This window comes from Convolutriloba macropyga, chromosome 9, assembly GCF_964194025.1.
Source record: "Convolutriloba macropyga chromosome 9, txConMacr16.3, whole genome shotgun sequence".
NCBI lineage: Eukaryota > Metazoa > Xenacoelomorpha > Acoela > Convolutidae > Convolutriloba > Convolutriloba macropyga.
Genome location: NC_134476.1, coordinates 16,137,842 through 16,200,236, shown reverse-complemented (window position 1 = coordinate 16,200,236; position 62,395 = coordinate 16,137,842). Strand labels below are relative to the sequence as shown.

At 35.8% G+C, this 62,395-nt stretch overlaps 1 protein-coding gene across 1 annotated transcript; it reads right to left on the bottom strand.

The window, feature by feature from the left end:
• Positions 1-1,997: 1,997 nt before the first annotated feature.
• Positions 1,998-37,555, bottom strand: LOC142345639 (C2 domain-containing protein 5-like). Its single transcript, XM_075397797.1, has 13 exons — positions 37,241-37,555; positions 36,311-36,421; positions 35,791-35,949; positions 35,425-35,625; positions 35,013-35,246; positions 32,591-32,827; positions 31,947-32,151; positions 25,700-25,901; positions 22,977-23,091; positions 22,370-22,598; positions 18,688-18,883; positions 4,526-4,984; positions 1,998-2,731 (listed from the first exon to the last, which is right to left on the bottom strand). Exons 2-13 carry the CDS (start codon positions 36,411-36,413, stop codon positions 2,204-2,206), a joined length of 2,868 nt encoding a protein of 955 aa, XP_075253912.1. The 5' UTR covers positions 36,414-36,421; positions 37,241-37,555; the 3' UTR covers positions 1,998-2,203.
• Between the last annotated feature and the right edge of the window lie 24,840 nt (positions 37,556-62,395).

Genomic DNA, 62,395 nt, shown 5'->3' with positions numbered 1-62,395 from the left:
TGTGGGGTAACCTTCAGAATTTTTTTCTTTCATACCCAATACCGTATGGATTTGGATTAAACTTTCCCTCGAGCTTTGAAAAAAGCAAAATTGGAAAGAATTTGCTTATAACACAGAATATGCTGCGTTCCACATCGTCTTACTGCACTCAAAATGTTTTCCGCGCCAGCAGAAAACGGCAAGCATAAACACTTTTAATCACTTTGTTGCTTTTTTCTCTCATGTAACTTGGAAACCTTGATACGAAACTTTCGAAACGCCAAAAAAACGTAGGTAAGTAAATAAAAATAAGGATGAACATCAATAGTACAGAACATAACTCACTAACGTCAGGCAAACCGCTCTCAAATGACCGGCGAGCGGTTGTAGCCAACTGGGGCTAAGAGAAGCTAGCATTAGGGTGGTGTGAGTGGAGTGGGGGGGGGGGGGGTTGGGGGGAGAACTGGACGAAAAAGGGGTCCAAATCCCAGATTGGAGGAGCGTGTATGGGGGAGTGTCGGACGGGGGGTGGTTGTTGGGGATTGACTGAGGGGTTCAAACAGTGACGGAGGGTTAAGATAAAGAAAAGCCCTTCACAATAAGAAATTAATTATCTCAAAACAGTTTTGGTAAATTGTACAATTAGAGACTAGTATGGCGTAAGGCTCTAAAAGAGCTACTCCGTCCTTTAATGCCCTCTGGGCGCTACCTGTTTATCCCGTTTTGAGGACGAAAACTCAAATGGTTTAGATAAAAAAATCGGTCAAGCGAAAAATCGCATAAGACGACAGATTGCTACCAACTTCGTTTGAGAGCAATTATAAAAATTAAGCCGAGAGGAATCATTTGTCAATATAATGCTAAAAGGAGCAGTTAATTACACAATTAAAAGCTGCATTCAAAGTTGTGATGTTCAAGATAAACACTTCAAACTACATCAATTTCCCCAAAATTAAACCTCGTAGATGTATCTAAAACAAGCGTGCTACAGTCAAGATGCCTATTTTGTGATTCATAATGGATTTAACTCTTTGAACCTTGATACGCATGCTCGCAGACAAAACAGCTGCAAACATCACAAATCAGGACAAATCAATCAAATCACATCATTTTGCACTCTGAATCAAATAACGAGCCCAGAAAGCTTCAATTACTCAGCGCTTTAATTAGCAACACCAAATTCAATAACCTTGCCCCGACGAATTACTGCCATTCAATTAATCTGCAACAATTCAAAGCAAAGCTAGAACGATTCACGTCTTCTAGACTTGCTATCGGAACAGAAAACGCCTTTATGCAAATAATATCTTTTTACAAATACGCAACTAACCAATCAATTTAATCTAGGTCATAATCAAACGAGTATACAAAGTTATATCTCTTTGCAATTGCACTGCGAAGAACTGTCCAAATTAAAAATTGCAAACTCAAAATTCAAAATAAATCAAAGTCTATCACGACGAACTGTTTCAAAGCCCTTTTCCTCACTACGCTAAGCTATCAATAATTGTTTATGCCCGATGGAACTAATTTGCAAAATTGAGTTCAGATGTTTAGCTCCCCCTCGTATGATATATCTCCGGTAATGGGGGCTGGGGCTGTACGAAAGCGAAAAACTTTGTAATTCTTAGATCAGCATGTACTTCCTTTTGAAGACTCGTCAAAGCAAATACAATCATTGGCAGAAATTTTTTCGAGCGAGAAAAAGGCGCAATTACCAGAAACTAAGATTGGAAAGCAAACGATAGTCAGTTTCGCTCTGATTATAACTAAATGATTACAAACCTTCATTAACGTCTCTTTCTAAAACAATAGCGCTCCTATAAGTAGAATATTGTTGCGTCTATCGATTTCTTTGGTCATCAAATGTTGAATCATTTGAAACAGAAAAATTTCGGATCTTTTCTGCCCCCCCCCCCAGCTTAGTGGGCTTATATTTTCTACCCCCCCCCCCCCAAGGCGAACATGCTATTTTTTACATAGTAACGAGCTATATTACATATAATTTGTAACTGGGGGCATAAAAAACACTTTGGGGCGAAACAGAATAGATCCAAAATTTCAAACGCGATAAGTAATTCCAATTAAAGCCCCTTCTTGTTCTCCAAAAGAACACCATCATTGTGTAAGGGTTGTCTTTTTGGGTATTTTTCCAATTGTCTTTACGTTTCAGCACCAAATGTGGTTATAATGGGAAAGAAGCCAAACTAAATTCATCAAAAAATTACTCAGATGGAATGTTGAAATTATGCAGAGTACCTCGGCTGCCAGAAGCACCCCCACCACTACCCGCAGCCCCGGGTAACAACTTGACAATATCACCTCTCACATTCAAAAGCGTTTGGGCTTGATTTTTATGCCAATTATCGTACACATCAAAATACAGAATTCTGAAACTTAGTAACGCATTTGCTCCCATATTCGATATTCTAGCTTTTAACACTGTCAAAATCTCGGCCAGGCAACATGAAACAAATCCGGCAGTTGAGCTGAACAACCTCAAATCTGTTGTTTCCCTTATGAAGAACGTGTTAATATAGCCCATGTATTTCTCCACACAAAAGTTGGGTAATTGGGGCAAGGATGAAATCTGGATTGGGGATCGGGATAAAATGACGGAATCCAAATCTTCCACAATTGGTTCACATATGTCGGCAGTACAGCAGAGAATAGCACTGTCGTCTACATTGTCAGACCCACTCAGCTGCATTCTTACATTCATTAACACACTGTCTAAATTGTTTCGTCTAGCCTAAAACACTTTCAGATCTGCTCGCTGGTTTACACAATTACTAGCACTTTATTGAATATGTGAAAGACAAAATTAAACTTTGAAGGGCGGTCAAAAACTTCATTCAAATAAATATAGCCAAATTGAATATTCAAATAAATGTGAAAAACGGCTTAAACTGAACTTTTGCATTATTCAGGTCAAAAACTCAAAGTCAGCTGAAATCAACAAATACTATCTCATGAATTGGTTACACAATAAGTCCGTTCAAGATAAAAAAATAAAACATAACCGACTAAACGTCCGAAGAATTGCTCTCGAACGACTAGTGGGAGCTCTAATCAATTGCAGCCTGCTTCAGTCGGGGGGGGGGGGGGAGCGAGTTTAAATGTTACTAAGAAGTTCAATAGTGGGCTTCAAATAACCACATTAGAGGTTAACATATACCACTAATAAGATTTTAAAAAATGGCACCAGTTCAGGCGCACTTTTCATTTGACTTTTTGTATTAAATTGCCGCCAATTGAGTTCAGCTGCTGGAAATTGTGATTGAGAGAGAATTTTAGATCACGCGAAACGCAAAAAGTCAAGGGCGTAAAAGTTAATCGAAAAGTCAAAGCGGTCAATAAATCGGGGTTAAATGATAGGGGTTAAATGAAAGACACACAGTTTACAATAATTGCTATGAACTTCGTTCAAGAAAAAATTAATAAATATACCCAGCAGATTGCCGGAAAATAGCCGCCGTTGATTCCCATAACTCTATTGGGATTGAAAGAAAAGAAAATATCAACAAAAATTGATTTTTGCATAAAAACATTTTTAAGGCGATTTATTTTGATGTCATTTTATAATTGAACATACTCATGTCTCTCAGTGAGAGGCTACAGGGTCCAGTATCAATACCAATAAGCATTATAGATACTAACTAAAACTTATGAAAACAAAGTTCAAGTACCGGGCATCTAAAAATGGGCTTTATGGGTTTACCCCTTTCTATTTCTGACTTCGATTTTTTTATAGTGACTCTCTTCATTTCGAATTGCTTTGCTGAGCAGCTGCTGTTTAAAAGGACTTTGAGCAGAATGACAGAAGAGTGAAACTAGCCTAGAAGTCAAAAAGATTTTACGACGAAAAAAAGTTCGACAAAGTAAAAAAAAATAGGAGCGCTATATTAGCCGGCTGAGAAGATGAGGTCGGCTATTAACAATAAGGCAGATTTTTCGAAGAAACACACTTAATGTGCTTTCGGAAACAATCAAACTTCAAGCACAATGTCTTTCATGTTATATAACTAAATAATTATCTAGTTCGGTTTACCTTCAGCCAATTTCAACTGTAGATAAATTTCTCAGTTAAGATAAACTCGAAGTAACTATAAAATTTATCGAAAAATTTTGTTCAAATACCTTTTTCTCACTACCTACAAATTAGAGAAAAATCCACGCTTTTTGGTACCGTCTTAGAGCTTCGCTGGATGCACAGCAATCAAAATTTCTAAGAGAGTCCAAATATATTCTGCGTTCTCAGCAATTGTAAATCTGAGACCGGTGAAGCGCTAAACCACTTTCAATACCCCCTTAATGCTCTCGGGCGTTACCATTTCATGCCATTTTTTAGCAAAAAGTCCAATGTTAAATGAAAAATCCGCTGTATGAAAAATAGCATAAAAAAAGGGAAGAATTTTTAAAAAAAGCCGCAAATAGCGAGCATTTTAAAATTTTGCTTAGATTTAACTTTTTGAGTACTTAGCCGCAGCACCAATTAAAGTAAAAAAATAATTAATTGCAAATAAATTACTGCACCTCTACATACCTTATAATTTAATTTAGACAGTGCAGAATCGAGAGTTTGTGAAAATGCCGTAGAATTCCAAGAAGTATTCCGATACGAGTCACAATGCGAGACCTGAATGGCCAAGTTGTTGAACACTCGATTCTGATTGGTCAACGACTGACTCGAGTCGTCTTTACCCGACCCAAGTACTCCGTGACAATTACTCAATGTACTGCTTTTGCTATTCAGAGCTTTGAGCGTTGATTTGTAAGAGCTATGCATAAGCGATTCTTCTAAAGGCTTTACAACATAAGCGTGGACTTGTTTACCGTCCACGGAAAGATCTAAATTTGGCAACGATTCCTGAAGTTGTTCAATTGCTTCTTTATTCGTTTCTGCCGAACTGCAGTCTGTTAAAGAATTGGAATGTTTGTCCGATAAGTCTTTTCTCGAGTTCAGAATGTCACTCCGCAAGGAACCGTCAATTCCAGCCTCATACTAAAACAGGTCAACTCATTTTTAAAACATATTAAACACCAACTCGGAAATCAAAAAATATAAACAAGAACACATCGACACACAAATAAGAGCATCAGTATGTTCATATAACAATCAGAAAATTATCGAATTAAAAATCCAGTAAAAACCCACCTTGCTACATTCAAGATGATCGATTTCTTCAGAAAACATTCCAGTTTGGATGACCTCATTAAAAAATTTATCAAACTTCAATTAGAAGTTAAACTCTCAAATTAGATTTAATATAACAGCCCCAAGTTATTTTATTGAGTGTGTGATATCCTTGACTGTGGAGATACGTATCTGAGCCACAAATCCGCTTAGAGTTTGTAGAGTGGGATTCGAGGTGCGAATCCAAGCTTTTACTAATTTGTGAGATTACCACTTTTAGTTTGTTTTAGCAATTGAGCTACAAATGCAACCGTGTTTTATTTGTCGTGGAAATCCTCCTCGAATCCAATAGGATTCTTCTTATTGGAAAACAGAGTAGAATAAAAGCAACTGAATTAAATGATGAAAGTTGAGGGAATGACAGGATGATGAAAGTGGGTTGTGTGAACTTGACTTATTAGTCGGAGGCAAACTTAAAATAGGTGAACACTGAATTTTGATTAGGCAAGGACAAACTTAAACAGATTTGGTAATTAAATGAAATAATTTGAACTTAATAAGGTACAACCCTACCACATATCCTCGGCTCCAAATAAATTTTAGACTGCAACAGTATAAAATTTAGAATATTAATAACATATGTACTGGTTACTATAAATAGCAGATAATGAGAGCAACAATAAACCAACAGATAATTGCAGTGGAATTGAGAGACATATGCTAATGAATTAAAATTAGTGTAATTCCTTCACACATACATTCACTTGGAAACATACAACATAAATTAAAGCCCAATTGAGGTGCGAATCCAATAAATTAAATATCTATGGTGAACGGCTACAGAACCAAAGTTTAATTGAACGGCTGTAAAGGAGAGACATTTACAAATAAATATTGAATGCCAACAGAAAATTTTCGCAATTGTAGCACGAATCTAGATCAGATTTAATAACTCACAATTTAATTTAAATGAATGCAACAATTCAAAGTTTTGGAACTGAGTTTAAATTTGATTTTCGGCGTCGAAGACGCTCATGTTAACCTCTCTAGCATAATCTTCATACTCGTAATTTTCAGGGGACCATGTCCCAACTGGAGGGGGTGCAGGCGGACTCACTATCGGTTGATCAAAGGATGTCTCCACTACTGGAGGTTGTGACGCCTCTTCTTGAATAATGGTCTCAATGACCGGGTTTGCTGTCTTTGATCGTTCAGGTGCAGGGGCGGCAGAGTCGTCGCTAACAGAGCACACGGAACTTTCAAAGCCAAAATAATCTAGGGCTCTGCGATTTCTCTTTGTCTTTGATGTAGTGGTCGAAGCAGTTGATGATGCGGCCGACGACGCAGCAACTGAAGAGGCATTTGACGTATTGAGTGCGGTAGAAGATTGTAGTGAACGTTTTCCTCCTGCTTGAGGCTTTTTGGGCTTTCGTGATAACATCGCCTTGGCAATGTTACTATTGGCCGATGAAACTCCTGAGACGGAATTAGATTGTGTCGGTCTGTGGCGAATCTTTATTTCCCCGCGGTACTTCTTTTTGCGGTCCTTCGTATGCTGAGAAATTTTTTCCTCTGTCGTTTTCTCATAAGGAAGGGGGCGTCGTTGGGCATATTGCCAGATATCCGTGTGCCGTTCAGCGCAAGTGCCAAACTTCGCTATGTCGCTATTGCGCACTCGTACTTCGGGGACTCCACGTTCTTTAATGAAGGTTGTGGTATCCGATGTTCGCTCTACTGTACTGCCCGGAGCCAATGTTTCCCACCAGCCACGGAGGTCCCTCTTCGATCTTTTCGTCACTTTTCGCGGTCAATTTCAGGTCTAACGATTTTTCGGACCGCGGTATCGGGTTAAGTTTTGGATGTATAATAGACCGAAAAACTGATTTATTATAATCCCCATTGTACCGGCGTCCCGCATCCACCTGCGCCTTTTTCATAGCCTCTTCTATGAGTATATCGCTACGGTCACCGCTCACCCATCCGTTGTCGTCAAGATAATCCTCCACAGGAACGCTATCGGCATCTAAATAGTGGTGAAGAATGCTTTCATATGATAAATTAGATGACTTTGGTATTGTACTAATATTGATTAATGGTGTGTTCGGCTCTCTTCCGAAGTGTGCTTGGAAAGGTGTTACATTTGTGGTCTTTGGTTTCCATATACGCAATTGATATACTATTGACTTTATTGCTTCTTTAATTGTGAATGTGTTATTTCTACTATCTAATTTCATGCAGCTTAAACGTCTTTTAATAGTTTCTATCAAACGCTCCACTAATCCAATAGCTCTATGGTCATTAGCAGGGGCAGTGATTATGTTAATATTGTGTTGTTTGCAGAAATTCTTTACTTTATAACCTATTAAACAACGTGCTTGGTCTAATCTAATATTTCGGGGAACACCGTGTATGTGAATGTATTCATCTAAAAATTAAATTACATTTGGTCCGTTTGCTTTTTCAAATACTTCTACGGTCGGATATTTTGAAAAACGGTCAATTCAAGCAAGAAAATGAATATCTTGATCTTTTTCATTCGTGATGGGCCCTCCGAAATCAATTTGTATTTCTTCATTAGGTTCTGAACAATTTAACAAAGGTTTCCATTTTGACGCCGGAACAACTGGTTTTACCAATATCAGTACAGGGCTTGCACTGAGCAGCCTTGTCCATGATTTCACGATACGTGTACGGCCAGAACGCGTACTGTCCGAGGGTTATCATACCCCAACTGCCGGGGTGCGTAAGGTGAAGGCTTTCCAGGACTGCATCTTGTATCGAGTGTGGGATGGCCACACGTTCATCAATGCAAACGCCACCCGATAGCACGTATAGATCTCTCCAGTATGAAAACATGTAGGGATTCACTTCTTTACATCATTGGGGGTCATTTTGCAGAATGCAATCGCGCACCTCTTTGAGAAACGCATCTTTGCTAGTCAGTACGGCCAAGAATCCTTTTGTGAATAACTGAGTTAAGTTATTCTCAAATACCTCCTCCTTTGATAAGTCTAAGTTGGGTGAGTTCTGGGCTTCATTTGATGATCGTGTTGAGTTTACCGCCGAATTTGGGGTTGATTGAAATGTGACCCTGCTGTGGGTAGGAGGGGTTTGTGGATTCGATTTTGGGCTGCTCATATTTTTAGAAGAAATTGAATGAATATGTGTAATATTTGAGTTAGGTTTTGAATTGAAATTGATTTGACTTGAAATTGCAGTAGAAATTGTATCAGGCTGGATTTGAGCTGCGTTTGCAGAACTTTCGAGAAGCAACTGAGTTGTGTTTCGATTAATGGCAGAAAGCAAATTGGAATGGTTTGTCGAGTGAGGATTTGAGTCACGCGTGGAATGTGTGTAATTGACGCTGCTAAAGTGCTGCGAGTGACAGTTTTGCTGTGTGGTATTCACATAAATTGCCGCAATGGCTTCACGAATGCGGGTAATTGTTGCTACCGCAAATTCCTCGTCGTATTTGTTTGTAACTTTTGCTTCTTGATTTGGTTGGCGGGAAATATAATCTACCAGTCCCATTTTTGCACCCGGTATATGTTCAATGTTAAAATCAAAAGGTAAAAGACGATCTACCCAGCGGGTTAAGCTACTATTATAAGATTTGTTGGACCGGTGTTCTTTCATAATTGAAAGTAGTGCTCGATGATCCGTGATGATAGTTCATTAACACTACAGCGTTCCTCGTTTAGGTTGGGGAAACGAGACGCGAATGCAACTGTATTCCAACCTATCGGCGAGCGTTGTTCTAATGCTGATCCTAATCCCGCTCTAGATGCGTCGCATTTCATCCGCGTTTCCAAGTTCGGATTATAATGTGTATTTTCTGTCGCATTTGCGACTTTATTTTTAATTGCATGGAAATGAGTTTAATGTTCGTCATTCCAGACAAATCTTTTATTCTTTTAAAGTAATGGCCGAAGTGGATGACATAATTGTGATAAATTAGGAATGAATTTTCCTAAAAAACGGACAGAGCGCCTAGGAATGATCGTAATTGTTTTAGATTATTAGGTGCTGATAGAGATAAGATTGCCGCTGTTTTTGATTCAAGTGGTGCATTTCCTGACTGAGTAAATTTGTGACCTAACCATTCAATTTCGTTTTTGCGAAATGAAATTTAGATAAATTTATTCTTAATATCCTCATCCATTTTTTTTAACGTTTGTAGACTAACTTTAAATGTTCTTTTACTTTTTGGAATGCCGCCCGCATATCAGTTAAACCGTAGAAACCGGTAATAAAACGATATGTACCAGTTCCCTCACCGCTAATAATATTGAAGTTGCAATGCCGGGCCGTTTCCCGGTCTAAATTAAGTTGACTGTATGAGTACTTCAAATCCAAGGTAGAGAAATATGCTGTCTTCTGTGATGCGTTTCTGTTTAAATTTTGTTGAATCGTGTCAATTAAATTATCTATATTCGGCATTTGATATTTATTTTCATGGATTTATTTAAAATTTTTGAGTCTAAAGCCAGTTTAACTGTTTTATCTCTTTTTACTGTGATAACTATAGGTGAAATGAAGTTTTTATCTGAGCAATTGTTTAATTTTATGATGTGTTTTTCGTCAAGTAATTTTTTAAGTTCTGCATTAACTAGTGGTTGTAAGTTAATTGGGACTCGACATTTTTGATGTGTAGGTGTAAATTGTTTGTGGAATGTGGATTTGACTGAGTGTTTTAAAGATTTACCAATTCTTGTGATGAGACCTGGAAAATCAAATGCAATCTGCTTCTTGATTAAACATTGGTTTTGATCAATATTTGCAACTTGTTTCAACTGTGTAAGAGAAAAGCCTAGCTTTGAGAAGAGATCTCGTCCAATGATGGGTCTATGACCATGTTCCACCACTGTTACATCAACACCCGTAGCTATCCAATCATTACATTGGATTGATGTATTAATCACCCCAACGATCTTGAATATATCATTAGAGAAAGTTTTTAGGTCATGCATCTCTGGTGACTGTACCCAATAGTTCCTTTGCACTCTGACACCACAGTTTTTGCGAGACTTTTATTGATAATCCTGCACGCGCTCCCCGAATCCATCAATGCTTTTGTCTCCGTGTTCCCGACACAAATGTCTAGGTTCACCGGTTCCGCTTCTCGAGTGTCGCTTTTAATTGAAATCGTCGCAACACAATTATCATCATAGTCGTCATAATCTGAGTCATAGTTTGCGTCGTAAATACCTTGCTTTTGGAGTAGTCTATCTATATTGTTGACTTGTTCGGCTGCTGTTGCTGAAGTACCCACTGTGGCCGCCTCAGAAACAGAATCATCTACATTATTCACTCGGGGTTTCGGTTTGTATGGGTGTTTAGGTTTTTGACAGACTTTGGCGAAGTGGTTAGCAATACCACAATTTTTACAATTCTTTCCAAGGGCAGGGCAATTTTGTCTATGTGAGGCTGACCATCCATAGCCACAGTGTGGACAAATTGTAGGCTTAACAAATTGGTTAATTGATGGACGCGATCTATTCCAAGATCCTTGTACATTGTTCACTGACGCATTTGTAATTTCTTTTGTGATAGTCGGAGCTGGAGTCCCAGATATTTTTAGCTGATTTTGTATTCCCATCTCAATGTTCATGGCAATTTAAAGCGCTTTTTTCGCTGTTCTTGTCTCCTTTAGCAATTCCCTTTGGATTTCGCCGTCTTGCATGTTTGTTATGAAGACGTCACGAATGATTGATTCCTCATGGCTTCCTAAATCGCAATTCACTGACAGTTCCCGAAGGTAACCGTAGAACTTTTCCACGGGTTCTCCCTTCAGTTGCTTCCGGGTGAGAAAAGTATACCGATCAAAGATGATGTTTCGTTGTTTCGTAAACACTCTATCGAGAGTTTCCCAAATATCCTTGGTTGTTACCCGATCAATCTGGATATTCGGTTCTTGGGAACCAAATATTCGTCTAACCTCCATCCCCAGGCTGAGATACGTCAGGGAGGCCGCTTTGTTATCACAATATTTCCAGGGTTTTTCACCACACAATATACCTACGAGTTCTATTTTCTGACAACAATTTAGCCACGAGTTTTTCAGTTGCTCGTTTCGGATTCTTCGATCTCTTTCGCTCTGGGATGTGCTGTTTTCAACATTATCCTCGTATATAGGTTCAGGAGGTAGGATGACCTTGTCTGGGGGATCTTCGAGTAAAATGTCGATCGAAATACCTTCTTTTGCCATGATAGCCAACTTCAACATAATCTGCCAGCGGTCCCATCGCAAAGGTGGCTCTAGTGTCGGTTTCTCCCAAAAGGGTTCGATTCCAAGGAGTGCACGTTCTTTGGATGCCGACTGCGCCATGTGATATCCTTGACTGTGGAGATACTTATCTGAGCCACAAATCCGCTTAGAGTTTGTAGAGTGGGATTCGAGGTGCGAATCCAAGCTTTTACTAATTTGTGGGATTACCACTTTTAGTTTGTTTTAGCAATTGAGCTACAAATGCAACCGTGTTTTATTTGTGGAAATCCTCCTTGAATCCAATAGGATTCTTCTTATTGGAAAACAGTAGAATAAAAGCAACTGAATTAAATGATAAAGTTAAGGGAATGACAGGATGACGAAAGTGGGTTGTGTGAACAACTGAAAACTTGACTTATTAGTCGGAGGCAAACTTAAATTAGGTGAACACTGACTTTTGATTAGGCAAGGACAAACTTAAACAGATTTGGTACTTAAATGAAATAATTTGAACTTAATAAGGAACAACCGTACCACAGAGTGAAATAAGTTATATCCGAACAAAAAATAAACACTCGATTGACCTGAAGACTCAAACCAAAAGAGTAACAAATGACGTCACGCACACAAATTCAGTTGCTGAGTGGTAAAAGCCACCCAATAAAGTCCAACTTTCACCTCTTGGCGCTTACAGGGTGTGAACAATCGGGCACACGACAAAAAAGGCATTGGGACAAGTTCTGAATTCCAATCCAAATAGTTAAATAAACTCAAGATCTGGCCATCAGCCTCATTAGAATAGCCGTAGGTAGTCAAAAGAGTATTCTTTGATGTTCAAGAGTATCGCATTCTCAGACCAGGTTCAGATAAACAAAAATAAAACGACCAACTTCGAACAAACTGTTCTCGAACGACAGGCAGGACAATTTAATGCACAGGGGGCTGAAATCGAGATGATTTTTTATGGGTTCAAAGATTTTGTTGAGGGATCTCCAACAACTGACCTCCGGAGTAATAGACTGAAGCATTTGCCACTCGGTTATCATGCCCGTTTGATATCTTATCTTACATTCGCATTTGTTTTGTCAACCTTTAATTTCTGAAAAAAAGAGCAAGTTAGGCCACGCAAAAATCAAGAAGTCAAGCGGGAAAAGTCACTCGAAAAGTGAAAATATAGCATGTTCAAGGAACAAAACTGTCAAAACTTGCATAAAAAAGACACACGTATTCAATATTTATTTCAAGTTTCATTCGAGGGCAATTAAACACATGAAAACAACATTACAAATTCACTTTCCCCATAATTTGACCTTAAAAAGTAAGCACAATCTTTGTGGAAAATAAATGAGCGAAAGTCAAAAAAAAAAGAAATTTGGCGGAATTCGTAAAGTCTTCAAAAAAGTGCCAAGCTACATTTAAAAAAAAAACAGCAAATTTTTACACATGTAAAAACAACTTTTAAAATACAATCATCCAATCACCTAGCAAATGATCAATTCTTTCAACGCCAATAATCAAAAAGTAAAAGAAACAATTAACTACCCACTGTGGGCAATAAACAGTTACAACTTTGTCTCAATGGAAGGCCAATGAAATCTGCCAAAAACTTGGATTAAGAAACTAATAAGTCAATTAGATTAAAAAGCACAGTCAGAACAAAAAACTGCTATTTTAAAAACAATTGTGCTCAAAAGAAAAAAATAATTTACTAACAAAAAACATGACATAGTTTCAACTTCTTTAAACGTGAAGTTTATGACAACTTTAAAAACGGAAAAAACTAAAAAAAAAACTAAGATTTCTTTTAAACAAGTTGATTAAAAGTCGTGAGATAACGTAATGTATGGGATGAAACCATTAAATTGCTTAAACTGTGCTTTACAACAGTTCAAATTAGACGGTTCATTTATTCAACTCAAAACACTACTAAAAGTTTATGAACAATAAATCATTATTTCAATCATTAAAACTGCTAGCTACCCTTTGAAAAATTGAGAACATTTGATCATAAGAACAAACGAAGTTTGAGCATCGCACCAGTACAATGAAAATCTCTTGAGTTTTAAAATAATACATATCAGGACGAGTCGTGAAAAACAATGCAAAGAAATCAAAACCCAATGTTTTCAAGAAATTAGGGCTTTCCACCCATTCCACCAAATGAAATTACCCATTCCACCAACTGGTCTTATGCTCTAAAAATTGGGCATCAATTCTAACCCGTTCTCCAGTTCTTTTTTGTTTGTCAAGACTTCGTTTATCCAGCCAAGTATATGTTGAACAAGTGAAGCTTCATTTGAAGCTGTGTCAAGCCTATCTTATGCAAAATTTATCTTAGGTTGTGCATAAGATAGATTGCACTCAGCCTTCCCGTGACCAAATTGCACTCACGTGACCAAATCCCGAAATCCTTAAAATTATAGTATTTAAGGACAAAAAAGCAGGGAAAGCGACAAAAATATTTACAAATGAGCGAATTCTCGAAAAATTCACTCAAATTTGTCAGAAATAAAGGCTGTCTAAGCATGAAAACTTCAGCGCAAAAAGGATCAAATGAAATCCGTTATGGTGAGACTTACATAAGCGAAAAAACAAATCAGGATTGAATTAAAAGCAATATTTTAATGAAACTGTCGAAGTCGTAAAAGATACCTGACCAACTGTAAACCAGAAAAAAGTTTACTTTACAAAAAAGGAGCTGTCATTAACGAGACTAAAGAAGAAAAACAAATGTGGTGGGAAAGTAATTTTCCGAATAAACGATGGTCAAATTAAAAAAATCAATAGCTATTAATTTAAAGCATTAAGAGGTTTATTAATGCTTTTTTAGAAAGGCAATGAAACCAGTCATCAAGCGACAGGACATCAAAACCTTGAAAACAGATCAAATTACCGCCCGTAGAAAAAATCATCTTCTGTTCAAGCATATTCAAAATCAAGAACAGCAATGTCTTCAAAGCACCAATTTCTATCAAGATGCAAACAATGTCATAAGAAAAATCCAATCAAACGACAGAGAATTGAGCAGAAAAGCCGTCAACAACCTAAGTCCAGAAACGAACAACAATCTTTGCGGATAAGACCAAAGATTGCTAAATTTCATCAACAGTGCTGACCAACAACCAGACGGACAGTTTCAGCATACAGAGACAACAGAAAACACTTTTTTTGCCACAACAAGCACAACAACAACCTGTCACATCCAGCATTAATTTTCCAAAAACTCAACTCAAATCCTTCAGCGGAGATCCATTGAGACGGCACGACTGGTTGAGTTTTTTCAAAGCAACAATACTTGACAATGCAACACTGACAGATGCCCAACGGATGACATCTTCAAAACGCCCTCACAGACAGAGCCAAAGATAGCACCATCGGATACTCATACGACGGAGTTTTATAATAAAGCAATGCAAGAATTACAAAAACTATTCGGAAAACCGCAACATGTTACAGCAGCTTACCTTGATAAGTTGGAACACTGGCCCAGATCGACCATTAATAACTCCAAAAGTTTTGTATCTTTTGCAGCGTTTCTTAGACAAATGGTTCAAACGTTCACGCTTCACAATTTAACATCCGATCTTCAATCCTCAGCTGTCCTTAAGATTACAAGAGATAAACGTGCGCCGACAATGACAATCAGATGGAACAAATACGTCCTCAGGCAAGCTATTGTTCAACCTAATTTAATACATTTTCAGGACTGGATCGATAATTACGCAGAAGCTTTCGAAGATTTGTCAACATCACAAAGATCAACCAATCAAGAAAACAGCTCGTCTAGAAGATCAAACAGACTCTTCCAACAGCAAAATAACAGAAGATGCCCTCAATGTGGATGTAGTCACAATTTAGGAAAAGGCAACCAATTCCTCAATAAAGATCTCAATGAAAGACAACAAACAGTAAGGCAACTGAAAATTTGCCCAAATTGTCTCAACGAACACCCAAAAGGGACAGTGTAACAGTCATTACCGATGTCGCTTTGAAAACTGCAACGGATGTCATCACTCAACAAATCACAGAACTAATTTCAACAGTTCACAGACATTTTTACCAACTCAGCAACAGCAAAGGAACCAACAGTAACAACCTCAACAAACAAACACCCAGGTTCAAAACCATTCTGCTAACAATTATCACAACAATCATGTTCAACACAACAATGGATACCAAACACAGATAACCGCAAACAGATCACAGTTTCACCATATGGATTAAACTATGCAAGAGTAATTGGTTACAATCATAACACACGTAATATTTTAGTCAAAACAATAACAGTTAAGGATACGTTAAAAAAGAGGTGGCTTTAAGCTAACAAAAAATTTTAGTAAAGACCCAAAAACCGTCAAGAAAATAACTGGAGAAAATGCAGACTCAGAAACAGAGCAACGTATTTATGACAAATTTGGAATGCAAGGGAAGAGATTTTCATCTTCAAAAGACCAGACTTAAAACCGGATGTCAAAAGCATGCAGCAACTTCAATTGTTGTCACTCGCCGCATCATTGTTCGATCCAATTGGAATCATCACGCCGTTTTCTATTATAGTACGATGCATTCTTCAATTGACAGTAAAACAAAGTAACAATTAGAATAATCAGATCACAAGAGAGTTCCAACACGGCTTGCACCAATTGGTCTACAAATATGAACGGAAGCCAGAAATTTTTATTAGCAGATGTCTGATCCCTAACCCAGATGCTAAGCATGAACTTCTCATATTTTGCGGAGTATCAAGTACTGCAATAGCAGCGACAATATACATCAGATCAAGCAGCGCAGAAGAAATAACAAATCAATATGCTTTTAGCAAAGTAAGAGTTGCACTAATTAAAACAACAACCATCCCAAAGTTAGAACTTTAAGCCGCAGCTATGGGAGCAGAACTTGCTTCCTTTGTTCGAAGCGAAATGACAGTACACTTTGACAAAATTCTGGACTGAGTATGGCCACATTAGGCTGGATTAAATCAACAAAGCACCAAAAACTTTTTGTCAGCAAATAGAATTGCAAAAATTTTTAGCAAACTCTCAGTCAGAACAATGGAATTTTGTACCCAGTAAAATCAACCCTGCAGATCACGGAACAAGAGGACTATTCTTAACAGACTCGAAAGAAAAATGACTGTCAGCGCCAAAATTCTTGAAAATCATGTCCCTAATTTCCAAAAAGATCAGCAATATACAGCAACGAAAGTTTTTCGTGCAGAAACTGCAGATACAATTATTGACAATAAGAGATTTCTCTTGTTGGAATAATCTTATGCGAAGAACATAAACAGTGATGAAAGCAGTCCATATCTTCCGAAAACGACCCGTCATAAAGAGCTATGACGACGCACGACACCATCTTTTGAGACAATTGCAGCACAAAAATTTTTTTGAAAGCATAAGATACCTTGAAAAGGGAAAAAAACTAGACAAACGGGACAAGTTATTACAATACACTCCCTTCCTGGACAAAGATGGTTTAATACGAGCACCTTGGGCGGACAAAGATGGTTTAATATGGACACAAACGACGAAGAAGCACTAACTCCTAATCAATTCTTATTAAGACGCCCTTACAGCCCTCTAGCACCGTTGACATCAACCAGCCGAGCATTTACTAAAAAGATTTCTCCTACACACAAACATTACTGGATCAATTTTGGAAACGTTTGCAAAAGGAGTACACATCAGATCTTATCAGCCGCACAAAGTGGAGAACAGAATCAGAGCAATTGAAAGAAGGCGACTTAGTCTCGCTACTACACGAAATTACTCCGAGATGTATTTGGCCAATGGGTCGAATTGCGAAGTAACAATGGAAAAGACGCACGAGCACGATCCTTTGAATTAAAGACATCAACTGGAGTACTGAACATTCCCGCAGTCAAGTTAGCTAAAGTTTTACAAAATACTTGAAACAATTATCCATTAAAATTTAAATTTCAAACAACACAATGGTTTTAAAGCTGCATTAATCATGTCCCAATTCAGCGTATTAAATGTTCAATTCGACACAAATTCAAGCAATCGATCGAGCACATGATGAAGTCAACAACGCGGTGAAACTGCAAAACGAAAAGAAAATTTTAACTTCCCTAAAGCCTTAACTTCCCTGAAATTACGCGGAATCCAGCTCGAAGTGTTTCTTTGCCCTCAACGACAACAGTCATCATCAGTTTTTCGCTATTTTTTTCCTATACGCCTGTTTCACAAAAGCTACAGTCTCCGTAACCTAACCTACATAGTTTCATCGACAGCCTTCACATCAACAGAGTTTACAGTATATGCTGCCAACAACCATCGATAAAACTTCAACTTCCACAGCTCCCATGAAGCCTAATAACTACTTTCACACATCCTTGTCATTCAACAACACAGTATTATAATTACAACGCAACAGATGGAAACTTCGATGCTAAAGTATGATCACCAATTTTCACTTGTATAGTCGGTGTATATGTCGCCCCGGAAGATTGTACAACAAGTTTACACACACACACACACACATATATATATATATATATATATATATATATATATATAAACAGGAAGCCTCAATTTTGCCAACATATGATCTTTACAGCTTCGACATTACAAAACAATCTTGAAATTACGGATCAGCAATAGGAGAATATAGTAAACTTGACTGTCGAAATCTTAAATTGTAAAATACAACAAGAGTATTCAGTTTTACCTCATGCACGCGGCCCGGAGTGTTCAAGCACAAGCTTGATATAGCTTGACTTCCTTATTTTGTTTTGATTGATTGATGACTTGATTAATTTTGATTTGTAAAATTTGCGGGTTTTATGTTTTACCGACTTTTGCAACCTAGCAATTCATTGTAATCTGGAAATCTTTTGTGAATAAGTAGTAAACATTTTCTCAGTTCACAATAAAATCAGATTTAAAAATTCGCGCTTTAAAGCAATTCCATTTTGGCACCCTTCAATGCACTTGCGGTCTCAAATTTAACTTATTGACAAAACAGTAGAAAAATGTGTGAACAGATCTTACAAAACAGCGCGCCAATACAATACAAATCCATTCGAGAGTAAAAAAAACAAGCTGGGACCAATATTCAATATCGATTAGCATCGCTGGGACAAGTGTCGACCGAGATTTTTTCACAATGAATTTAATTTAAAATTTTTGAGAACAAAGCAACTTTCCAACCTCGCTATATCGCAATTCTTGAAACCCACATGTTCGATAACCTTCATAATAAATTTTAATTGTATCGAAAACTCACTCAGTTCTCTAATTACATAGCATATTTTGGTACAGCATTGGCAAAGCAGCCAGTAAAATACAGCAGCATCAACAAAAGGAAAACAACCTTTATTATACATTTCAAATTTTACCTTCTGTGGAAGATCGACCAATTGTGGAAATGGCAAAGCAGCCAAATGTAGTCCAGTTCCCACAGCCAACCCAATCACTGCATTCTCAGTAACAGTGATAGTGATCTGCAACCCCCAACACGAGTTCATATGAGCTAGTTGCAGTTTGTTCAACAATTGCTGTTGCACCTCGTGTTCCAAAAATGACAGCAGGCCACTGAAATGAGAAAAAAACTAGCTAGAGGGTTAGAGCTTTAACCTCACCGGTCACTCTAAGACAACATTTGAATTCATTAGTCAAAGTTAGAGTTACCATAAGCACACCTTAGACTTTGGGTTATATTAACTTCGAATTTCTTTATAACGAGGCTCGGTAATGTGCGTACGCACAAAATGTTCTGATCCCGCTCATCCACATTCTTGACTTCATTGGCTACCAAATGATGAAGAGATGGAAAACTTTTAAAAACATACACATCGTTGAATAAACAACCAATGAAAAACGATAATGCCACGCTAGAGGGCCGATGTAAGTTGTTGATAATAGGAGTACTAGAAAGGACAAAAATAAAAATCGAACAAAAATTATTTACGACCAAAACTCTAATAAATCTATAAAATATAATAACCAAATCTATAATAAAAAAATCATAACAAAATCAAACTCGCATTAGTTAAAATCCAAAACAATTTAACCAGCACTTCATTAGAGAAGATATGGGACCTGTCTCCAAAGCGACTGGTTAACAGGTAGACAAAGAAGAGCGAATAGGTGCGAAGTTCAAAAATAGTTTTCCATTTTTGAAAACAATTTCACAGTTATTATTGTCATTAGATATCAACTGAAACCAATAAAAAGTTCATTTATATCTACATAGGAGGCAATTGAGACATGTCATTATTCAATGTTCGATGGCGCAAAATTTCAAAGCCAATGGTACCAACGGTTATTGCAATAATTTAAAAAGAAACCAAAAATCCTTTGAAATGTACATTTTTATGAAATCTCGTAGTAACAATAGTAACAAAGCCGAGAACCCAATGTTTGAAGCCAAAACGGTTATGAATTACAGCTCAATGGAAACGGGTTGCGAACTGTGTTTACAGAGACTGCGCTACAAATCGACCGAAAAGCTATTTAAAAAAACAAAAGCTCAAAAACCCAAAATTGTTTTTGAAAACGGATGTTTTAAAAAGTAAAAACAGACTTAAAATTACAACAAAAAGCAACGGATTAAATTTCAACACCTCAAAAAGCCAATTGGATCTGTTAATAATGAGACTAAGTCACGAGCCCACAAAAAAGCAAATTCATAAACAAGCCAAAGTTTAAAACAATTTTACAACATGACACTGTTTGTACAGGGACTATAATTATAAGATGTTACCTGCAAGAAGTGAAAATAATCATTTTATCTTCATCTTAACATCAACGAGTCTTCCTTAAAAAAGAACAACTTAGGCATGACAACAAAAAGACCCAAAAATTGAACAGTATAGAACCCTCGAAACTTTTACGAAACTATATGGTCGAAGCAATCAGTCACAACGCACAACCAAGTGCGGAAAAAATGTTTGAATCCAAAAAGTAATCCAGACTCTTAATGAGTGAGATGGAGTTACATGGTGACAAAAACAAAAGCAAAAAGGAGACAGAAGAAACAAATCTTTTTTAATTTGAAATTCGTTGAAACAAACACCTATAAATTGAAATATTAAGCTCGGTTGAGGTACGCGTCTCGGGGAAGCAAATAATATCTATCGTTATCGGGTATATGTCGTACAAGAACGAAAAAAGAGAAAAACTTGTGCAAAATCAAAAACCTAGAAAGTTTTTGAGATAATTGTCTCAGCCCAAAAAGCATAAACTATTCAACAAAACGACTATTATATCCAGATACGCCTTCTTCCAACGTTGTGCATTTTTGTTACAATGCTTTTCTTCATTGTCAATAATGTGGTATTTCGACAAGAAAACAAAATGAACTCAAAAAATTTGCAATTATGATAAAAGAAAAGAAAAATTGAAGACGCGTAGTACCAAAGAAATAGACGCGTAGTACCAAAATAAAGAAACCATTAGTAGAAAAAAAAATCGTTACCGACATAAATTTATACATCACGGTAAGTCTATTTCCGCCTGTTTTTACTGAGACTGCAACCGAAGTTGAGAGAAATAAGAAAAAAATTCAAAGTTCAAAGAAAAAAAGTCAAAGCTCAAAGATTCACCGATATTTCCTCAAAAAAAATACATTCAAAGACTTAAGACATTAGATAACAACTGAAAAATCTATAGGTTCTTTTATACCTTCTCAAAAAAACTGGACCTCTGATTGGGAACGCTAAGTCACTTAACAACAAAAATCATAAGAAATGGAAACAAAAAGCAAGAAGTCCATAAAATTTTGACGAATGCAATTGGTCAGAGCCATAAAAACCGTGAGTTAATTCTGAAATCATAATATAATCTCGTTGAGTTTCGTTTTTTGAAAACAGTATCTGTCATCAATTGAGCCCTGATTTGAAATTCTTGTCCGTAATATACATAAACATAGCTGGCAGATAGCCAGAAAATAGCCGCAATAGCTTTGTAGATCTGCAGTCTAAAAATCAGTAAAAAAGACAGACCAAAAAAATTCGTCTTTTCATTGAAGGCTGATATGTTACATTTTGAATAAAAATCTGTTTACTTTTTTGCTGCCTCTATTAGTTGCTCTCAAATAACCTTCGTTTAGAGTGACACACACACAATTGACCTTATCTCTTTGAATTAAAGTAAATAAAAGTCAATTTCAAAGTGAGGGGGCCATTTTTGAGAGTGAGGTAAGTCAAGTGTGACCAAAAATTTAATCACACGATTCAACAAAAAAACTCGCTCCACTAAGAGCGAAAAATGACGTCACACACGTATTTCAGTTGAAATTGCATGAACGGATGAACAAAAAGCAGATTTGAAGTGGTTCTAACGTCATATGGTCGTAACAAAAATTGCGACGACGAAATAAAAAAACCAAGAGAAGGCCAATAATAGCCTCAGCTATCGCTGTGCGGCTATTAAAAAACATTTACCTAGCGGAAATTTTTTGAAAAAAAGGTCGCGCCCCATTAAAATCTAAAAAATTTTTATCATAAAGATTCATGGTGAGATCAAGATCAGCCCAGACATTGCTGAGCGTCTAATAAAACACTCAATTGTTGAAATGGTTGCGACAAAATCTTTTTAATTCAAAAAACCTTTTAATTCCATATTCTACGCTGGACGGGCTTTCTAATGATACTAATGACGGGCTCTCTACGATTACTATATCGATCGGCCAAAATTGTCTAAAAAACCATTTGAGTATATAGTTCCTCCCCCCAGAGCGGGGTCGGAACAAAAAGGGATTTTTTTCTCGCAGAATTTTAAAAAGTCACGCGTCATCACAAAAGTCCCATAGACAAAAACTTGCATTAGAAAAGAGCAACAGTGCCGATAAATGCGATAAACTCTAGTTGAGATCAATTTACCATAAATTGGAAATTTGCTGTTGCCTACCCCAGTACGTTTCACCACCCGATTGTAAATTATAAGTAGCCGTAAACAGAGTAAACGATTAGGTTTAAAAATTGTGCATGCTCTTGGTGGTCACATACAAATTGCATTTATTAAACTGAGTAGGCAATAATCAAAAACATCCCAAAACTTTTATACTGTCAAACTTACCTCAACTCAATGGCCTCTGCTTCTCCATGTCCCCTCTTTTTCTTCTTGACTACATTGGCATGTAGCACAATGGGTGGGCCGCTCACGATGACGTCACAGGGGGGAGGGGGCTCACATGTACTCAACAGCACATCATGTACTTTGGCCGATTTGCAAAGACAGCAGACTGGAGTGTCTGATGAGAAAGGGAGAGATGCGTCGTTGTACGGGAGGTGCAATAGACCACATTCTGAAAAACAGACCTAGTCAGAAATTCGCAATTTCCATTTGCGCGGGCCGACTACCAAACTAACAGCTTAATTTCCTTAATGTGACCATAATTAAAAATTAAATCACCTAAACCTTTAAAAAAATATTCTGCAAACTTTCTCATGCGTTACCCTCGATTTGAAGACCTGCATTTTTACAAAATTGACTTTCACCCCATACCGAACAATAAATGAAGGTCCTGTCATAAATCGACAGCTCATTAAATTAAACCAACAATTTTTTGCGGCTGTATTTTTGGATGGCGATGTTAAATGAATAATCGCGGTACTGAATTTTTTTTAGCTAGCTCGAGACAATCAAGGAACCTAGACAATCAATGAAGTAACATTTCGAGTACTTGAGCTGGACTGGGTACTGCAGCTGAATCCAAATGGGTTTCCTGGGCCACATCCGCTGGCATCCCCTGGCGACGCACCTCCTCCAGAGTACTGGATTGGCGAACGTGGAGACATCTAAACATTATCTGCAATAAATTTTACATGTATTAGTTCTGGTGACAAATTGATAATTCCAGCTATAGTTGAAATTTTTTATTGTTTTTCTTTCGCTTTTTAGTTAAAAAGAAACTATTTTTTGTATCATGACGTTACTATTATTTCAGAAGGGCAGCCTAAGAGAGAAAATGTCTGTTGCTGGTCCTTAGCTGACATAGTGTGTCTATATAATTGATGTCTTGTTGTGGAATTCTTAAATTAACTCGACCAAAATTATTTAACTGAGGTTCATTTCCGCAGGAAAAAGCGAGAAAACTATATCAAATTAGTTACAGACTTTATGCACATCAATACAATGCACAAAGCAGTTAACGCCTGACATTAATAGGACCCGTGTGTAGAAATAGCTCCCTGCGTACCACTTTGAAGTGATAAGGTCACACGTAAGCCAGTAAAATACATATTTATCTACAATTTAATAACATAACCGACTAACGTCGGGCGAGTTGCTCTCAAACGACCGGCGAGCGGTTGGCTTTGTCAACAGCTAGCCACGTTTTAGTGTCCTCAGGGCGCTACCTCTTTATCCCGTTTCTGTATACGAAAGTCAATTGAGTCAGACGAAAAATCGGCTGAGCGAAAAATTGCATAAAAAGACAAACAGGATTAACATATTTGCTACAAATTGCGTTTGAGAACAATTAACAATTGTTTCCTAAAAGTGCCTGTTAGATCATTTATGCTAAAAAAACATTTCAACTATAACTCATTGTTAATGAGGATCAGAGATGGTGACATTACGCCAAATAACAGCAGATGAAGTGCGGAATCAACAAAAAGAGAGATAAAACGTGAACGAGAAAGAGAAGGAACCCAAAAAAAGAGAGAAGGAGACATGAATATCTTCCATTATTGGATTCGACACTGCAACTTCTAGTTTTCTAACCTTGTTAACAAATAAATCATATAGAAAAAAACTGAAAAAGGCAAAATTAAATAAAAAGGCAAAATTAAAAGGCAAAGTTTTATTGCGGAGTTTTGAACTCCGCAATAAAAAAAATCAAAACCATTTTTTGTTTTAAAAGTTCTGTCAGGTAACCCATCTCCGAGACTTGAAAAGTTTCGTTGGCCAGTAATAGTCGTTAAACTCAGAAAAGAACAAAAAATAATGAAAAAATTTGAAAAAATGCAAATTTTAACAAATCTTGCTACAATTCAAGACATAATATCTTAAGAACCATTTCATTGCCTCAAGAGACAATCCAGTATCCCTGTTTCAAGCCTGAAATAGTTTCACTGGCTCATAAAGATCCTTACGATTGGAACAAACAAATTTTCCAAAAATTTGAAAAGTTTAAATTTTATTACTTTAAAACTACAAGTTTTAAGTTTATAAATATTGCTTAAACTGGACTCATAAAAAATGTTGATCATAATCCCATTAACTCTAGAAACTATGCAGCAGCTTATTATCAAACCTTGGAGGAGGACCCAGGGCCTCTGTTGCCGGAAAAAAATTCGAAAACAACACAAAATTGCAAAAAATTAAAAAAAAATTGCTTAACTTCGTGAGATTAAAAACTTGAAGTAGATTCCATTACATCTAAACTGTGCAGTAAGATATTATTAAACCCTAGAGGAACTTCCGTGGCTCTTGAGGCTAAAGAAACCTATCAAAATGACAAAAAATTTCAGAAAACTTCAAAATTGCTAAAACTTGATATTAAAAAATTGAAAATTAATACATGAGCAACAAAAAATTTAAATAACTTATTATCAAACCCTAACGGAGGCTTTTTTGACCCTTGAGTCTCAAAAAATCTGAATAATGACAAAGTTAAAAAAAATTGGCAAAAATGGCAAAAAAATATCAAAAATATGCTAAAATTCGTAATGTTTAAATATTGCAAGACATTCCATTTAATCTAAAAACAATTCAGAAACCTATTTTGAAACACTAGAGGATGTTACTTGGCTCTTAAGGCTAAAAAAAATCTTAAAAAATGGACAAAATTCAAAAAAACTTGAAAAAAAGCAAGTTTTATCAAAAAATTGCTAAAATTTGTGACATTAAAAAGTTATCATTAAAAATTTGTCAGTAACTTATTATCAAACCCCATAGGATGTTTTCTGGTCCCTGGGTCTAGAAAGACCTGAATAATGAAAAAAATGTCAAAAAATTTGAAAAAATTGCACGTTCTGTCAAAAAAAAATGCTAAAATTCGTGATGGTAAAATGTTGAAACCATTACATTACCACTAGAAACTACGCAGTAACCTATTTTAAAACCTAAAGAAGGTTCCTTGACACCTAGGTCTGATAAAAATTAAAAAATGTCAAAAATTTTCAAAAAGCTTGAAAAAAATGCAAAATAGTATAAATTTGCGTTTTTAGCAAGCGGTTGTTCGTCAGTAGCTAGCCATGGGAAAGGGGGGGGATTTGCGCCCGGGGCTGATTGGAAGGCAACACTGGGGTGGGGGGTCAAGCGAAAAATCGCATAAAAAAGACCGACAGAACTAATATAATTGCTACAAACTTCGTTTGAGAGCAATTAATAACGTTATTTGAGCACAAAAACTGCAGCTATTAAAACATACAACTGCAGCTGTCAAATTTGGTCTCTGACCTGCTCTGAGCTTTCCGAGGGATGATCAATGGACAATGAGGAGTATCCCAAATTGGACCTCTGAGGCATGAACGAAGGGTCCAGGTTGGCCGCGGTTCCGATAGCTGACAAGACCATCAGGTCCTCGTACATAGTTGTGAATTCACAGTATCCTACCACACAGTTGCACGAGAAGGCTTCCATGTGCGACTTGATCTCGTTCCTTGAACGACATACAGGAAAGTTTATTATGGTTCATTTAGTTGAATCAAGTCTATGAAAGACAAAAGCTTCGAATAATTTTGTTTAAACTCTTAGTGGTGATAAATTGTAAGCGTCAATTAGCTTACAAGACTAGGTTCACGTTCTATCAGCATTTAATTTGAACGATATAGAACACAAAACATAGCCGGCAGATTGCCGGAAAATAGCCACCAGACACGCTTGAGGCCTACCATGGATTTGAAGCAACTAAAAAAAGATAGACAGATTGACCACCAGTCCTTTAATAGACAACTAGACTTTTTGGGTTAGATCCGGTCTTTCATTTTTATGAGACACATACGCTCTATAAGGAAAAAGCCCTAAGGGAACCTTTTCAAAAATAAAATTCGAAACCATAAACTTAAGACTAATACTCAAGAATTAGGGAAAATACGTTTGGCAATACTTAGATGCACACTATTGCCGGAATATAGCAGCGGTTGATTCCAATAAGCATGATTGGGATTGAAAGAATAGAAGATATTGAAAAAAAAGATTTTTGTACAAAAACATTTTTTAAGTCCGATTTATTTTGATGGCATTTCGTAGCTGAACATAACGTACTTCTGTTTCTTAGAGAGAGGCTACAGGGGCTACTATCAATACCAATAAGCATTAGAGATGGTAACTAAGCCTTATAGGAACGACGTTCAAATAGCGGGCATCTAAAATTGGGCTTTATGGGTTTATCCCGTTTCTACTTCTGACTTCAATTTTTTATACTGACTTCAATTTTTTATACTGACTTTTTATACATGACTCAATCAGCCCCGGGCGCTGAGCAACTGATGTTCAAAATCACTTTTAGCAGAATGAGAGAAGAGAGAAACTAGCCTAGAGAAGTCAAAAAGATATCACGCAAAATGTTGAAAAAGCGGCAAAATGAGGTAAAGCGAAACATTTTTTTATTCGACGAAGTAAAAAAACATAGCAGGACAAGTCCTGACGTACAATTCTAAAAATTTTCATTGACTAAACAGAAAACTAGACCAAGAACGGACTATGAATGGATTGGGAAAACCATTTAGAAAAAAATCCGATCCAAAAAATTGAAAAAACTGTAAAAATCAAAGTGAAATTGCCGCATGTGAACAAAAAACCACTAGCGAGACAGCGAATTTTTGTTCAAACCCCGTTTTCTCACTCTACTTTAAATTTAGAGTGAAAAAATTTCACGCCGCAAAACTACTCGCTTTTTCAATCCACTTCCTGTTTCGGCATGACCAAAATCACTACAATTTGACTTCAAAAATCATGAAAATGTGTGAACAGATCTTAAAAACATAGCCGGAAGAATTCCGGAAGCGACTTGAAGCGTCAGAAATTCAAAATCGTAATTGCAACGGAAGCCACTACCTTTTGTATTAAACCATTAACTCACTACCTCCCCAGGTCTGCTCTAAAAATTGGTGAAACTTAAACCACTGTCAACAAGAGAAACAAAATGCAGCAAAATTTAATATTACTGAAAACGTTTGGTAACGTTAAAAAATCCAAAATAATTAATGTGGTCAAAAACCTGATAGTCTGAAACAGATGACAAGGTTATCAATAGCCCTCAAATAATTCATTATTCTAATCTGAAAAAGATCGCGAAAGCAAAGGGCAGATAATAATCTTAGAAACTAAGTTAAATCTTTTCAAAAAAAAGCTCAAATTTAAGAATCAGAAAACACCTATAATTACACTTCTAGTCACTGCGATTAAAATAAAAAACAAAACACATCTGTTCCTTCTTGTACATAAGCTAGACAACATGATTTCATACTAAATCAAAAACAAAATTGATCATAGAAAAGACATAAGCAGCAGAATATTCAAAGGCAAAAAATCGTTTTAATTAAAGCCTAGGCCGGAAGAAAGCCGTATTAATTAGTCATAAGTGAAAATTTCGGATAAAGCTTGCTATCAAACTCTCAGTACTGCCTTATGTTGAATGAAATCAATTGCAAACCAAAGAAATGACGAAAATCTAAGAAAAAGCTGAAATCATTCATTTTTTACAACTGAAAAAATCAATATATCAAAAATAAATGTAGGTGCCAGGAGGACAAAGCTAGAATTATACTAACTAGAATGTAAATATGGGCACAATGTAAGGAACACCGTAACAAAAAGACACTCTTGATTTTTGAAAGTTGAAAATCAATTTAAAAAATTCAAGAGAAACGAATAAATTTCATTGTTAAGCATTCAAGACATAGAAAAGATAACTAGTCATCCGATACAAAGATCTATCCTCCTGAAGAGAACAAAAAATAGGAAAAAGCAGAATTCATAAATACAAAACATTGAAACATTTTGCAAAAAAATGGTCGAAGAACTTTAAGTTAAGACAAAGTTAAGACTGCATTTATGAAAAAGTTTTAACTGTTTTTTCAAAACTTAAACCCAAAAAAGATTGAATTTTTATTGAAACGAAATTACAGTCCATCATGTTGCACAAAAAAACTATTTCTAGCAATTACAACTAAAAAACAAACGAAAAACTGACGAAGATCGGAAAAAACTACCAAAATCGGATTAGCATGTACAATTTTATGAAACAAAATTACATCAAGGTAGAAAGAAGCGTTGAGTGTAGGAAATATCAAAGAGAAGTTGCCATATTATCTGACTTTTGACACAGAGACGGTTAAAAGATCCAAAAATGAAGAAATTAATAAAAAAAGCCAAAAATTAACTAAAAAATCAAGAATTATGTGCCAATTTTCAACTTGAAACGCATTTTCAGGCTCTGCAAAACACTGTGGTATCAGTTTCCGAGGTTGAAATTTCAATATAGTATCGGAAAAAATTTTTCTACAAGAAACCAAATTAAAAGCAAAAAAATGGGCCACTAACACGAAAACACGGCTAAAAACGGTCATCTATATGTGCAATTCAGTCAAAAACTACTTTTCAAAGTCAAAAAGTCATTCACTAAACGCAGCGCATGATCAAGAAACTTCTCTCGCTTAGCGAAAATTTGTTCACCAAGACAGCTTCTCTCACTTTCGCCTTTAGGTCAAAATGCCGCGTGGACAAATCTACTTCCTGTAAAAAAAACCGAGAGAAAACCAATACTCCTCTTCGAGTCGTAAAAAAAAGACAGCGCCCCAATACAATTCAAATTCTTTGAATTGTAAAAAATAGGAGCGCTATAATAGCCGGCTGAGAAGCTGAGGGCGGCTATTAACTAGTAAATTAAGTGATTTCAAAAGTCATTTTTTAAGTGAGGTAAGTTCCAGTAACTTCTCCACTCTAAGTACTTGAAGGACTACCAAACGCGGCTAAGGGCCTCTAATGAAACTTGACGCCCGATGAGTTTTACCTGTTTATCCCGTTTTGAAAGCTCAAAGTCATGAAAAGTCATCAAAGACATGAAAGTCAGGGTAAGACGAAACGAAAAATCTGTTAGACGATTTAAAAAAAAACAGGAGCGCAATAATAGCCGTCTCGAATTGCTGACGCGGCTATTAAACATAACCGAATAACTTCAGGCGAAGTGCTCTCAAACGACTGGCGAGCAGTTGGCTTCGTCTGCAGCTAGCTACGGTTTACGAAGGCTAGCTTTAACTTAATTGAGGGTGCGTGGAGTGAAGGCGAGGGGGGGGGGGGAATTGATGTAGTCGATTAATCTCATACTTGGTCTATTAAGCCGAAAGACTCTAAGAACTTAATACTCCGGGTGTTACCTGTTTATCCCCTTTTAGAGGACCGAAAGTCAAAAAGGTCAGACGAATATCAGCCAAGCATAAAATCGCATAAAAGACCACAGACCTAATGAAATTGGGATAAACTTCGTTTGAGAGCTCGTAAAAAATCCCTTCATAAGCGAAAACATTCAAGTACAAGTCCAAATTGATCGGACTGAAGAATCTCTGAAAAAACAGTAGCATCCAAAAAGTTGATATGATTCCATTTGAGAGCGATCAATCAATTGCAAATCAATTGCAAACCAAAGAAATGACGAAAATCTAAGAAAAAGCTGAAATCATTCATTTTTTACAACTGAAAAAATCAATATATCAAAAATAAATGTAGGTGCCAGGAGGACAAAGCTAGAATTATACTAACTAGAATGTAAATATGGGCACAATGTAAGGAACACCGTAACAAAAAGACACTCTTGATTTTTGAAAGTTGAAAATCAATTTAAAAAATTCAAGAGAAACGAATAAATTTCATTGTTAAGCATTCAAGACATAGAAAAGATAACTAGTCATCCGATACAAAGATCTATCCTCCTGAAGAGAACAAAAAATAGGAAAAAGCAGAATTCATAAATACAAAACATTGAAACATTTTGCAAAAAAATGGTCGAAGAACTTTAAGTTAAGACAAAGTTAAGACTGCATTTATGAAAAAGTTTTAACTGTTTTTTCAAAACTTAAACCCAAAAAAGATTGAATTTTTATTGAAACGAAATTACAGTCCATCATGTTGCACAAAAAAACTATTTCTAGCAATTACAACTAAAAAACAAACGAAAAACTGACGAAAATCGGAAAAAACTACCAAAATCGGATTAGCATGTACAATTTTATGAAACAAAATTACATCAAGGTAGAAAGAAGCGTTGAGTGTAGGAAATATCAAAGAGAAGTTGCCATATTATCTGACTTTTGACACAGAGACGGTTAAAAGATCCAAAAATGAAGAAATTAATAAAAAAAGCCAAAAATTAACTAAAAAATCAAGAATTATGTGCCAATTTTCAACTTGAAACGCATTTTCAGGCTCTGCAAAACACTGTGGTATCAGTTTCCGAGGTTGAAATTTCAATATAGTATCGAAAAAAATTTTTCTACAAGAAACCAAATTAAAAGCAAAAAAATGGGCCACTAACACGAAAACACGGCTAAAAACGGTCATCTATATGTGCAATTCAGTCAAAAACTACTTTTCAAAGTCAAAAAGTCATTCACTAAACGCAGCGCATGATCAAGAAACTTCTCTCGCTTAGCGAAAATTTGTTCACCAAGACAGCTTCTCTCACTTTCGCTTTTAGGTCAAAATGCCGCGTGGACAAATCTACTTCCTGTAAAAAAAACCGAGAGAAAACCAATACTCCTCTTCGAGTCGTAAAAAAAAGACAGCGCCCCAATACAATTCAAATTCTTTGAATTGTAAAAAATAGGAGCGCTATAATAGCCGGCTGAGAAGCTGAGGGCGGCTATTAACTAGTAAATTAAGTGATTTCAAAAGTCATTTTTTAAGTGAGGTAAGTTCCAGTAACTTCTCCACTCTAAGTACTTGAAGGACTACCAAACGCGGCTAAGGGCCTCTAATGAAACTTGACGCCCGATGAGCTTTACCTGTTTATCCCGTTTTGAAAGCTCAAAGTCATGAAAAGTCATCAAAGACATGAAAGTCAGGGTAAGACGAAACGAAAAATCTGTTAGACGATTTAAAAAAAAACAGGAGCGCAATAATAGCCGTCTCGAATTGCTGACGCGGCTATTAAACATAACCGAATAACTTCAGGCGAAGTGCTCTCAAACGACTGGCGAGCAGTTGGCTTCGTCTGCAGCTAGCTACGGTTTACGAAGGCTAGCTTTAACTTAATTGAGGGTGCGTGGAGTGAAGGCGAGGGGGGGGGGGGGGGGAATTGATGTAGTCGATTAATCTCATACTTGGTCTATTAAGCCGAAAGACTCTAAGAACTTAATACTCCGGGTGTTACCTGTTTATCCCCTTTTAGAGGACCGAAAGTCAAAAAGGTCAGACGAATATCAGCCAAGCATAAAATCGCATAAAAGAAGACCACAGACCTAATGAAATTGGGATAAACTTCGTTTGAGAGCTCGTAAAAAATCCCTTCATAAGCGAAAACATTCAAGTACAAGTCCAAATTGATCGGACTGAAGAATCTCTGAAAAAACAGTAGCATCCAAAAAGTTGATATGATTCCATTTGAGAGCGATAAAAAGATCACAAAAATAATCAGCATTAAGATTTTAATTAATTAACATTTAAAGCTTCGTGGTACATGTAAAGGAGCATGCATCAAAATATTTACCTTAATTCGAGCCACCAATTATCTCTCATCAAACTCTTCTCCGGATCCTCCATCCGGTCTAGGAGCTTCACTGATCTGGCACAGACCAGACCACCCACTGCAGTAATGAAACTGGTTGGATCCGCAGCCCCACTACTTCCTCCATGCTCAAATGTCCTTAAAGTGAAGAAGGGATACTCCACAACATGTTTGTAAATTCGCCCATCTGAAAGGTAAAAAGCACGTTTGTGAGGCTATAAAGCCACATTCGCGTTAAGTTGCATCAGTTGTGCTACAGTTGCACAATTTCTTGAGAAGCAATGATTATTTCTCAAATTTTAAAATTATTAATGATTTTTAATATTATTAATGGTTTTTAATAAAATTATTAATGGTTTTTAATCATTCCCCAGATTACAGATAACTCTCTACATGTTATCCAATTTAAAAAAACTAACAAATTTTCCATTTTTGCAGAGTGCTCAAATATGCGTAATATGGAAGTTTTTAACTCGCCGTTGATGTTAGAATATTTCATTTCGGTACAGAAAGAACCTATCACGGATGACGCTTTGGGTCACCTAACCAACCATGTCAATTGAAGCGTGGTCATTAACCGCAAAAAGTAATCCTCAATTATCATGACAGCTGAAAGCCATGCTTACCAAATTTACTTGGGAAGCAATCTTCCAAAGCAGCACCAGCATTTGGATCCGGACTGACACCAGACATGCTAATCTGATGGGTTAACGGGTTCAAATTCGATCCCGAGAATGCTGATTGAGCACTTTGCTGACTAGACGAAAGACTCAAAATCATCTCGGCTGATTTGAGACCAGGTAATTCGGCTGGAATCATGAAGACTGCAGTACCGAAACCACGCACTACCACTCCAGTGTCACCTAATATAAGGAAAAATAATTTTTCACAAAAAGTTTTGAATTACCCAAGTTAATTTAAAAAACTACAACTGATCGAAAACAAAAGTATCATACAATAAAGTATCTTGTAAAGTATTTTTAACTACGCTTGTTTTTCATTTAATTATGATTAACTAAAGGTGGCCCAGTTTCCAGAAGCTATTAGATGTCATTTTAACAGACAGGCTGATCAAGGGCTAGCTTTTCAAACTTCTCTAGATATTTTGGGCTTCTGTTAGTTAAAAGAAAAAACGGAAGATATGAATACTTAGAAAGATGTATTCAAAAAATTTCCAAAACCCGCAACCATATAGTCATCTAACGACGTTCTTTTGCCCCTCAACTTTATAACAAATAAGTTCTGAAGTATTTATTTAATGACCAAAAGATTCCAAAAAAACATACCCGGCAGATTGCCGAAAAATAGCCGCCGTTGATTCCCATAACCAAGATTGGGATTGAAAGAAAACAAAAAAATGATTTTTGTACACAAACAATCTTAAAGCGCGAACTATTTTGATGAGAATTTGGAGCTGAACAAACTCTTGTTTCGTAGCGAGACGACACAGGGGCTAGTATCAATGCCAATAAGCATTAGAGATGGTAACTAAGAACAAAGTTTGAGTAACGGGGCTCTAAAATACGACTTTACGGGTTTAACCCGTTTCTATTTCTGATTTCGTTTTTTAATACTGACTGTTCGTTTTGAATTACTTTGCTGAGCAACTGCTGTCTAAAAGCACTTTGAGCAGAATGAGAGAAGAGTGAAACTAGCCTAGAGAAGTCAAAAAGTATTTCACGCAAAATGTTGAACAAGCTGTGAGCTAGGGTGAGCTAAGGAGCGAAAAGAATTTTATTCGACAAACTTTAAAAAAAATAGAAGCGCTATAACAGCCGGCTGAGAAGCTGAGCCGGCTATTAAGCAAAAACCAACTTAAAATTGGACGAATAGCACTCGAACAATCGGTGTTGGCTAGATTTAATTCTTAGCCTGCTTCATGAGAGGACACAAAAATAACACAAACCTGTCCCGGAAAACAAGAAGTCGGTAAAAATTTTAAGTATATCGCCAAAAGCTTTTTGCCGACATTATGGTGTTTATAAAACTTCAAGCTAACAAAAATCATTAAAACAAAGATTAAATAAATAGAATCAACATTTTGCGCTAAAAACAACACAAAAACGAACCCTTTCACTAAGAGCAACCTTGTTAACCCTTTAAAGCCAAACAGATTAATAATCTTAAGTATCCAAAACAAAAACGCAGAACTTACATTCTCTAAACTTCTTGTGGTGAAGTTGCACTGGAGAAAATGTTAAGTCAAAAACAGTACAAAACAGAGGAAGATGAAAAAAAAATACATCTCACCTCGAAATCATGATGTCATTCAAAATCTCAACTCGAGCCAAATAGATGACAGATTGTCAGAAAATAGTCGCGATAGCCTCGCAGACCTGCCGTCTCAAAAAACTAAAGAACTGAAAATGATGGATCTCTTTATTAATCGCTGATTTTTAAAAATCTTTAGTCGCTTCTGTTAGCTTCTATCAAATAAACTTGGATTAGGGTGACAAACTCTCAGATGATATGATCTCCTTGAAACGAAAGTAAACATAAAAGTCATTTTGATAGCGAGGAGTAATGATTATTTCTCAAATTGAAAATTACTAATGGTTTTTAAATTTTTCAATTTATAAAGGTCAATCAAAGGTTGTTAAGTTTGCTATAATAATTGTGGTTCTTGCTATAATAATTTGGTTCAAAGAATTTTAATTGACTTAACAAAAAGTTCGCAAGGGCTTGAACCTGGCAATCATCTTACCCACTCAGCTAACCAAAATGGCTTTGATTTCCTTTCACTCACAGTCGCTTTTAGCATTGAACCCAATTTCAGAACAAGAACAACTTAGACAACACAAAAATGAAGAACTAACGTGAGAAAAAATCACTTAATAAGTCAAAGAATGTTATAGAAGAAAGGCCCAAAAACGGTCAGGTGAAAGTTTTGCACAAAAAGAGACCAACATGGTTACACTAATCGCTTCAAAGTTCGTACATGAAAGAAAGCGCTGTTCCACACCGTCACTGAAAGCCGTTCTTTAAAGGGCTACACAAGCTTGAAGTAAATCCTAGGAAGAAACTCGAAGTTAAAAGCGAAGCAAATACCTTCAATGTCGAAGAACTGCTGGTACCCCAACACAGCATTAGCTCCCAGGTCCAAAGACTTCATAGCCAATTTTCGCCTCACTTGGGCTGATAATTGAGAGAAAACTTTCACTCTCACTTCGTTGCTGGTGCGAGAAGTTCTCAATTTGTCAATCAGCTGGAACTCTGGATCTTCATTTACCACCAGTTCGTCCACTAATCCGAACAATGTCACCAGTTTGAAATTCGGAGGTACTAAAACAAAGAGATTGCACTATAATATCATGGAAAATTTTCAATTACTTATCCACACAGTGTTCGAAGTAAGGGATATTTTGCGAAAATTAAGATTCTGCCTGAAAGCATATACAATCTAGTATGCAATTTCATACAATCAGAGATGTAATCAAGCAACTAAAAGCGAGCCGCTTACCAGAAGTAGAGGCGAAAAACACGACGTCAGTGGTGCTGTTAGTGGTGGGAATTAAGTTCACGTTAATTTCCAGTTCCAGTTCACCTCGAATACCATGCATCGTATCAAAGATCGGGAAAAATCCACAAATCTCTTTCGGAGTTGAGCTGGCAAACAGGAACATACTTAGGTCTATGTCCACCCTTCCGATTGCATCGTGAGCTGTAAACAAATATTTCTGTCCCTCAAGTTTTCTACAAGGATTATTATATTACTTGGCATTAAATTTTTTCACATAAATCTTTTACTTATCACAGCTCCCTCTATGCAAATGACGCTGTTTCTGTTGATAAGTTAATTGAATGAAGTTTTGTATGAGCATCTTACCACTGTATGTATCGTGGTCCATAACACGCAGCAGCAATAGTTCATCGTATAGCTGTTCGTCTTCGCTGAAATTGAAACTAAACTCAATACCACAGCCTGGAGGCTCTCCCCACGCTGGGTTCAGGGACCGATGACATACAGGCGTTTTCCGTACTTCACCTAAACAAGTTGTGACGATCATGTCATGTTCAAACTTCTTTCCTTGTTCGTAAACTTACAGACGGCTATTTATTCTTGTTCACGTAGAGCTTGGAGTATCCCAGACAAGTTATACATCCACAAAGAACCGTTTCTGAACGTAGACTAACCGTTTTTTCGTTCAGGAAGATAATTAAGTTATAGAAAATAGTTGACTGAGTAGGGAAAGCACAGGCAATTGAAAATGGCATTTAATCTGCCCCCCCCCCCCCGGCTCAGTGGGTATATACCTCTATTTTTATTTGTTTTCCTACATAAAAAATTGCTAGCTACATCAGCTTCCAAAGGGGCGAAACAGAAGAGATCAGAACAATGGATTTACCAGCAAATCTAATTTCAACGAAGGCATCAGTAAGCTCACTACGTCTGTCCATAATCGGCAGCCCTCGGGCCGATTTCACAACAACAGCAACGGCTCCGGGCATTCTACTCCCTTAAAAAGTTGGAAATTAACTATCCATAAATATTTTTAAAATAGATTTTCCCCGTAGAAGTAGAAAGAGTCTCAAGCGTCCCCATCTTTTTCGAGATTTACATGAAATTCCACGTACTTTCTTTTTCTTCGAATAGTGATTCAAGCAAAAGTTCCAAAAAAATTTGGAATCTATTCTGTTTCCCCCCCCCCCACCCCCAGTGTTTTTCATGACCCCCAGTATGTTGTTATACAGCACGTTACTATGTAAGAAAATAGCAGGTGCGCCTGGGGGTCATAAAAAATTTATGCTCACTAAGCTGGGAGAAGGGGCCGAAACAGAATAGATCCAAAAATTGCAATCGTCGACATGCTTCGAACGTTCCCAACATATTGATATACAAAGGGATCCAACAGAACGTTTGTTCTTCTGAAACGGATAACGTCCATCTAGGCCAGCCTAGTTTCTAATCATTTGAATTCCTCTCTTCGCTCCTTGTTTCGTTGTTTCGATAGTCGCTTCAGCATTAGACTCTATACGAAAAAAGGTTCGACGAAAATAAAGCTTATTCCCTCAAATAAAATAGAGTCATGGTATTATTCCGTTATTTGGGGACATGAACCGATCAAAAATGAGTTCCAAACAAGCTAAAACATTGACGATGGTGCCTTGATGGCGAATCACATGGGGTCGAAAGTGTGTTTCATTTAAAATTTCCAAGCCTGAGTGTCTCTTCTGTTACTTTGAGATATAGAATCCCAACTAACTCCGGCCTAAGAATCGGCAAAAATTGGATAGCGCACTCTGTGTAAGCGTCCTATATGAAGGGAAAATCTCACCTATAATAATAATATTGAAAACAGGACTTTGAGTCACTATCGAAGGTTTCACCCATTTTGCAAGACTTCAGTTGTTTCATCTTGTTTAGGGGGTTACAGTAGCCACATCTGCATATCACTATCCAGGTAAATTTGTTGTTGGAGGGACCGAGGATTGAACGTTGAGGAACACCACTGGTAACATTTCTTAGGGTTCAATTATCGCCACATTGCTTGCCACTGCTTAGACATGGTTTCATGGGTTCTAGGAAACTACTTCCAGCCACAAGAGACCTAAGTTATTAGCAGATTTTGTAGTACTTTGTCAAATGCTTTAGCAAAGTCGATATACAGACTGCTCAATTATTTAATTGGTTCTCGTTTATTCTGTTCGCATACTTTGCCAGGAAATGTATGAACTGTAGCGTTGCAGAACGCATATTTTGAAACCGTTTTGACTTGAGCAAAATGTTGATCAAGAGAAGCAATAAAACTCATCAAAGAAAGTTTTTCAAGAATTTTTGAGCAGCAACAGAAGAGAATGACGGGACAGTAGCAAGTTAGCTTTGCTAGCTTCTTCAGTATTGATATTACTTTGCTTTTTCACCAATGTTTTGGAAACTTTGTTTAGACACATTTGAAAAAAACAGTTTTAGTGCTTTGCACAGTGTTTTGCCTTTTTTTCAAAAGCGAGTACCCGTGTTTTGTCGGGTCCAATTATTATTATTATTATGTATTACTATATGTTTAGGCACCATTTAACTACTAAGAAGTGCTTCAATATAAAACAATCAAAATAAAAATGTTTTCAGTTTCTTCCTGTAAGTAAGCTCATCTAGTATTAGCTTCAATTCAAATGGCAGTCTGTTCCATTCATGCGGAATTGCATGGCTGAAAGACCTTTTTCCGAAGTTGGCTTTAGTGACAGAAATTTGAAGGTTGTAAATATACTGGCATCTTGTAACTTTATCATTGCGAGACACAAGAGAGCTAAGATACCCTGGAACTCGATCTGTTGTATCGATATTCATTGAAAGGTTCAGCTTTTTCAAAATCTTTTGAGGCGTTCTTTCTGGATGGACGGTCGGGTCAAGGGCGTTTCTCATCATAATGTTAAAAATTTCTGCATATGAGTAGAAGTTCTTTCTTCAAAAATCAATTTTTCTTTTTCTGAGAGGTCTTTCTCAACTTAGTAATTAATTTTTTTTCAAAGACGCTTTATTTTTATAAATTCAAGTAATATTAACTCACTTTTTCAGATTTTTCGACTCTATTTGTATGGAAATTAAAACGCAATGGGACAAGTGGCATCTATGTTTGGTTGTCCCAGGTATATTTTCGTCTAATTTATAAAGCAAAATTTATACCATTGTCGTAACAACTCATCGATATTACTTTAACAATACGGCTAGAAAAGTTTCTTGGATTGTACTAGAATTTATTGCACTCTTGTTCATCTTCTTGAAAGCGCTATTTAAGTCAAGTACTGAAAATTGAGATTTTGCTTAAAGTTTGCCTGTTGTCTGACAAATTTTGAACGTTTTGTCCGAGATCCTTTCGAAAAATCTGATTATAATCGCACCTGTCAATGACGACGTCTAGTTCATCTTTCTATAAATTACCAAAAATGTTTCAAAAAACCAAAAAATCATTTTTTACTTTTTGTAGCCAAAAAGTGAAGATATTGATAAGATGATTTTCCGAGATAAATTCAAGTTGCCCAGTAGAATAATCTTATTACATTGAATTTTGTTTAACTTGATACCAAAATTTTCAATTTAGTGTTTTACTTCATTTATTTTTCATTGGAAAATACTTGGATACGAGGTGTTGTATGCACAGCACAGAAAAATATTATCGCCTATCCTAAATTTAAATTGGATCGTTAAACACTGGGAATGTTCGACTGTTAGTGGAATATGTTCAAGGCATGTTTTTCTTGAATGTAATGAGCAGTCCACAACGTCTTTTTTTCAACTTTTTTTGAGGCATTTTTTCGAGATTGATGGTCGGGTCAATCAAGGACGTTTTTCACCTAAATAATAAGACTTTCTGCATTTGAGTAGAAGTTTTTTCTTCGAAAACCAATTTTTGTTCTGAGAGGTCATTTTCAAATTCGTAGCTTTTTTTAAAGACGCTTAATTTTGAGTAATAATAGGGTGAGCGACACTCCCCGGGGGGGGGGGGGGGGGGGGTGACGACCCCCATGTATTAAGATAGGGTATAGCGGCGTTTTCCGAGAAGGGTCGTCATCCCTTTTTTGAGATTTGCATGTATTAAGGTTAGGTTTAGCGTTCTTAATGTATTAAGATTAGGTATAGGCTCCATGTATTAAGATTATGTATAGCCGCTATGTATTAAGATTAGGTATAGCCGCCTTGTATTAAGATTAGGCATAGCCGCCACCATGTATATAAGAATAATTCTAGTCGCCGACATGTATTAAGATTAGTTATAGACGCTGACATGTATTAAGATTAGGAATAGGATCTAGGGTATTTTATGCGGAATTTTTGCAGAATTTTTTGCGATTTTTTTCTTTTTTTGGGTTTAAAATAACGTCATAGTAGCTGCTCGGTGTCAATAACTTGACTAGTAACGATCAGCGCTTACTGGATTAGCTAATAAGCATCCGCTCTATTAATAATAGAAGTATGTTATTTTTTAATATTTTATATTTTTTTTCAATAATTTCTAAATACTTTCTTCTGATTGGTTAAAAATGGCAGCTTTTTTAAAAGTTGAATTGGAAAAGTTATAAATAACAGACACAGTGTAAATTATGCACATCAAACTACAAAATCACTCGAACAATTACATTAAATTGGTATAAAAAAATTATCAAAATAACTGAAAACCGAGGTACATTTAGCCGAGTTGGTTAATAAAGTCGACAGAAGTGAAAAATTTGCGTAGCTTACTGACTAAAAGATACAAATGTTAAAAACTAATGTCGACTTTATTAGCCACCAGCTTAGTGTATACTCCAGTAACCAAATTTACATATAATTATTAATAAAAATTAGTACTTGCACATCATGAACATTGTTCAAGTTTGTTTGTAAAAATTTAAATAGATGAAATGCAGCATAAGTAGTGTAGAACCCACACAAGTCTTGCATTTTTTGGAGTTGTCTGTGTATCATTTTCTGATACTTTTTATTCAAAAATTTGTAATGTGTGACTGATCGTGCTAGAGAATCCGCATAGTAATAGTTCCTTTTGAGGCGACCAATCATTATCCAATGTTCACCAACCACAGTCCTTGGGGAAGTGTTGATGAATGCAAAACTGAATTTGAGTAAATTTGGAACAAAATCTGCTGGAAAAGATCCAATATACCGGAATTTGAGCTCTGGATTGCGTTTAATAATGTCACGAAGTGAGGTGTTATCCATAAAAATAAGTTTTCTTTTCTTTATCTCACAAGCACCGTTTGTACAAGGATTCCTGACAGAGCAATCAAGTTGACAACTTTCGTTCTGTTGTGAGAAGCAACAATCTTTGGATTTTGTGATTTTGTCGGCCGCTTCATCCTGGGTGCTGGGATAAAACAAAACAATAATTATAAAAAGTCCAAGGAAAATTAGCAAAAAAAGATATATATATATATATATATATATATATATCTGAAATTAGTCTATCCCAGTTAACATCTATTAGTTAGTTATTTTGATGTAGAGAACGACAGCTAGATAAATAGGTTAAAACTACAATTGTTCCAACAAAGTGTATATAATCGTAAACAAAAGCAAAATCTCAGACATTTTTAGTAACAGTCCCAAACTGATTAATTTTAACAGTAGACATCCTTTCTCCCAGAATAATTATATCTGTCACGTTTCTTAGCAAACGATCGGAAAACATTTCCAATCGAATACTTTCACCGTTGAGTTCAGGATAATTAATATTTTCTCCAGCATCTTGAAGTGAAGTGAGATCAAATACCAGTATGTAGTGGATCTGAAAATGATGATTCGGTAACGCAGGAAACTCCTCGTTAAAATTCATTGCTTACTTTGCTGTTACGTATGCTCTACAGTTTTTAGTTGTATCAAGTGATACTATGACTCTTCCTCCGCGAACAATTCTAAGTTCTCGCAAACCAAATTTCTGATAATGGAAAGGATTTTCTTGAAATTGTCCTGTGAATGCCGAATTGGTGGTCATCGCAATGGCTACCCTTCTGATTGGAGCATTGTTAAAAACGTTTTCCTGAATAAACTGGTTCTGTCCTGAGGGAAAATAAAATGTACGAGCAATTGTTTCCATAAAGTTGTAACAGGCAGGTTGATGAGTTAATTGATATTTAATAGTCTGGTGATACACTTCGTTAACAACTACGCGACGAGTAAATAAGTAACAGTCAAGAAGCTTAAGGAAAATGTGAGGATTGTAGCAAATCATATAAAAATTAGGTCTTTCACGAATCAATTTCAGTCTAATTTTTGTATTTGGAAGCAGTAACTTTTCGAATTGGAATAAATTAATAGCTAATTTACCGTTGTAAGTGCTTCCATTTTTCAGCAGAAGTTCTTCCCCTTGGTCTATAAACGGGCTCTTCTCATAATTACTAGGTTCTTTTTCAAATTTGTATCAATGACAAGCCAAAATACCTTCATTATTTCTCGTTGAAGCATTAAATTCATTGGAAATTAAAGCCTTGTTTCCATAGAGACCATTTGAGTTGTACACTTGTTGATTGTTCAGATACACTTCAAAGTTGGAGAAGAGTGAGTGTAATTTATTGTTGACGTGAGTTAGATAATGTAAATCGTCATCTGTCAAAGAAATACCTAAATGCTCATCTTTTTCATAAAGTCATCAAACAATCTTCCCTTTTGTAGTCCAACTTTGATTTGAAGGTGGATATCTCTCATATCAAGATAGATGCTTCTATCTGTTTCAAATTCAAATTCAATGCCGCTTTCATCCAGTGGAGTACTAGGATAAACCTCTTGAACATGAGAAGAAAAATTGGTTCTAAAACAAGAATTTTGTCAAAAGCAAGAGTTTGTAAAGTGTCCATATCGAAAATTAGAATCGTTTGTTGATCTAGAATTCATTTTAGATTAGAAAATTTATCTTTTCTTGTTCGACGACGTTGACTGATTTTTGGAGGTGGTCTACGAACAATGCGACACTTTCCTGTTTTTCCTGCACCTAGCTGTTTACGTAAAGTTTTCTTTCCAACATCAGCAGCAACAGATTTGAGATTTTTCTTCCCAGTCAAAACATTTCCAATTTCAGGAGCCACCATTTCAATTAAATCAATTCAGGAGACACCATTTCAGTTAAATCAGGAGCCACCATTTCATCACACTCTTTTTTTGCTGGGACAACATATTGTCCTCCCATTTGTTTGCGCTAAAGCTCCAAATCCCCTACCTCTTTGTCTGGCATATCCGCGAAAATAAAGTCAATCACTAACAGCAACCATTTTTTACAGTCTTAATTTTAAAAATGATTTTCAGAAATTTTTCTAAACATTAGTACTGCTCTAGTTACTCCAACAGAGTTGAAAGGTACTTTTTCAGCATAAGAGTCTCGGAGCTCTAGTTTTATGCTGTGGAATGAATTTTTCAGAAATTTTTTAAACTGTAGGCTTGGAAAATTTTGATAAATCATGTATTGCCCAGTTGAGATGATGTCTCCATTCTTGACCTTTGATATAAAAGGAATGCATCGTAAAAAAGCAGCTTTTGTATCACCCACAATGTTTTATTCAACAATATCACTTTATATCATCAAGGTATGTATTCGTACAATGTCATAAGCGAACTTGGGAAAATGTGGACCAGCACCACTCATGAAAACACCCGTCCCATAAAAGCTTCCTCACTTCCAAAGACATGACAAAGATCAGCACTAAATATAACAAGTAAAGAATTCTCAATGGGAAGACTCAAAGAAATTCGCTGTGTAATTTTGTTAACGTGTAATATGATTTCATACTTTTTACGTTCCTGAATTTTTTTGTTCATTTCGTTTACAATATCCGAGATTGAAAGATATAGACCTGGATCAATTGTGTAATAGTCTGATGGTTTTGTGTTCGGTGTTGCTCCATCTAGATAGAAGAATTTCCCCTCCGTGATGTTTTGGTACAAGGAAGGATAAGATAGTTCTGTAAATGCAACCTCCCATTCTCTTTCGAGATTAATTTGTTCCGGAAGAAATTTTGTAAAAGAAATTAATGTATTATTTGAGTAACAATCAAATGAAGCATTCGAAACCAACTCTACAGTAAAAGACTTCATCTCTAAATGATACACTTTGCAAGCTCTTATTCAGAAAATTTGCCTTGAATTTCGTCACCTTGTTCTCCATGAAAGTTATAGGTTGGTGGTTCTAAAGTCGCAATTTTAATAGTTTGTAAAATTTCACTTGTTAATTGAGACTTGTAACCTTTTCTAAATGGGGTATCGTACTTGGAGATTCGAACTTTGTCTCCAATTTTAAAGCGTGGTTTTTTGTACTCAGTAATAGGGTTTTTGTATAAAATCTGAATTTTCAACGTTTTTAGGGGATTTACCTATAGATCTGTTAACTCTTGTGTTCATAGTGTTAACAAAACTATCCATTTTGTGAACGTATTTATCGCCGTTTTCCTCCATGTAGCTCTTAATAAAGTTTTTTAAAGATCTATTTGCTCTTTCTGCTACAGCAGCTTTTGTTTCACTTCTTGTAGAGTAGATTTTGATGTCTTTACTCGTGCAAAATTTTTTGAATTCTCCCCAGAACTCAGTACCTTGATCAACCCACACTCTATCAGGTTTAGTGTTCTTCCTTAACAATTTTTTAAAGGCAGCTACAGCATCAGAGGCATATTTTGACTTCATTGATTGAACACGGACCAACCGAGAAAAGACCTCAACACATCAATAATTATTTCACACCGTCATTAAATTACATAAAAGTCAAATTAAAACACCAAATCCCATTGATACGTTTTGCTAAAGCAGGTAATCTTTTGAAATGTTGAATCGCTTGTCGAAATTTTGTGTAGGAATTTTTTCTGTATAAAAAATCAGTAACCTTCTTCTTTGACAACCCGCTAGCTTTCTGAAGGTTTTGAACGCAATCATATGTGGATTTTCCTGTCCTGTACAACCTCTGTAGCTTGGTTCTTTCAGATTTGGAAAGGGATCCAGCTTCGTCGTTCTTTGCTTTTTGCATCTTTGTTTATAATATTATGTGGATTTAAGCCAATTGCGCCAAGAATTGTGTAATAAATATCAGAACATTCAACGTTTTTCTTCTTCAGAGCGTATACAAAATCGACAAATGCAACTTTGTATCTCTTCCATCTAACAAAATGGAGTCAGAAAGGGATAGCTTAATGCGACGAGACTTTAATATTTCAATGACAAGTGATTCGTTGCTGCAAGACCTTGTTTTAGCGTTAGCTTTCTTTTAAATAGCCTCTCAATTTTTTGGAACCGAATTCTGTTTTTCGTTATATTTGTCCAATCTTTGAGGTGATAACCTGATTTTTTGGTCATAAAGTTGTTGAGGAATCAAAACAAACTTTTCCATTTCAGGAGAGGAAGTTAATGTTTGACGGAGTTAAAATTGATATAAGACTGATCCCTTTTTTGGAGCTCAGGTTCTGTCTTCTTATACTGCGACTAGTTCTTTTTAAAATAAGCTAAGATGAATTTCTTCTCTGAACTTTAAAACTTCTTGTTTTTGAATTTCCCTTAGCTCCGCTCTTAGAAGGTTTACTATGCACTCGTTTAGAAACTGGATGAAGTTTTTGGGACAAAATTTGAGGAAAGTTATTTTGAAGCTCTGGGAATATTTCTGGAACAAGATCAGAGTAGAGAGATGTTGTGTGCTCATCGTTCAAAAATGTGTAATGTTGCCTGCTTTGAGGTAGAAAAAATAAAGATGGCGTTGAACCACTGTTAGTACAGTATCTTAGAGAGTCGACTGTCTTTGGAGTCAAGTCAATAAGTAAATGACCATAGGCAAATGAAGTTGCTGTGGTATACCAGTCTTTTAGTTGAGATCCCAATCCCAACTGTTTACTGAGCGTGTTTGTTTGTAAGACGTCTCTGGGTGATTTGACTAAAACAATATGGGTGTTCTGTAGCTCAATATTCCTTCCTAGTCGGCTTTGATGGAAGAGATTGTGCTTTATGTACACTGTACTTAAACCTTTATGACTACCAGCAGTAGCTATTTTTACAAAATCTTTAGAACTAGAATTTTCTTCACAAGATTCATCAAAAATAAGTGAATACTTTGTTCCATTATTAGTTAAATTCTGTATCAACTCAAAATCAACACCTTGAACGAACTCAATGTTTTTTATTATATTTTTTGACATGATTCCGTAATAAGATTGATAGTGTTGATAAAAATACTAAATTTTGTAAAATTCTGTTTGAAAAATTCCAAAAACTAACCAATCAAGGTAGAGATGAGGTTTCCTAGATCCACTGGGTCCAACCAATGAAATAAAACCTCGTTCTTTTGTGAAAATTATTTTGTCCATAATTTTGTAGAAGGTAAAATATATCCAACTGTACTCGACAAAATGGCAATCCAAACTGTTGTCTCCTCACAAGTCTCAGCTAAAGTAATTTTTACGATACAACAAGCTAAAATCAATAGTATGACAAAAAAAACTAGGACAGAAAAACTACTAAAGACCGGTTACACGTCTGTCCAAAACATTTCCAAGATTGACGTTCTCAATTATTGTCATCAAAGACAAAATTACCTAATTGAAGTCCCTTATCAGTGTTGTCAGTCATTTATACGTTATCTTCTTCCCTAGGGATAAAGGAACTGTGCAACTGAATTGAAACGTAAACAACAAACAAATTGCCAAAAATTAACAAAAAGATAAGTGAACTAAACATAACACACAACCAAAAAATTGTTCCGTCAAAGGAATCTGTGAGAAAAAGCATCAAAATTGAAAAAAGTACCAAAGTTAGGAGCAAGACTATGAAGGAATAATAAAGTATGGGCACATAGTATTTTTAGATATTTTTTAACCAACTCATTCGCTAATACTAATTTCAGAGAAAAAAATTACAAATGAAAATGATAAATTACAATCAAGAAAACAAACATTAAATATTATCAAAAAAACTCAAAATCCATATCCCACAAATGTAAGCCTTCTTTTCTGCACAATGAAGAGTCTTCTTGTGTCGATACCGGCAGTTGCTGCAATTCCATTCAGCATCATCGTTTTCTAATAGTTTGGAAGCCTTCGGACAACAAAGATCATTAAGATTTTCCACATCCTTACACAAGTAGGATGATAGATTTTTGCATTTTTCAAGTCCTTTAGCAAAGTACTCGGTTGTTGGTGAGTAAAGTTGATGTATAATAAAAGCCAGCTCAGAATAATCAAGCTTTCCATGGTTCCAACTTATACCTTGCATATTTTTTGTATTCCATTTTGCTTGAAAAGTCAGTTTGTAGTCTTTAGGTGGGAGAAAACTGTATCCAAGTACAATTCCGTCTTTAAAGATTCCCAACTTTTTGACACATTTTCCTTCTAAGCATTCAATATCTAGTACAACGAGAGGCATTCTTTCTTCTGTGTTGATTTTTCAAAAAATGATCAACAGTCTAGCATTTTGAAAATACGTGGATGACAAGTTTTCATAAAGATACAAAAGAACAGACCAGTAATTTGACCCAAGAGACATGAGCTTGGAATTTGAGGTAACATGAAACAATAACCCGGTCCTTGTTTTGTAGTTGCTTTAACCGCTCCAGCAGAATTGTGTAAAATTGCATGTAAACGGAACACTTTTGATCTTGCTAGGAAAAAGTCCAGAAATGAATTACCGTAACCAATAAGTGCTCCCTGGGGGAAATTTTGGTCATTTTCCTCCAAATTCTTGTTTTAATCCCAAATTAAACATGCAGCCAGAAAACAATTTTTTCGTTTTTCATTGTTGGGAAACATTGGAAAAAAAACTACTGTAACAATTAAAAATGTTTAAAAGTGTGACAATATCCATCAATTTTTTTCTTTATTTATCTAAATTGATAATGGTCTTTTTCAAAGTCTCTATATAAGAAAGAAGGTCAGGAAGATGTTTCAATAATTTTTTGTATTCTTCTTTTTTTAGTTCAATTTTTGTCAAAAAACTCCATTGAACTGCGTTCCAACGATGTTGTGAAATGGAAATTTCTTGTTTATCGGATTGATATATTGAAGTAGTGCGTCGTAATCCGTTAAGAATAACCCACTTTAGTTCTGAAAAATTGGACTCACTTATTTCTTAGACTCAGAAAAATATTTCTGGAGGAATCAATATTCCAACTCAATTTCAGGTTGAAAAAAAGAAAAATGAGTCAAAGAAATGAAATAAAAAGACAAATACATATTAAAAGTACACATTTACTGAAATTTTAATTGTTGAATATTAGAAAAATCCTTCAATTTTTGTATCAACTCCTTGAATTCATCCAGAGTGTAGCTGACCTAAGTCACTTGTATGAACTCGTTGTTCTCCTTTCGACAAAAAAGTCGAATTTGTACTTAAGTTGAAGCTGGGTTGTCCTTGATGTATTGGAGGAAAGTAACAGAGAGTCTCCGGTTTCGTCCAATGCTAATCTCTCTCGCTTTGTGACACTCTTCCAGCACGTGTTTCATGCCTATGTTTTTGTCGAATTGAGTTTGGTTTTCTCTCATCTCTAGCTCTCCATTGAGAAGATCCTGCTTGAGGAAGCAGAATTTTTGAAATTCATAGTCTCAAATTTGCAGTGGCTGGTACTTTTCAAAAGTCCCAGAATTGTCTTTTCTAAAGATTTGGAAGGTTGGTTCAGTATGAAAGTGTCCGTTTCTTGAAATCTGAGACACAGTAAATCTCCCAAATCTTTTTGTATTGGAACCAAAGTCCATATAAAAAGAGACCGAATCAGTCACTGGTTTTGGAGACGATTGAGTGTACATTGAAGGGGCACTCGAAAGAAAAGGTGATACTTTAGAGAGACACATTCCAACAACTTGAGCTCAGAGTGAAAAACAAAATAAATGATTTGTTTTTGTATGCAATTCCTCTCAATAACTAAAAATTTCCTTTTATGGTAATGACGTCATTTATACCCTTAAAAAGTATGCTAAATGACGTTATTTCCTTATAGGGTAATTTATTTGGAAATCTTGAGGTTCGCGAAATTTTTAACCAGAACTTCAAAAGGATCCTGGTGTTTAGCTCGTCTGTGTTGCATTAAAGAAAAATAAAGCTTGAAATTTTTTGAACAAGTATAACAACGAATTCATTTAGTCTTCTGTTTCTTGAACTGTATCACTATGAAAAAGAATTTTTAGCTTTTTATGGAAACATAAATTGTTACCTCTAAAAATAGAAAACTACGTTACCGTACATTTTGTATCCATATATAGGTTCTATTCTGTTATCCCGATATAGAAATGGCAGCAATAATGCGTCAGGTTTTACTTCAATTTTACAGAGATTATAATGACGAGACATTTTTCTTTTCTTCATCAGTTAAGGAGTATAAACTTTATCTACACACTAAAAAATGCTCCGCTGCTACTCATAATGACAATTTTTGTTCAATAAATACTTGTCGCTACCACATTATTCTCATTTCATCCTCGGTGAAAGAGATACTGGAGACAATAGAAAACTTGTCTTATATTTATCAAACAGTCGATTGCTTGTACACACTCTATAAACATCAGTTCTTTGGTTCCATTTTAGAAGAGTCAGGAGTTGTCTTTTCTCAGTTAACTAGAGCGGTGGAGCACAACTTGGAAAAAGTACTTGAAAAAGGACCCAGTATCTCCAAAAAACGATTGAGCAGAAAGAAGCAGGAAGAAATTACTACGCACTGAGCAAAAAAATGCGAGTACTCAAACCCTTGGATCATCTTTTCTAGATTGAGTTCATTCCCTTAGAAACTCAAAGTAAGAGAGTGAACTTATAAAGATTGTTGATTGTTTGTTAGATGGCCATGGCATAATTGATAATCCTCTTTTGTATCTTGAAATTTGAATATAACGTAATTAAATTCTTGTTGATTTGTAAAAAATCGAAAATTTTTCAAAGGTTTCTCTTAAAAATTGAAAATTTTTTCAACAAGTTCTCTTAAATGTCAAATTTTGAGTTAAAAAAATTTTCTTATCTGTCAAAAAAATTTTAAAAACTGCAATTTAAAAACGCAAAAAATATTCATTTTTCTTCATTTTATGGTATGATTTTGCGCAAAACAAATTTTCTGTACATTTTAAAATGACAACTTTCGAACTTGTTTTGTTTTCATAAATTTTATTTTTCAAAACAAAGATTTTTGTTATAAATCAAATTTAAAATCGACTTTTTTTATTAAGAAGCAGAATTTTTTTATCAAAGTGTAAATAAAAATTCGACAAAAATTGCGGTGTTTTTGTTTTTTAGCTTGCCTAGTGTTTGGAGTAAAGAAAAAGTTCATTATAAAAAGAAATGAATTAAAACAAAAGTATAAATACATCAAAAAGTACTTTAAAAGAGTTCAAGTATAAAATTTACAATATCAAATTTATTCAAAAAGAGTTCTCACAACGTAATCTGACAAGTTTTGGAGTTCATTGCCAAATGGACGGATTCTTTCAACGATTGCTGTAGGTTCTTTAGGTTGAACACTGATGGGAGGTACGGGAGCCTCATCAGTCAGCACAATTGGATTGTGAGCTGTTCCACCCTCTATGTAGGAGGTTGTCTTTGACGGTGTAGTCGACATATCAGTCGAACCATGATACTGAGCTGGATCGAAGTTTTTCAGATCGTTAAACGACCACGTGGTGCTAGTATCGACACTCAATTCGCTTTGTTGACTGCTGGCAGCATTGCTCACTATGTGGACAAGGCTGCTTTGCTGCTCTGGACTGGATACTCGACTTTTCTCGGGTGTATTGAACCAGTTGTTGGGAATCTGTCCTTCCTTCCACGGAAATGTGTACTGAATATTTCCAGGAACGAAGTTGTCGGGAAATTCTGTTCCATTAAAGTGAGGATAGTGAAGCCCACTGATCACAGCAACTTCGAGACCCATTGCTTGAGTTCCAAGCTGATTCCCCATGATTAGAATCTGTCCCTGATGATATGTGTCAAACTGTTGTCGCTGGTGCTCAATAATGTGTCACACTGTAATAGGCAGGGTTAGAACTGACTCGTAGAGCCCATTCGATAGGTCTCTGATGCTTATCCGAGCAGTCTCCTCTGTGAAAGAAACTGAGTAGAGAAGACTGTTGTTCTGCACTGTAAATTACATTTCTCAATGTGGTGAGATGAGAAGGTTTAGAGTCAAAAGTAGCTGAGACAGAGGTGATGTTGTTTTAAGAGAAGTGAAAGCAAGTGTAATTTGTCAGCTCAATTTATACTAAACTCCCACCAATGATAACAAAGTTTCCAAAAAGGGTAAAGTTTAGCAGAAAAAGTGACGTTATTATCCAGAAAAGGAAATGTGTCAGTTGTAAAGTTACCAAAAAAGGAATCAACTCATAGAAAATCTAACAATACTATACAAAACGGGTAAGATCAGTACTGAATAATGACCAAAAAAAAATAACTTTTACACGTGTTATCCTAATTAACAGCCAAAGATGGATATGTTGGAGGAAATGAGTTGATGTAATTGACCAAAAAAGTCAAGTTTTGATTAATTCTCTCCATCTCGTTAAATCTCAAATCGATCTCGGAAAATTCTCTAAAATTGGAACTAAATTTTTGTATATAAAGGTTGGGGAGTTGTATTCCAAATCGTATTCTTACCCCCTCTGCATTGTAGTCCTTGTAATAATGACAAAATAGCGCACTCTGCAGAGATGAAGTAATTGTTACTGGTTCAGGAATTGGGATGTAATTAGATTAAGTCAGATTTCTGTATTGTTTCATAATTTATGGGACAGACTTCAATATGAAAAGCATTTCATACTTGTTGATGTGTAGTTCTGACAATAAATCGAAAGATTGTTTTGTTAGGTAGTCATCATACTCGAATTTTTTGATAGAGAAGGTTGCATATTCAAATCTTTTACTAAATCGGATGATTCTGTTGTTTTGAGTAAACACGTCCAAGAAATTGTAAAAGAAATAAGAATCAACATCAATTTCATCTACTCTGTAAGCATCAGCGATTCCTTCTTTTCTTTTGTAAATTTTTTCCAAAAGTTGTAACTGATTCTTGATCAACATTTTTCACAAATGAATACGGTATCAAGTAAAACCCGGTTAATATAAAAGAAAATTAAAATAGAAAAAGCAATGCATAAAATGATATCGCTTCTCGTGAGAATTAGATTTCTAAACCTGAAGTCTGATTGGATGAGAGGTTCTATTTCGACAACATTAAGTTGTACAACGAAAGATTGTTCCTCAATAATATATGGAATTTTTTTCTTGATCTCTCTCTGGTTGTGTTGAAAGCACATATATGCGCTAGTTTCTATTTTCAATAAAACTAAGTTTGATCTCAAACAGTAAATTTTATCAATATTTGAGATACACAATATTGGACTACATCTATTCAAAACTCTGTAACAATCGGAAATTTTTAAGGAGTAATTTTCTTGTTGTATTTTCTTTGGTGATATAACCTGTATGAGAAAATTCAAGTATAGGTTAACAAATGAGAGTGAGAGGAAAATGAGAAAAAAAAGTAAAATTCGAATTTTTCGCCACGGAATGAATTTGTACATTGAAACTGAAAGTTAGTTAATTATATGCAGAACTGTCCCACTTGGATCATATCAATCTTTTGGAATGTTTTGACATGACGCTCGGTTCCAGAAAAGAAATGACGTCATTTCCCTATATGGAAAGGATGAGTCATCGTCAAGTAGCTCAAAGTTACATAGCAGCTTTTAATCATTATACTTTCTGTTTTCTCAGATACAGTTGCTCCGCAATTTACCTGAATTTTGATCAATTTAATTTAGATCAAAACAGTACAATGCCTGCTCTCGATAGAAATCTCCCAGTGAAATGCCCAAAGTGCGAAAAAATGGTTGCTAAATATAACATGGCCAGGCACAAAGAATCTTGTGATAGTGGGACTTTCTCATGTCCCATATGTCCTAATTTCTATACAAAGAAGAAGGAAGACTTGAATTTTCACCTTGCCAAGCATCATGCCCCGAAAGATATTAAGCCTAGTACTGTGTGTACTGTGTGCTTGGAAAAATTCTCAGGCTTTTATTCTCTTCAACAACACAAGAGGAGAAAGCATGGGACTTCTACAAAAATTGGGACTAAATCGAGTGAAAAGCTCAAAGAAGTCCTAGAATCAGAGGAGATAGACCAGAACAACGAGCAATTGCAGCAGGAACTAAGTGCTTGCCTGCACTTTTTTGACGATACGGAAATGGAGATTGGGAGACATCGAAAGTTCAACTTCAAATTGTGCAAGCTCGATCCTAATGAGATCAACGAGATATTAAAGGAAACTTTTGAAAAATTAAACTGTGCTGCCAAACTGAATATGGCTCTTGGATTTATCTTGCGTAATCTGGACACAGATGAGTATTGATACTTTTATGCACATGAGAACCACACTTTTTTTGGAAAATCTCATTTACTGTGCTCAAAAGGAGACTTGGTCTCACTTCAAGACAGAGTTGAAAAGATGGATCTAGTGGAGACGTGTGCACAGGAGAGGGAAAATACAAAATGGCGATTTGCTTTTATTACTAACGTAACAATATTTTGCGCTCTCCTAAAAAACATTCCAATGGGATGTATCGATGCTGTTCTTCCTGAACGGTTACTTAGACGATCAGATGTGAATTGTCTTGTATCGAATGGTTACGGCGAGACTTACAAAGATTATCTTTGCCTGTTCAGAGCTATAGCTGTTCACTTGTATGGATCATCTGAGTTGGAAACGAAGCAGCAAATTTGTTTAGCGCTTTTCTTCATGAATCTGGACATGACGCAATCAACTTCAGGGGAGTATCAATCGATCACCTCGTGTTGTTGAAAATGCGATAAAACACTACATCTTTATTTATGACATTGACATTGAGGACGGGGATTTTGTTGGTGAACTTGCAAGAAGAGTTATTGAGATGTACGAGAATAACATTAATCTACTGCGCTACAACAACCACATATGCTATGTGAATGATATTAACACATTATTTAAATGATTCCGCTGCCCGAGTTGCGATACTTTTATAAAGCACGCAAGTAATTTCAACCGTCATGTAAAATCTTTCAAAGACAGAGTACAACATATTTACCTAAAGAGTGTGTATACTCTGCGAGAAACTTTGTTTGATAAACTCGATGGGTTTGGAATTTCCTGCAAAGTCGATCAAAAATTGTTCAAAAACTTGGTTAATTTTGATTTTGAATCTATTTGCGTTCCCAATGAAGAGCTAAAAGATACGAATACAACTGCTTGGATTGAAAAACATGATTCAATAACTGTCTCCATTTCCTCCAACTAAATTGAAGATCCTGTGTTTCTATGCGACAAAGACCCTGAGACCCTGACTGTTTCTTTTGTCGAAGCTCTTGAGGAGTTAGCTAACAAGATTAAAACCGAAATGCAAACAAAATTTGCATCAATTCAGGAGATAATCAATAGCCGAGTTAATGCCCTCTTTGAAAAATTGAACGAACGGAAAGGTTCGACAACTCCTGCATTTGAATTCGAAGTTGAGTGTATTGAGGAGGAACAGGAATCTGATATGTTTACTCAGCTCCTACAAATGCAGAAAAATCAACTTTTGAACTTGCAACAACACTTTTAGCGTTATATCAACACATTACCTGTATTTGGATTCAACAGTGGAATATACAATTTGAATCTCATCAAATCCTACCTTCTACCTTATCTCATTCATGAGCGGGATAATCAACCAACAATTACCAAAAACGCGAACCATTTTGTTTCCTTCAAGTTCGATGACGTGCAGTTTCTTGATATTTTAAATTTCCTAGGAGGAGCTACATCTCTCGATTCATTCTTCAAAGCTTTCAAGACCAGCGAGACTAAAGGACTTTTCCCATATGAATGGTTCAATTCTCCAAATAAACTTGACGCAACTTTTCTACCTCCCTTTATTCAGTAAATTGAAGGATCATAACCCCTTGGAGAAAGAATTCACTGATTATGCAAAATTACTGAACTGTGGACTATCTCAACAAGAAGCTCTGAAAAAGATGAGACTGAAAGACGTTCCCCCATCTGGAGTCGATAAATACAATTACTTGAAAGGGATTTGGGAGGAAGAGCAAATGTCTACATTTAGAGATTATTATCAAGTGGTACAACAACAAGGATGTTGTTTCAACACTGGAAGCAGCGCAAAAAGTGATGGAATTTTACCACAACAAAGGAATCGACATGTTAAGACTCGGATGTACACTTCCCAATTTAGCAAACATTTGTCTTCACAAGTCAACAAATTTTTCCCATTTGTTGAAAGTGACAAGGATTTACATGATAAAATACGCGACGACATGACTGGGGGACCTTCTATTGTGTTCACAAGAAAGGCAGTAGTTGATCAAATCTACATCAGGAATTCGGAAAATATATGTAAATTTATGGTGGGTATCGATGCTAGTCAACTCTATCCCTTTTCACTGTGTCAAGAAATGCCAACAGGGCTTTACACACGATGGGAGCTCGACGCAAAATTCTCAAAAATTCAAAGCTCGAACCAATAAATCTTGAACATTTGAGAACATTGTCATGTCTTATCTCCAATCAGATCGCCCAGAACGCACAATTGAAAGCTATTATACAACTGGGAAAAAGAAAAAGACTGACTGTTTTAGCGTGGACGGTTTTTGTGCTCATTGCGACACAGTATCCAAAGCCATGGGTTGTTATTTCCATTTTGGCCCATGCCGAGAATCTCGCGCAAGCCTCGCGGAGGAGGAAATGAAGAGAGGAATCAGAAAAAGAGAACATGATGAACTGAGAAGAGATTTTTTGAGAAGCAAATGATACAATATTGTTGAAGTCTGGGAGTATAAATGGTGGGAAAGAGTTAAAGAAGAGGAAAATGTCGGAAATCACGTGAGGAAGAAGAATTTCCCTTCAAACTACTTATGAAGCAAGATTCTCTTTTAGCTAAAATAAGAGATGGGAAAATGTTTGGATCTGTACAGTGCACTCTCGTACTGATAAAAGTACAAGTTCTCTAATTTCCCTCCTATTTTTAGGAACTTTAATGTCAGTCGAGCCGATATTGGAGATTATATGAGAGATTATGCACTGAAAACAACCTACTCAAACAACCTCAACAAATGTTGATTTCGAGCTTCAAGTTGGAAAATGGGACAACCATGACTCCTTTACTCAACTTTTATCTCAGTCTTGGTCTGAAATGCACAAAAATTTATAGATTTGTACAATACACACCCAAATAATGCTTCAACAATTTTGTTCAGTCAGTGATAGATGCTAGAAGAGCGGGTGATGAAAGTCGTTACTCTAGCGTTGTGGCTAAGACAATGAAATTGTTGGGTAACAGCTCTTATGGATATCAAATTATGGACAGAATTAGACACACAGAGACCAAGTACCTGAATGATGAGAAGCACAAAGCAATCAGTGGGAAAATGTGTAATGGTCTGAACAATGTGTCAAAAGAAATTTACGAAGTTGAGAATGCACAATCCAAAATTGGGCATCGAGAACCTATAGTAGTTGGGTTTTTTATAATTCAATACGCTAAGCTACGTATGTTGGAGCTCTATCACAACTTTTTTGATAAATTTTGCGATGTTGACAAGTTTGAGGAGTTGGAAATGGACACGGATTCTCTTTATTTAGCGCTAGCGCACGAGAACTTGTACGATTGCATTAGACCTGCTAAAAAGGAGAAATGTGAGATAAGGACTGTGTTGATTCCTTCAGAGCAGATGCATCACACAATTTTTTCCCTAGAAAGTTTAAAGCTTCTATGCTCAAAGCATAAGAAGCACGACAAAAGGGAGCCAGGACTCTTCAAAGAAGAATTCAGATGCACCGAAAAGATTTGTCTCTGCAGTAAAACCTATTGTTGCTACGATGCCAAGTCTGACAAATACAAGTTTAGTAGTAAAGGCCTGAACAAAAGAACTCTGGAGGAGACTGGAGATGGACCAATGGAAAAATATCGACGAGTGATGGACAAAATTATTAACCTTACTTCGACAAACAGAGGGTTCAGAACAATAAATCATTGTTTTGCTACATATGAACAGACGAAGAAAGGGCTGTCCTATTTCTATCCCGAACGAGTAGTTCTAGCTGACGGTATCCATACCGAAACCCTCAAATTGTAGAGTTTTTATAATAATTTTTTGTTGTTGTTTAATATCTGATATTTTTATTATTTTGTTTTTGTGATTTTTTATAACTATGCTTTATAATTTATAGCTATTTAATGTAAATGTTCGAGTGATTTTGTAGTTTGATGTGCATAATTTACACTGTGTCTGTTATTTATAACTTTTCCAATTCAACTTTTAAAAAAGCTGTCATTTTTAACCAATCAGAAGAAAGTATTTAGAAATTATTGAAAAAAAAATATAAAATGCTAAAAAATAACATAATTCTATTATAAATGGAGCGGATGCCTATTAGCTAATCCAGTAAGCGCTGATCATTACTAGCCAAGTTATTGACTCCGAGCAGCTACTATGACGTTATTTTAACCCAAAAACAGAAAATAATTTGCAAAAAATTCTGCAAAAGTCCGCATAAGATACCCTAGATCCTATTCCTAATCTTAATACTTGTCAACGGCTATAACTAATCCTAATACATGTCGGCGGCTAGAACTAGACTAGTCCTAATACATGTCGGCAACTATAACTAATCTTAATACATGGTGGCGGCTATACCTAATCTTAATACATGGCGGCTATACCTAATCTTAATACATGGCGGCTATATATAATCTTAATACATGGAGCCTATACCTAATCTTAATACATTAAGAACGCTATACCTAATCTTAATACACAAAAATCTTAAAAAAGGGAGTGACGACTGTTTTCGGAAACCACCGCTATACCCTATCTTAATAGATGGGGGTCGTCACCCCCCCCCCCCCGGGAGGGTCGCTCACCCTATTACTACATTTCTGATACTTTTTTTGTAATATTTGAATCATTTTTCTTTTCATCCCAGGTATATTTTCATCTAATTTATACTAGAAATATTTATACCAATGTCGGAACAACTCATCGACATTACTTTAACAATACGGTTGGAAAAAAATCCTGGATTATACTAGTATTAAGTGCACTCTTGTTCGCCTTCTTGAAAGCGCTATTTAAGTAAGCTAAATTTTGAAATTTTTCTCAACATCAGTTGTTGCATCAGTTCGCCTGTTTTTTGACAAATTTTGATCGTTTTGGACAATCTGGAGAACAAATTTGGAGAATCCTATTATAATCGCAGTCAATGACGACGTCTAGTTTACCTTTTTATAAAATACCAAAGATACTTTCAAGCAACCAAGGAACCAATTTTGTTTTTTTCATAGCCAAAATTTGATGATATTGATAAGAAGGTTTTCGGACAAAGTTTTTTGAGAAAAGTTTATAGAGCCGCTTACCAAAAGTAGAGGCGAAAAACACGACGTCAGTGGTGCTGTTAGTGGTGGGAATTAAGTTCACGTTAATTTCCAGCTCCAGTTCTCCTCGAATACCATGCATCGTATCAGAGATCGGGAAAACTCCACAAATCTCTTTCGGAGTTGAGCTGGCAAACAAGAACATACTTAGGTCTATGTCCACCCTTCCGATTGCATCGTGAGCTGTAAACAAATATCTCTGTCTCTCAAGTTTTCTACAAGGATTCTTATATTACTGGGCATTAAATTTTTTCACATAAATCTTTTACTTATCACAGCTCCCTCTATGCAAATGACGGTGTTTCTGTTGATAAAATAATTGAATGAAGTTTTGTATGAGCATCTTACCACTGTATGTATCGTGGTTCATAACACGCAGCAGCAATAGTTCATCGTATAGCTGTTCGTCTTCGCTGAAATTGAAACTAAACTCAATACCACAGCCTGGAGGCTCTCCCCACACTGGGTTCAGGGACCGATGACATACAGGCGTTTTCCGTACTTCACCTAAACAAGTTGTGACGATCTTGTCATGTTCAAACTTCTTTCCTCGTTCGTAAACTTACAGACGGCTATTTATTCTTGTTCACGTAGAGCTTAGAGTATCCCAGAAAAGGAACATTCACAAAGAACCGTTTCTAAACGTAGACTAACCGTTTTTTTCGTTCAGGAAGATAATTAAATTATAGAAAATAGTTGACTGAGTAGGGAAAGCACAGGCAATTGAAAAGGGCATTTATTCTGCCCCGGGCTCAGTGGGTATATACCTCCTACGTAAAAAATTGCTAGCTACATCAGCTTCCAAAGGGGCGAAACAGAAGAGATCCGAACAATGGATTTACCAGCAAATATAATTTCCACGAAGGCATCATTAAACTCACTACGTCAGTCCATAAGCGGCAGCCCTCGGACCGATTTCACATGAACAGCAACGGCTTCAGGCATTCTACTCCCTTAAAAAATGGAAACTAACTATCCATTAATTTTTTTAAAATAGATTTTCCCCGTAGAAGAAGAAAGAGTCTCAAGCGCCGCCATATTTTTTTGACTTTCACATGAAATTCCGTGTACTTTCTTTTTTCTCCCAATAGTGATTCAAGCAAGAGTTCCAAGAAAATTTGCAATCGTCGACATGCTTTGAACGTTCCAAACATATTGATATACATGGGATAAGGAATCTTGGTGCCTTGATGGCAAATCACATGAGGTCGAAAGTGTGTTTCATTTAAAATCCCTAAGCCTGATCGTCTCTTCTGTTACTTTGAGCTACAGAATCCCAACTAACTCCGGCCTAAGAATCGTCAAAAATTGGAAAGCGCACTCTGTGTAAGCGTCCTATATGAAGGGAAAATCTCACGTATAAAAATAATAATATTGAAAACAGGACTTTGAGTCACAATCGAAGGTTTTCATTCATTTTGCAGTAATTCAGTTGTATCATCTTGTTTAGCGGGTTACAGTAACCACATCTGCATATCACCAACCAGCTAAATTTGTTTTTGGAGGGACCGAGGATTGAACGTTGAGGAACACCACTGGTTACATTTTTTTAGGGTTCAATAATCGCCATCTTGCTTGCCACTGCTTAGACATGGTTTCATGGGTTCTAGGAAACTACTTCCAGCCACAAGAGACCTAAATTATTAGCAGATTTTGTAGTACTTTGTCAAATGCTTTAGCAAAGTCGATATACAGACTGCTTAATTATTTAATCGGTTCTTGTTTATTCTGTTCACATACTTTGCCAGGAAATGTATCGACGCCTATTTTGAAAACGTTTTGACTTGCGTGAAACGTTGATCAAGAGATGCAATAAAACTCATGACAGAAAGTTTTTCAAGAATTGTTGAGAAGCAACAGAGGAGAATAAGGGGACAGTAGCAAGTTGGTTTTGCTAGCTTCTTTGAGTGATGGTATTATTTGGCTTTTTCAACAATGTTTTGGAAATTTTGTTAGGACACATTTAAAAAAGCAGTTTCAGTGCTTTGCATAGTGTTCTGCCTTTTTTTCAGAAGCGAGTTCCCTGTTTTGTCGATTCCAATGGATTTGTGTGGACTTATTATGCGTAATGTTCCTGCAACATAGTCCTCCGTTTATTTAGCTGTGTGAGCTCACTCAAACGTTCGTTTTCGACATGTATATAAGTATTGGTGAAGGCCGATGCGAAATATTCATTTAAAAGTTCAGCCTTTTCAACATCTTTTGACCAGTTTTTTTCGAGATGGGCGTTCGGGTCAATCAAGGGCGTTTTTCTTCTTAAAGTTAAAAATTTCTGCATTTGAGAAGAAGTTCTTTCTGAAAAAACCAATTTTTCTTTTTCTGAGAGATCTCTTATCAAATTCTTAATTATTTTTTTTCAAAGACGCTTTATTTTGATAAGTTTATGTAATATTTGACTCACTTTTTCAAATTTTTCTACTTATTAAAAAAATATTATTAAAAAAATTGGTATAGAAATTAAAAAAGCAATCGGTTAGGTGGCATCTTTTTGGTTTTCCCAGCCATATTTTCATCTAATTTATACAGAAAAATTTATACCACTGTCGTAACAACTCATCGATATTACTTTAACAAAACAATTCTTGAATTATACTAGTATTAAGTGCACTCTTGTTCGCCTTCTTGAAAGCGCTATTTAAATCAAGTACTGAAAATTGAGATTTTTCTCAAAGTCAATTGTTGTAACAGTTTGCCTGTTGCCTGACGAAATTTGATCGTTTTGTCCTACATCAATTTGGAGAATCCGATCAAAATCGCAGTTGTCAATGACGACGTCTACTTCATCTTTCCGTAATTTACCAAAAACGTTTCAAAAAACCAAAAAAATCAATTTTGATCTTTTTATAGCCAAAAAATGAAGATATTGATAATATGGTTTTTTTGAGATAAATGCAAGCTGCCCAGTAGAATAATCTTATTACATTGAATTTTGTTTAACTTGATACCAAGGTTTTCAATTTAGTGTTTTACTTCATTTATTTTTCAATGGAAAACACTTGGATATGAGACGTTGTATGCACAGCACAGAAAAATATTATCGCCTATCCGAAATTTAACTTGAATAGTTAAACAGTGGCAATGTTCGTCTGTAAGTGGAATATGTTCAAGGCATGTTTTTCTTGAAAGTATTGAGCAGTCCACAACATCTTGTCTTTTTTTCAATTTCTTCTGAGGCGTTTTTTCGAGATGAACGGTCGGGTCAATCAAGGGCGTTTTTCTCCTGAATAATAAAAATTTCTGCATTTGAGTAGAAGTGCTTTCTTCGAAAACCAATTTCTGTTCTGAGGGGTCTTTTTCAAATTCGTATTTTTTCAATGACGCTTAATTTTGATAATTTTATGTAATATTTGGATCATTTTTTCAGAGTTTTCGACTTTATTAAAAAAATTGATAAAGAAAATAAAGTGCAAAGGGATAGGTGGCATCTATATTTGGTTGTCCCAGTTATATTTTCATATAAATTATACCAGAAATATTTATACCATTGTCGTAACAACTCATCGAAATTACTTTATTAATACGGTCAGAAAAAATTCTTGGATTATACTAGTATTAAGTGCACTCTTGTTTGCCTTCTTGAAAGCGCTATTTAAGTCAGGTGCTGAAAATTGAGATTTTTCTCAATGTCAATTGTTGTAACAGTTTGCCTGTTGCCTGACAAAATTTGATAGTTTTGTCCGATATCAATTTGGAGAATCCGATCAAAATCGCAGCTGTCAATGACGACGTCTACTTCATCTTTCCGTAAATTAGCAAAAACGTTTCAAAAAACCAAAAAAATCATTTTCGATTTTTTATAGCCAAAAAGTGAAGATATTGATACCATGGTTTTTTGAGATAAATTCAAGTTGCCCAGTAGAATAATCTTATTACATTGACTTTCGTTTAACATGAAACCAACGATTTCAATTTAGTGTTTTGCTTCATTTATTTTTCAATGGAAAACACTTAGATATTAGACGTTGTATGCAGAGCACAGAAAAATATTATCGCTTATCCGAAATTAAAATTGGATCGTTAAACAGTGGGATTGTTCGTCTGTTAATGGATTATATTCAAGGCATGTTCTTCTTGAATGTAATGATCAGTCTACAACGTCGTGTTTTTTTCCACATTTTTTGAAGTTTTTGTTCGAGATTGACGGTCGGGTCAACCAAGGGCGTTTTTCACCTAAATTATAAAAATTTCTGCACTTGAGTAGAAGTTCTTTCTTCGAAAACCAATTTTTTTTTTAGAAGTCTTTTTCAAATTCGTAATTTTTTTTCAAAGAAGCTTTATTTTGATAATTTTATGTCATACTTGAATCATTTTTTCAGATTTTTCGACTTTATTAAGAAAATTGATATAGAAAAAAAAGTGCAAAGGGATAGGTGGCATCTATATTTGGTTGTCCCAGGTATATTTTCATATAAATTATATAAGAAATATTTATATCATTGTCCTAACAACTCGTCGAAATTACTTTATTAATGCGGTTGGAAAAATCCATGGATTATAATAGTATTAAGTGCACTCTTGTTTGCCTTCTTGAAAGCGCTATTTAAGTCATGTACTGAAAATTGAGATTTTTCTCAAAGTCAATTGTTGTAACAGTTTGCCTGTTGCCT

Bases quoted from the DNA above. Each gene is read 5' to 3' on its own strand.
- LOC142345639 (XM_075397797.1), bottom strand. From the start codon at position 36,413: ATGCCCGGAGCCGTTGCTGTTGTTGTGAAATCGGCCCGAGGGCTGCCG. The intron at 35,247-35,424 runs GTAAGCGGCTCG...TCTTTGTTTTAG, and splicing joins GTTTTTCGCCTCTACTTCTG to TACCTCCGAATTTCAAACTG. The intron at 2,732-4,525 runs GTATGTAGAGGT...AAAGTGTTTTAG, and splicing joins TGTCTAAATTAAATTATAAG to GCTAGACGAAACAATTTAGA.